This window comes from Lepidothrix coronata, unplaced genomic scaffold, assembly GCF_001604755.1.
Source record: "Lepidothrix coronata isolate B3197 unplaced genomic scaffold, Lepidothrix_coronata-1.0 Scaffold87, whole genome shotgun sequence".
Taxonomy (NCBI): domain Eukaryota; kingdom Metazoa; phylum Chordata; class Aves; order Passeriformes; family Pipridae; genus Lepidothrix; species Lepidothrix coronata.
In genome coordinates, this window is record NW_016690267.1 from 2896652 (window position 1) to 2968740 (window position 72089).

At 41.7% G+C, this 72089-nt stretch overlaps 1 long non-coding RNA gene across 2 annotated transcripts; it reads left to right on the top strand.

Moving 5' to 3' along the window:
• Window positions 1-19956: 19956 nt before the first annotated feature.
• Window positions 19957-33258, top strand: LOC108500284. Of its 2 annotated transcripts, none has more exons than XR_001875809.1 (5): window positions 19957-20026; window positions 21373-21557; window positions 25216-25350; window positions 25713-25792; window positions 33100-33258. It is a non-coding gene; the product is annotated as an uncharacterized LOC108500284 (long non-coding RNA). The 2 variants fall into 2 exon arrangements; XR_001875810.1 differs by having other exon boundaries at window positions 25216-25292.
• The last annotated feature ends 38831 nt before the right edge of the window (window positions 33259-72089 follow it).

The following is a 72089-nucleotide window of genomic DNA, read 5'->3' on the forward strand; positions in this document are numbered from 1 at the left end:
TGTGCACTTGAGGCCCCTTAATCAGCTAAATTTTGGGTTATTTCTTCAAGTAGGCATTTGGTGGGACTGATTCTTACATTATTAAATGTATTTCATGTGTAAAGAAATGTGTACGTCATTCTGCATTACCCTGAATTGCACAAATTAATTTTGTGCCTGAGAACAAGAATATTTGGTGTATAGATAAATGCTATCTCATTTCTAATTATGTATTTCTGAATATGGGCAATGCTGCATATCTGTGGAGGAGAGGTATTGTAATTCTACAAGCTTAGGTTTGGATGGATACAAGCATTTTATTTCTACAATATTCCTTTTTAAATAAATATATAGAGACAAGCCTGTGACATTACTAAGAAAAGAGACTGGTAGAGATTATGATTATCATAACTGCACTAGACTGGAATAATGGTGCTGAGTTAAAAGTTTCTGTGGGAAGATTTTTGCAAATTCCAGGGATTTTTTCAGATATCAAGAGGGAAATCAAAGATGTTTGTGGGTTTTCACTCCTTAAAGCCCCATCCTGAAATAAAATAGGTAGAAATGAAAGGAACGAAATAGGGGGGTAAGGAACTGATTGGAAACCCCAGGAACAAAATAAAGACAGGGAAGGAAAACTGACAAAACATTTTTAATTCTCCTAAAGTGAAAGAGTTATACTGGGGAAAAGAATGCCCATTTTAATACTGAAATTTTAAAAATCCTCTGAGCTTAATGCCCCAACCTACTCCTATAATTAACGGTACTCAATGGTAGCACTTATTAACCTCAGTAACATTTGGTTTAAAAAAATCTTTTGCAAAATTGCAGTCTGTATTTTATTGCTGTGCTTTGCTGGATGTCTGAGAGAGGTTATACAGCCACCCATAACCCACTCCATCCTCAAATCCAGGCATGCTTTACATTCAGAGCTTTGAAAACCAGCTAAATTTACACCCAGCTTGCTCTGGAAATAAATCTGCTCATTTAGATGAGGTCTCATTTGAAATGAGCTTAGCCCAATAATTAATCATTTCATTCTCTTTATATATTTGTGGGTATTTGAAAGAAGTTTGATTAGTTACCAGTGATTACACTTCCCAACACCCTGCAAAGGAAATAATAAAATAAAACCCGTCAGGCTTTTGGAAGAATGGCTGGGGCTGAATTTGGGCTGAATTTAATAGCGACTTACTAACCGGCAATTATTTGTCTGCCTTTAACAGGAACTCCATAATGAAAGAGGTTATCACCCAGGAGTTATACCCAGCTTGTTTTTCAGCCCTGCAAAGGGAAGATGCTGTGCTGTGAACAAAGCAGTGATGGCTCTTGGGTCCTCCCTGGGCACGAGGAGAGCAGTGGAGCTGTTTTGGATGGCACATGTACAGGTACCCACTGACCCACGGGACACATCCTCCTCTGCTCTGTCACTTGGGGGAGTTCAATGAAGGCAAGCAAACAGACAAGCCTCCATTTGCTGATCTGTTGTTTCTAAAGGCACTAAATTATTTTAAGGAGTCCTGAGATTCAGGTCTGAAGATAGTTGTTTAATGCAAGGGGTTTTTTTCTTGTGAGGAGCTGCAGAGGGTAGAAGATCGTGTTGGTCTGAGTAGATGTTACACCTCTAATGCTGCCCATTGTTTCTTATCTCTATTGTGGCCAAAATGAATGGATGTCAGAGTTCAACATACCCATGCTGTTTAACCTGGTGCTATTATCACAGTGACCTTAACCAGCTAGGCAGTTCACAGAGCAGGCACTAAACAGAGCATGAGATGAATTTAATGGATTACTAGGGAGTATGTTATTGCAAGGAGAAGCACCTGTGGAGCAACATATTTACCTCAGTTCCACTGAATGAGCATGTTGAAAGTGAATTGGCACAGCCTTCTGCTTTATGAAAGGAAGTATTTTGTCATTCTTCATGCTTTCATTAAGAGGATTTAAGGCAGAGGATGCTGAAATGGTTCTGTGTTGGCACCAAAAAAAATCACAGATTAATAGTGAAGCTTGAAAATAGTAAAGCATCTGATTTTTGCTTTTTCATCAACAAGCCTAATAAACCAGGATGAAACTATTAACATACAAATAGACAACATTCTGATTAAAACAGCAGCAGCCAGCCCAGCCTGAAAAAGACCTCTTCACACAGAAAGCAATTATGATGGCAAGTGTTGTCCAATTCACTTCCTTTTGCAACAAACCTAGAAAATCAAAATCATAATTTTGCAGAAAACACTGGTGTTATTTGAAGACAAAGATGCTATTGATTTTTATGATCGTTATTAGCATTTTAGAAGCCCCCAAATGTACTGCAAGGTTGTATTCCTTTGAATTTCTACTCTAGGCATATACTGTAAATAGGGAAAAGGAAGCCCTCAGGATAAAGTATTGTGGGAAACCTCTCCAGAGGAAGGGCAGACATTATCCTAGATTATACTGCTATAGTATACTTACCTTCCTTTCCTGCATCTCCCCTGAGTTGATCTATGGAAAGAATATACTTACTGACTAAACCATCGTTTAACAATCTACCTCCTGATGACGATAATCTAGTATAAAGAAGTTTCCTGATTTTAAAGTCAAGCCATGACAACTGATACCACTAAGCTGTTTCATCTTAGAAGTTTTGTTTTGTCATGAAACGAGTCACTGGCACAGGAGGGTTTTCCCTCATGACAAAGCAAACCTGGTTTCCTGTTTACATGGACTGAGCGTTCCACGCGCAAACCATCGCGGAAGCCTGTCCAGTTCTGCTCCTCTGAGCAGAGAGGCTTTTCAGTAATTCCAGTTTATGCAAGTGGAGTATAAATGGTACCAAGCCCTCCTTAATTTCCTCTTTCCCCCATTCAGAAGGGGTGTAAATACGTGCCGAAATCCCTCCTCGTTCAGCAAAGTGCAGAAGCTCCTCTGTAATTTAAAGCATGTGTTTGGGGTTGGTTCTTTACTGAGGTGAACACATGGGAATGTTGAGATTTTTTTTTATTTTCCATATCTTGAACCTCGATACACATTGCTCATTTTGGAGAAAGGAGTCAAGATGCACTTTTCCAGGTGGAGGTAGGAGTGGCCATGGAATTATCTGAAGGAATCCACTTCATTTCACCTAGGAGGCACAGTTCTCTTGGGTGATTTAAAAAGAAGTCTTAACTTCTTTTAGTAGCTCTGAAATTTTGATATTTTTTGGTATCTATCCTAATTTTGATATTGAGGCAAATATGCATTAAATGTGCCAGTGAGCTCATCATCCAGTTACCTTTTCTTTTCATTAGGTTTATTTTGAATATTCCTTTTAAGCAGGACATTAAACTGGTAGCTTCTCACTTGTTTGGGTGCTCCAAAACCTGATCATTATGTATTAGCGAAGAATTCAGGGTTGGAGCATGGTGGAAGATGATTTCTGCATCACACAGAGTTAAAAACCTAATTAGGCAGCTAAAGTAGCCTCCAAATATGCAGACGCTCTTTTGCGCTCCAAAATAGTTGCATCAGCTATCAATCAAGTGAATAAATGATGCAGACAGGCAACTGAGGGTTTTCATTTGTGAGTAATATTAATTGTGGGTGTAAAATGAAAGATATAATAAGTGATGAAGGTACCACTCAGTACTTGGATGAACATTTTCTAGAGTTAACTCTAAATGGGACAATTGTATAAGCCAATAAAATTTCAGCTCGGCAGTGACCATTGTATGCTCTTGAAAAACTGTATAGAAGTGCCCATTGATTACTGTTCTCCTTGATTTTGGTTTTCAAGCCCTGTATTCTGGCTTGCTGTTCATTAGTCTGGAGTAATTGGGCTGGGAGAACAGCATTCAGACCTCAGTTCAATATGCAAGGCAAATAAAATATGCAATTATCTGATACAGAGTCACAGAGTTGCATCAAATGGAAACAAATGGTGCCAAATCAAGACCACATGTTTTTAAGAGGATTATGAATTTAAGAGATATGCAGCTAAATGTCATCTATTTGCAAATAATTGAGGAATTTGGAAAAAAATCCTTTTGAAGATTTTAGCGAATATAATAATTGTAAAAACACTTGCCAGGATTTTTCTGAGGTCAGTGTCCAGAAGTCTGAAATTCAGACAGAAATTACTCTGTTCCTGATAATCCTTTCTGAATAGGACTCCTGATTGCCCTTCACTGGGGTCTGATCATTTCCCCTTGGAAGACTGGACATCTGAACCAATGATTTTAAGCAGAGTTTTCAGATGTTTAAGGTGTTTATAAATCCTATGAAAAATGGACCATTCTTTATTAAAATCTAAAAATCTCAGAGTTTCTTTCTGCTTGCTTTTTAAATATTTTTTTTTAATAGTGCATTTAGGCACTTCACACCCTCTGTTTGCAGTGCCTTGACAAAAGATCTTTATGTTTTCCCTGTTTAGATACTGAACAGAGCTCTTCACCTCATGTCTGTCACTGAGGTCTACATGTGGTTGCTAAGCCTCCACTATCACATGGAAGGGTGGAGACAGGGTAGCAGTTTTCTCTGGAAAAGAGACAGATGATCATGCCAAGTCGCAGAGAAGTATTGGCAATGACTTTTCTTGGGGCGAGATTGAGACACTCTTTGACAGGAGCCAACACCCATTTTGAGATGAAAAATGTTCATCCCACCATCTAGCTCTGCAGTCTCTTCCCCAGCAGACAGTTCTCTGGGAAAACACCCACTGCTGTGTCTGAGGCCAGTGGAGGTCCTGTGACTTGCTCTGCAGTTCCTCAGTTGGCAGTATCCAGCCTACCTGTGCTCATCCTCTCTTTTTATTGCCTTTTTGCCTGCATAAAATACTATGAACAGCCAACTGGCTACATTTAAACATAAGAATACTAGTGAAACAGGTTTCCCCTGCTTGCTGTCTTGCTTCTAGAGACTTTATGGTGGTATCTTGTCTCCTTTGCCTCAGAATCTGGTTGTCATTTTATATAGTCTGGCAGTTCAGGGTTTAGTGTCCCATCTACTGGCAGCAGGACTCTAACAGAGCTCACATCTCCTCAGATTTGTGTGGGAGGATTGACAGGGAGCCCACTGTCAGTATGTGCCCTGCTGGTTCAGGCAAAATGAACTCTGCTTACACAAACAATGTAATTTTGGCTAAATTCAGGCCCAAAGGAATCACTATCTAGTGTTTTCTCTCATATGTGTATTTTTAGACTATCTGTAGTTTGGATACTAGCTTGCATAAATTCTGTTCTCTGAATGATTTGAGTTTTGTTGCTGGGAGAGGGTCATGTAAACCTGTTAATTCAGTTAACTCTGAATTACATCTGAATTTACAGCATTTCAGACAGATCTGCTAGAGAGACCTGAAGCATATAGCCAGGGTGAGGCATATCCCAAATCATCTAAAATCTCATTGACAGATGCAAGCAAATAAATAGCCAATTTTAAAGCCTTTGTACAGAAGAGACTAAAGATCTTTATGACTAAAGTCATTAAAATACATTGTGAGAGTGCAAAAGGACGAGAAGGTACTTCAAAATAGACATTACAGGATTGCCAAAATTTTTTGGAAATTGAGGAGATAGCAGTATCTCCCATTTGAATAACCAAGCAGTAAACAAGTGCTGTGAGCTTTGGAAAACCTATGGAGCACAGGGATGGGATCAGAAGGCAGAGGTAAGGGAAGGACACTTTGTGGGCTTTATTGTGACCATGTCTCTGCATCCTATTTTCTACACTTTAGGAACACACCGTGTTGGTTTTCTGCAATAAGCAGGATATTGTTTAAATACTTTTCCAACAAAGTATTATCAAGGTTTTTTTGTTTTGTTTTGATTTTAATTGGGAGCAGCAGCAAAGTTCAGAGCAGCATATGAGGATGTTACAGTGACACAAAAGTACAAGATAAGGTGCTTCCTACCACAGGAAGGCTATTTTAACAGTTGGGTTTTACGATATTTACGAAGGAAGGAAAGTCAAAGGCAACAATATTTAATGTCGTCATTATTGTCCTGATTTTCAGAGAAACATAGTGGGATGAGGAGCTCAGTCCCTTCAGCTTTGCAGAAGACTACAACACAAAGTCAGGCAGCATCTGAAAGACAATGAACCTCAAAATCTAGGCTTTTCTAATTTTTATATAAGGAAACTATGTTTTGTTCAAATATATGGACTGCAGATAGAAAACAGAAAGGGAAGGTAAAATCACAGGCCTCACCAACTTCCCTCATTAATGGTTCTCAGCAGAACATGCTGAGCTTTGTGACTTTTTATTTATCATTAAAGCACAATTTTTGTTATTTGCTGAATGGTTAAAATTTCTTTTTCCTGATAATTTGGGGAAGTAGCTGTTTATCATATGAAATGATAAACAAAAGCAGTGAAAGTCTTTTCAAATGGGTTAGTTTGCAGCCCCATAGAGCTATGCTTCATGAGTTTATTTGCATCGTCAGGAGAATCTAAACTAATTTAATTCATGGTAGGGAGCACATGTTAATGACTTTGCTGGGTGGATAAAGGTATTGCACACCTCCCTTCTTACTCAGTGCTCCTGATCTCCAAGCAGGCCAATAGATCAAACCACATGCTATCTCATGGTAAGGACCCTCTGAAATTGAATTCATGATGGCCATATCATTCTCCTTAGATACTTTAATACATCACAAAAACTACTGGTATGTTTGCTGCCCTGTCAAAGTGTCCATAGATTGAATTAGGTTGGATGGATCCCTGAGGAATCTGATCTAGTGTGGGACATCCCTGCCCATGGCAGGGGGTCTGGAACTAGATGATCTTTAAGGTCCCTTCCAACCCAAACCATCCTATGATTCTGTGATCTGTGATTCTATGACAGCAGAACAAGGTGCTGCTGTCCAGTGGGTGAGGAAGGGAGGCAGCTCTGTTGTCAACTGAACAGCATTTCTGCTTTCCCAGCTTCCTCCCTCTCAGGCTTGTTCTGATTTCAACTCTCTGGCCTTCACAGGCTCAAAAAACTGTATAAAGGAAGCAAAAGAAAAGGTATTTCAAGGAATGAAATTAAGAATTGTAAAGATCTTTGAATAACTAGTGTTTTCAAACTGGGTTAAAGCAGACTTAGAGTAATCTGACATGATGTAATCCCAGTGAAGTTGCAGGAAAGCAGAAATTAAGTATTTATTTGGGGGTATTACGGTGTCTAGTATAAGATATTGTTAAGTACTGTCAGTAACTCATTATATATTTATTTAAAAAAATAAGAACTTGAAAGAAAAAAGAAATTTGAGATTAGAATGTGGTTGCTGTACATGCATTATACATGTTTCTCCTTCTGTTCCACTAATGGATCCTGACTGCCAGAACAGCGAAACGAACCATTGAAATTAGCGGAACTAAGACCCAGATCTATTAAAAATTTTCATTTGCCTCCAGTGTAGAATTTCAGACAGGTCCCTGATTTCTGTGAAGCATTTCCAAAGTATCTCAGCTCTGCTGTAAAATGAGTTTTCTGTCAAAGGGAACGAGCGTGGTGGTAGAATCCGTCGGATCTTCTGCTTCCTAATGGCCACGCTGCAGAGACAGGAAAAACAAAGGATGAAGCATCTCTAGTGGCACATCATTAATGCTGGTGGCATATCATTAATGGCAGTGGCAAGCTGAGGAAAGAGACATCAACAGCAGAAGAGGCTGAGATGAATGAAGCAGGAGTCATCAGCATGGGAATGCCACCTTAATTATACCATGTTCTGAAAAGAACTGAATCAAGGCAAATACGAAGCTGAAACTAAGAGGCACAAGCCACCCATTTAGTCCTCACTGCCTCATCTCATCAGGGGTATGTTACAAGTCACTGCTGGAAAATAGTGTCTCTTACCTTTCAGCCCTTGGTGATCTCCTGCTAGTGGAAGAGTTGCTAATCCCAAGATTTTCACGTTCCGAGCTAAAATCAGAGACGGAATATTATTGCAGTTGGAAACTTATTTATGGGTCATCCAACAGACAAAAGATACAATGGGATTTATGGGCTACAGTAGATACCCTCTTAAGGAGAAAAATATTTGTGAAAATATCATTAAAATATACTGTGGATGTGTCAACAATCCAGTCTTCAGTACAGAGCACTTATCAGGAAACCCTCTGGTATTAAGTTATGTTTCATTTCTAATGCTGCCCAAGTATGCCCTGTTTTTGCCAAAATAATGGAAGTCTGAGCCTTTGCTGGGAATTTCCATACTTATGTGGCTTTAAGTTATATCCTTCAATTTTATTTTTTTTTTGTCTGTTTTGGTAATGGGAAGTTTTAGTGCCTGGAAAATTTGAGACACTGAAAGAACCTAAAAAAATGTATATGCAGGAGAGGTTTTGGGTTTCTTGTGAATCCTGGTCAGACTCTGGAAAACAGAACCAAACCTCAGAACCAAAAATTCCTTCATGAGTTTTCAACATTTCTGCTAATGCCGAGTTCCAGGGTCTGGTTTACATTGGGAAACCTTGACTCCTGGCTCCAAAGGGTTCAATTAGTCAAAATGGTTGGCAGATGGAAAAAATCATTAAGTTCCATCCAGTGTTTTGAACAATAAAAATAGACTCAAAGCACAATGGCCTTACCTTGAACTTTGCAGGCCAGCGTCACTTTATGATAAAGAGGGAGTCAGCTCTCAGAAGCTGGATTATCTACCAGCACATGGACAGAGTATGAAGCTGGGCTGCAAGGGGGACAGGCACCAGAACCTTGCAGGCTGAGCACATGGTTATTAGTGTAATGATTTTTAGCCCAGATCCAAGATGCAAATTCTGGCAATGAGAAATAACCCCACATGGATATTATGAGATTACCAAAACCTCATGATAGTAGTAATAACAATAATCATCTGTTATTTGAAGAGACGCTGAAATTCATGGAAATTTTAAAATATTATTCTTAGAAATCTTTCTCCTGAATGCTTTGTCTTTCCTGAAAATGACAGAAAAGCAGATAGATAACACTTTTGTCAAACAAATTTTTTTTTCATTTTATGCTTAAATACAGACTTAGGTGCCCAACTTTAAGAAGTTGAGTTTGAAAATACAATTATGGACCAGAAACATAACCTGTTCCATAATTTGACATCAAAATTATTTTTACTTCAACTATCCCATAAGATAGGTGGAAGAAGGAATTATACCTGGCATTACACACCTGATCATTCTGAAAAAACGAATATATTCACCAAAAAGAAAAAGCAGCATGTAGGGTAAATTTTCAAATTGGGAAGTGTGGCTTACTACACAAATGATTTATTACAAAATAAGCTCTAGTGAAAATTTTATGTCCAAAGCAATGTTTTGGATAATAAATTATGTCTTACAAACAATAAAAAGTGGACAGATTCTCCACCACTGTCAATGACAGCACCTGGCAGTACAGGGCACATGGGCTTGGAGATTAATGTTTAAGTTTAGAATGAAATTCCCAACTGGTGAGAATTACTAGGACACAACAGAGGTTCTAGATTGTAATATTAATGAAGTTTCCCAGAAAGTGTGAGAGCTCCACATATCCACACTTGTACATACACTTTTACATCCGCTCTTGGCTGTCACTCGGTGCTGAATGCAACTGGGTACTTAACATCTAAAGAGATGGAGAAATTAATTGCACAGCTCTCCATGCAAGTCTGATCAAGCTTGGAAAGGTGAGGTAAGTCTGCTTCCTATTGCTCACGTCATTCCTTCTATTCCCTAAACCTCTACCAGGTACGATTACCATCTCTTCCCCTCTCCCATATCCCTTCTCCAAGGCTGCCCTGCCCCTCAGGGGCTGCGGCCCCCATTGCCACCCCACGGTTCTCAGTGGCAGCAGGGCTTTGCTGAGTGTTTGAGTGGCGTTGTGGATCCAGGATGAGGCCAGGAGTACATGGGGTGGCTCCTGACGTGATATCACAGAGTGTTTTGGCAGTGCTGGGGTGGTTGGACCACGTAACTGGTGCCACAATGCCAGCATTTTAAAGAAGTGATGTTCACGAGTTTGTGATTGCTCTGGTGGTTTGGGCTCCTCTGATCATGCAGCAGATGGCCCCCACCTTTATCTTCCTGGAGTGTCCTGTGTTTATTTGTGATGGTAGTCCAGAAAAACCACTGAATCTGTCCCAAATCATATGGTATTTGGAGGGATAAAGATGTTGAACTAAGCCTGGGAATCATTAGGTGGCTGCCTTGGAGCCAAGCTGTTTGGACAGGGCTCAGTTTCACAGCTGGCAGAAGAAGGAGAATCTTTTTCTCCTTCAACTGCTGAGACTGTCAGCAGCAAACTTGCAGAACCACCTCCCAGCTCTTGGGGGTTTGTGGGGTGGTGAAGTGGATGTCTTGTTTGGTGAACTCTAAAGACATCTTGCTGGTTTGTGTGTGTTAGGGGGTGTCTTTAAATTTGGAGCCTGTTCTCTATTGTTTTATGGTTTAGATCAGAGTATTGGATCTGGCTGACAGTCTCTTCCCTGGTATTTAAAGTAGGATGTGGCATGGGTGAAGGGTCTCAAGAGGCAGATTTTTTCCTTTGAATCATAAGTTCACTGTACCTGAACATCCAAGTGAACATTCAGAGCCCTGATTTCTTTAATCTCTCAAGGACCAAGGTTCCTGGGTCCAGCCTGTCCCAAAGCACATGCTTGTGACTTGACACAGCTGTCCTAGAGGACAGTAAAAATCAATGTATGCTGTTGTATTAAACCCAGGGAGGATTAGCAGAAGGGACGTGCTAATGAATTCCACGTGAATATGCTGCAGCAGACCAGTGTTAAAAAGCACAGAAATAATTTGGTAGAAAATCTGCCTGGTTTGCTTTCCAGCTCAGACTGATGGCCGAGCCTTCTGTTACTCAGAGCCAGGGCTATTTCCTGCAGTGCCGGTGGCATCACCAGGGTGGTGTGAGGTGTGGTACCCAGCCCAGCATGGGCAGAGCTGGTGCTGCACAGATCAGAGCAGGCAGCACATCTTGATGTCTGCAGCGACTCATGAGGTGAAGGCTTTGATGTAGGTCCAGGGCCTGGCCCTGTGATGCAAGTTGCACTGTGAAACCTGCTTTTCAGGGAGCACATCCGTAGCCATGGGATCTTCAGAAACGGAATCTTGTCCATCAGGAAGCCTGTAACAGTGATCAATCCTCAGGACTTCCTGAAGAGGAGTTCCTTGTCCTAGATTTGACACTTGTATCCTCCCCCTCCTGGGAAGCCCAGGCCTGTCTCATGCTCTTACATATGTAACCAGAGCAAAGGCTTTGGGTTTTGCTTCTGGCTCGAATGCTCTTCAGTTCCAGCATCAGTGCTACCATAGAAAATGCTAAACACCTTTCTGTGTGATGTTCTGTAATTCAGTTTAGTTGTAATACCCAAAAGCCTCTATGTTTTCACAAGCAGAGCAGCTATGCCAGCTGGTTAAGAGAAACCGGTATAATAATTTTTCTACTTTTTCACCCACTTTCCCTATACCTCACTACCCTCACTTTTACTTCTTTTCACTAGCCTGGCTCTAGCTCTTCTCTTTGGCAGCACTGCCAGTTTCTCTCCCGTGCCCACGTGCCTGTGCACACACACAGGCTCAGGCAGATGCTCATAACCTGACTTCACAATTCACCCCTCTCCCTTGTTAATTGTAAGAAAAAGAGAGAAGGAAGAATGAAAGTGTTACACAGGGGAATGAGGCAAAAATAGAAATCCAAGGATATGGTGGTTGCAAGGAATGCCCAGAAATTTCCTTCTGGAGTCTCTTTTAATCATCTCTCATACTTTGCTTCAATGCTTTTCTTTCAGCTGCTCAGGCCAGGTTGCTTGGTAGACTTTTGCTGCCAAATGCTATTATAACCAATCTGCTCTGATCTTTAGCCAAATCTTAGGAAAGAAGTGGGTGTGCTGAAGCTTTGGTGAGGGAACTCTTTACCATTGCTGGAGTGGCAAACATGACTGTGCAGATGAGAGCTGCTGGAGCAGGGCTGCAGTGCTACCAAGGTCTCTGGTTTCAGCTGCTGCCATGAAGGAAAGAGCAGCCCTGAATGTCTAGAATGTACAACTGTTTCAGCTACAACCACCCAGATATTAGCACAAAACACAGATAACATCAACAACATCCTTTAAGGTGCTGGGTACCTGAGACAGCCATCTGGGTTTTGCTGACGTGTCCCCGGGCTGTGCTGACTAAGGGCAGATCCCCAGCAGGAATAACTGAGGCTGCACTGAAACTCGTGCCCACGCTGTCCTGGAGAGGAATCATCAAGCAGGAGCAGAAAGGGCTCCTCTTGGACGGTCAAGGCTGCATCTCCCCTCTTCAGGGCTCAGGGTGGGCTTCACAGCTGTGCCTGGCCAGGTCTGGATAAGGGCAAATGAGTGGCTGGAGTGTGAGGAGAAACAGAGCTGGGAACACAGAGCCTTTATGAACTCATCCTCTATGGCATGTTAAAGAAGGGCTGAAACACCATACAGCATTTAAACATCCTAATTTCTGCAAGACCTGGCTCTATAGTAATTATTAAAAGGAACGTCTAAACAAAAGAACAAAAAAACCTCCAACGTGCTGTTCACAAATGCAACGAGCTTGTTGGTTCCCAGAGCTTACACTGACTCCATGCCGTACATCTGTAATAAAAGTGTCTCTATTTGCTTACCAGATGCACTGGAGTCATGTAGAGTTCAAATTTACCATACCCATCAAGATGCAAATCCCAAATTTCATTTAGCATTGTCCCGTTGGTAAGGACGTTACACGCGGGTCAGGATTCTATCTCCCCCCAAGCCCTTTAAATGTGTTTATTCATTTTGTTTATTTTCATTTCCCAGTTTCCACATGTCGCTCAGTCAGATTTTCTGTTAGCAAGACTGAGAGACGAATAACATATGTTACCCCACAACTGACCTTGAAGGGGAACTGAAGAAACCATCTTCCCTAGGGCTGAGATGCAATTCAGACATGAGCTTGCTCCATAGAGGTCTTTTCCTGAAAAGACACTGCCAACTGAGTCGTAAGCCCTGGAAACATTTCTGCCTGCATCGATAGCAAAGCGTGAAGTATGTACCAGGGGGATGTTGAGGATTTAGCCTTCTGTGCCATTCCTCCCTCGGCTCTCATAAGCAAAGCAAACAAATTCTTTGTGTCTTAGAAGAATCGGATAATTCAGCCAACTTGAGTCGTTTCCTTGCAGGCCTGGCTTTTCACCTGGGAGACTAGGTTTGCTGATCCTACCCAGGCTAAAATGACTGAAAATCAATGTGGTTTGACAGCTGTGGGAAAAAAAATAAATAAATGGATGTACAAACTGTTGAGCAACAAAGGCTCTTCAAGTGGATACAAAGTGAGGCACAGAAAGAAACTGTTGTCTATGATCTTTCTTACAGGCTCTTGATTCATGGAGGTCTGGCCAGTCCCAGCCCCTTCTGATGGGGTTGGTCTGACACTTCTACAGTGCTTTCCACTTCCTCACATGCTCTGCTCAGGAAGAAGACACAGGCAGGCCCTTCACCTCTCCCCTGTCCTTGGGTGGCTGAGCTGGGAATGTCAAACAGAGGGTGAGTATGTCTGTGTTGCCTTAGCCTGATGTTGCAGTCGGGTTTGGTGACACCCCACTGCTGAGCCTCCTTTGCCTTTGAAACAGCAAAACAGGGGAGTCCTCATCCATGGAGTCACCTCCTGAGGACATCCTGTGAGATGGTGACACTGTGAAATGAAGGTGGTGTGAGAGCCTGTGCAGAACTGGCGGTAACACCAAGGCTGCTCATTAGACCCACTCGAATTTCTCTCTTGGACAAGTGATCCAGAGCAAGGCCTGGGAAAGCAAATCTAGGTTTAGCTGGGTGTCAGTTAGCTTGTCACATGGCTCCCACAGGCCAGCTGGATGCTTAGAAATTGCTGAATTTGGAGCCCTCCATGCTGGAGGCTCCACCTCTACCTGTCACCCCCCATAGACATCAGGTTTCCTGGTTCTGCCACCCGGCATCAACCTCAGGAGCTCATATAATTTCCCCCCTTTTTTTTCCAGTATCACTTCTTTCCTTGGGGAACGTGATCACTCTGTTTCCTAGAGCAATTTGGAATTGAATTACATCTTTGAAGTGTTTGGACAATGTTCTCAGGCATATGGTGTGATTTTTGGGGCTGTCTTGTGCAGGGCCAGGAGTTGGACTTGATGATCCTTGTGGGTCCATTCCAACTCAGGATATTCTGAGATTCTGTGGTTTGCCCTGAGGGTCAGGCAGTGTGGGAAGGGGCAGTCTGTGTGAGCAGGGATCAGAGCCTTCCTTGTTAGCTTGTTGTCACCCTCCGATGCAATCCCAGATCAATGCTGAATTACAGCACAGAGGAGAGATAAACGTTACATTCAGCATGAATTGCCAGTTCTGACACACAGGAACACTAAACACGTACCTAGACAAAATCCTAAAGTCATGCCAATTGGAATCCAAAAACCTGCCACGCCAGTTATCACTTAGTAACAACTTCATATAATTTTCCCCAAGTAATTAAAATGTCTTTCCTGAGCCAAAAAATGAAATTTTCTTTACAACAGGCAATTCTTATGTAAAACTACTTTTCTCTTTAGTTTCTGTCAGTTTAATGTAAATTTTTAGCTGTATTTGGAGAAATCCATTTTGGGAGTTATGACATTTCTTATCTTAGTACTGTGGTTGGGGGGAAGGAGGGAAGTTAACCGTGTACTTAGATTTCAGTGGTATCAGCTGAAGTGCTAGATTCAGGAAATGTTTCCACAGGTTTATGGATACTGCCTATGGCTGACATGGGATACAGGCAAAGTGTCACTAGTGAAGCTTTCAGAAATGTTTGTTAATGCCCATGGCAGCCCAGCAATACCTTCTGTTCTGACATCTGTTTTAAGGAGAGGTGAACAGGGTCACGTACACATTTTCTTCGTATTTTCTTTCTGTGGGTGCTGATTTCGACTGCTTTTACTCTTTTCAGCTCACCCAGCAGTGGTCAGCAGCTCCTGGGAGATCTGGAGCTTTCGATGGCCATCACCTTCTCCCAGTTTGGTGTTTGTTTATCCTCCTCTTGTTCCTTTTCCCCTTCACCTTCTCCCCAAAAGCTGCATTTCAGTTCAGGAGCTACTTTTGGGAATGTGGGTTCCTGTGATCTCTCAGATGTGCCAATGGGCTCACTGGCATTACAGGTCAGGATTTCTGTCACCACCCTAAAAATGGCCTTACTGGCAAAGGAACAAAGCTCAGAAAATAACATTTTAAACCTGTCAAGTCTGATTTACAGAAAGCTTCTATGATCCAGAAAAGCAACAAGTAATGATTACGTTCTGCTACACCCTAATTTTAATTATAAAAAATGCTAGTATAGTTTTCCAGTTGCCATCCCTGTAAAGGAAATAAGTAGAGTTGGAGTAAATCTTCCAAATAAACATATTTCTCAGACATAAACATGATAAATCTTTTCTTTTGAGAAAGATATAAAGAATGGTTAACTTAAAATATGCATATAATAACATATTACCCACAGCTTCTCATGTTTAAAAAGATTCCATATGCTGGGAAAACCCATAAAATAAAACCCAAGAAATGCTGCATCCTCTTTGTATTAATTTGAAACAGTCACTTAATGGGAAAAAGGAAAAGAAAGAAAAAATAAAGAAAACTGGTGGAACAGAATTATTTTATTTTTTCTTAGAAAATCCCAAACAAATCAGTAACTCCAGCATTCCAATCTCTTCATCCTGTTTTTAGTGGTGTATTAATATGTAAACTCAATACTTCTGTTGAAAAACAGCTTTGGGTAAGGAAAAATGGTAGCAAATTCCAGGGTGGCCTTACTAGCATTTTTGATTGAAAAAACTTGGAAAAATGTTGTTGTTTTAGGATGATGAGAAGTACTGCCATCTCTTGTGGTTTACCCAGGATTGTCCCAAGTTTGACTGTTGTCTCTGGTTTGGTTTAAAACCTAAAAAGGGACCAGTGACCGTAGCTCCCTCTCTCCCACTAAATTCCCTATTCTTACCCCATTTTTAATAAGTAATTTGTTTTAAAATAGTCTCACTGAAGAAGCTTTCTGTTAAAGTACCATGGATAAAATAGTATGCTTTTCTTATTCTTTTTTTTTTTTTAAGAGGAATTTATCTCTCTAGAAAGGTTTGTTCCATATTACTGTGGGCTGCAGAGCTGGGGTAGTGAGAGCTCATGCATAGATTTGGAACCAGAGGACTTGGGCTCTGGGCTGATTTTTCCCTTAACTTGGTTTGTGACTTGGAGAAAATAATTTGTGTTTCACTTGATTTTGTTTGTGATTCCCCCTATTTCGTCAGATATTTTCACATGGAGAACACTTGGTATACAGATGCTGGTTGCTCCCTGGCAGGAGCTTCCAAAACTGTTCCTCTAAGGAACAGAGAAGAGTCCAAGACTTTCAAGACCTTTCCAGACATTAACATGGAGGTGATGACTGTCCTGTTTCATATCACAGCCCAATGGTCAGGGCCCTTCCTCACAGACCAGCTTTTCAACTGCCCGCCGTCAGATTGGGATTATTCCCAGTTCTCACACATCACTGTCCTGTGAACCTCTTGATCATGATCAGTTGTGGATACCCCATTCCTGGAAGTGTTTCAAGGCCAGATTGGATGGGGCCCTGAGCATGCTGGTCCAGTGGAAGGTGTCCCTGCCCATGGTGGGGAGATCAGAACTAGATGATCTTTAAGGTTCCTTCCAACCCAAACAATTCTGCAATTTTGTGCTATTTGAGCTTTTGGCTTTGCAAGGGGTTGAGGCTCCCACCCAGCTGCAAATTCAGAACTCCTCATGCCCCAGAGAGGCCACGAGCATGAGCAAAGCTGGGGACACGCCAGGCAGGGAAGCTGGAGCTCTGCCCTAGGAGAAGCAGCAGCACGCACACCCCGTGCTCAGCACCTGCAATTAAATGAGGGGGGGTGTTGAACCAGTCCCATGGCAGCCTGACAGGCGCTTTCCCAACCTGGGCACCCCAATTCCCTCTCTGTGCCCCCTGATGGGGGTCACCTCTGGCCACGGTGTAGGGGGTTAAAGAGGGCTGAGCCAGGGCTCCAGCTGCGTGCACCGGCTGTGTGGGGAGCTGGGCTGGGCCAGCTGTGAGTTCAGCTCTTCCCCCCGGTCAGCTAGAAAAGGGTTGTGTCTCCTGCACTGGGATTAGTGCTGGGGGGAGGTGGGTTTTTATGGTAGGAAAGGAGGTGGAAAAAAATTGCATTTGACTGATTCCTCGCTTGTGCAGTGTCTGGGGAGGGTCTGGGCTGTGCAAAAGCTGTCCTGAGACGGGCTCTCTTGGCAGCAGGGTTAAGAGAAGCCTGACCCACTGACTTCTTCACTTAACTTCTAGGCTGGAGAGATGCTTGCTTAGCCCAAAAGCTTGGGTGAGGCAGTCAGCTGGAGTTCAAGATCCAGGGACTTAATGTCCCATGACTGAATGTAGCTTGTTTGACCTGTAGTGCAGATCTTGAGAGTAGGGAGCAGAAGTATTTTTATGGTATGTGCTGAGCCTGCTCTCCCTGACTCAAACACCTCCTGGAAAATGAATAATTGAACATACATGTGACTATGTATAGCCCCTTCTTCAAACAGAACCTGAAAAGGGGGAAGAATATCTTCCAACTTCATAGGCTAACTGCACAGGACTGGCCATAAAATCTATAGGGACACAGCTCTGTAGCAGGGAGCAGGCTTTTCAGCCTACATATCTGAGCAGTGGCCTTCAACTCTGAATTCTTTAAGCTAAGCAGTGAGGTGGATTTCTGCCTTCAAACTGAGCTGGAGTAGAAGGAAAAAACAAATTAATTCTGATTTTTTTAATTTTTTTTTTAAATTTTATTTGCCAAGCCACACTGCTCCCCGCTAAAATCAAGAGATGTTACTGTTGGCACAGCGGGTTTAAACTCACTACTGGGTTCTGCATGTTTTAGTAAAGGAAGAACTGATTGAATGAGATTGTCTATTAGTTGCATTAGATCAGCAGTTTCTTCTTTGTAGTGATGCAACAGATTGTTTGCCGAATAATACAGTAAGAATAGACTCAGCATGCAAACCCTGTAAACTGTCTGAAGAAAAAGCTGTGTCCTTTTTTTCCCAATTGTTTCCAAGCCAGTAGCTGCTTCTAATATCCCTGTATCCAGTGCAAGCCCAGTGCTGTCTATAACACACATCTACTATTTTTCAAGAGCTGTAATTTTTAGGAGAGAGGGATGTTGAGGAAAGCAGAGTGGGCACAACGTAGGAGGGCTGGTCATGTGAGGAACTCCCTGGGCTGCATTTTGGGGCAACTTGGCTCTGCTACATCCTTCTCCTGTGGCCTTGGGAAAGTCTCTTAATGTGCTGTCTCAGTTCCATACAGGTGTAATAAGAGGCACCATTTTGTCTCTTCTATGCAATATGTACTGGGTTAATGCCTACACTGTGTATTAAATACATGCATGTAGTAGGTACTAAGGTGGTAAACAAGAATCAATTCTGTAAAGACTTGTGTGATGCCCAGGACACTGGCAAAGCAAAACCCAGATTAATTCTGTCTTTCTAGTTCTTGACAATTTTTGTTGAATGCTGAATTTAAGTAGATGCTTATTTTTAGCCTGTACATTAGTGGGCAAGGGAATGAAAGGGGAGGATCTCCCACACCAAGCATTTTGTTTTCAATATAAATACATGTCGCATAATATTATGGACAAATAAGGGGTTCTTACCACTCATAAGGTGTTATGGTAATCCTTCATGGAGTCCTTTTAATGAATAAACCAGGGATGCTTCATAAGTCGTTTATTAAGGGTTAATGATGTATCTTCTCTCTTTGGCATCATTCCCAGCCTAAATCAAGCCTGCTTCATCTCATATGGATATGAAAGACAAACTGTACAGATTGAAAACATCTGTATACTGAGTGAATGAACCACATGGCAGCAGTGTCATGCAGAGATTTACTTAAAACTGTCCCCTTTTGTTTGACTTTAGAGGAACAGCACAAATAAATACAGTAGGTTCTGTTTAAACAAAGAGGACTCTGATCAATAGAGGTTTGTATAGCTTACGACCTTCAACTATAAACAAAAAATTGGGGTAAACCCCACATGTCTCAGGTCAATTGCCATCTTATTTACTTTATTACGCCACTAATGTTCTAATCTGTCTTGCATATAAAATGCTTTTTACAAGCCATCTTGCTCTGCTTCTCCATTTTCACCAGAGATAAAAGGGAAGGTTGTGTTTGATTCAGATCAACCTGTGAGTGTGGGTATGAGTGTGCTGTGAATTCAGAGTATCGGCGTAAGCAGAGAGCGCAGGCAAACCAGTTCAGGCAAATTTCAAATTCCAGCAAATTTTGGTTGAGGTCTGCAACAGCTTTTGGTGCTTTCTGAGGGGGTTCAGCCATCCACAAAAAAAAAGCAAAATGGTTTGTGGCTCACCATAGCCAGACCTGGGCACAGAAACAGGACAGAGGCAGTGCTGTATAGAAAGTGGTTGCTCTGTTCTGGCTGCAAGCAGAGGTTATCCCTTGAAAACACTTGTGAATTTCTGCTGGGGACTGACCCTGGCTGTGAGTCTTTATTATTATTATTTTTGTTACTCTCTCTCAGCAAGATTAAGTAATTCCAAATACTGAGGGGATGACACTCCTGCATGTGTTCTGCCCTCGTATCTCCAAATAGCTAACTTGAATTGTAATTACTTTCTTTTCTGGCACATTTTCTCATTTTCTAGAGGGGAGAGAATATTATCTTAATCTTTTTCTGTCCATTTTTTTATCTTCCCTGGCTAACTTTTAATCCTTTTGGTCAATTTTAACATAAGACAAAAAAGAGGAAAATGTGCCTATACTGGTTTATGAAAATAAGACAGAGAGGTAGAAGGGAAATACCCCAATCAAACCTTCCTCGATGAATGAATCTACAGCAGGAGCCTCCGTGAGACAGCAGAGGAGCCAGTGAAGACACAAAAAACCAGGAGAACCCAGATTTATTAGCCTTGCTGCTCAGTTATTCAGATGTTTTTCTTTACTGAGAACATTCCTGTTCCCATTGACTCCAACATTTTCAACTTCGGTGTTATCTGCCCTAATCTAGGAAATACTTCACTGCTGCTTCAACTGCTTTTTCTTGTGGAATTCGAATACTTCGGGGGGCAATGAAGGGGTAAGTCCCACTGGGCGTGTGCCTTTCCTCAGAGCTTCAAGAGATCTGGAGAGATATTTCTGGATGTTGTTTGGTTTTGAATTTATGTAATTTTTTTTTATTTTTTTTTTTTTTTTTTTTTGTTAAAATGAAAAGAGCAGCCAGACTGCTTGCCTATCTACATTCTCATTCCACTAGCCAGGTGACTGTTGATCCACGAAGCAGCGTCTCAGCCGCCTACCTCACTGGAAGAAAATCTTCCAGGCGTTTAGGTTTTGCAACTGAACAGTTGTGTGTGCTTGTCTTGCTTCCAGCATTTCCTCACAGTCCCCACTTAGGCCCAGAAACTAGAGCTGCAAGTTCTAGTCTCAGCAGTAACGTCTCCCCCATCATTAAATAATTGAGTTAGTCCTGCAATCTCGAGCCCAGCAGCCTGTGAGACACTACCTCATAGCTGGTGGGTCGCTGGCAGCAGGGTTGACAAAACCCTTCAGGGATGGCTAGTGGAGGCTCTTTCCTGGCAGGTCCCAGCTTGGTTTGTTAGGTCAGTGGGGAGACAGCCGGGGCTCACCACGCCACGCCCGCGCCAAGCCACACCGGCCAAGATTGGTTATGTTTTGGCTGTACCTTCCAGCACGGGGTTAGAAATACTGAAGAGGAGGCTGTGGTCCTTCGTTGAATAAGGGAAGGAAATTTAGGTATTGGAGTCCTCGGGAGATGCTGTTTTGCTGCCCTCTAGGCAAAGATTAAAGCTTAAAATGTGGAAACGACAGAAAATGCTGTCCTGAGCACACTGAAGCAAAGTAAAGGGGTTGGGAAGGTTGAAAGGCTTTTCATGGGACTTCATTAAGGTGTGAGTATAAAATCTGTAAAAAGATCTCTGTGCTCAGATTAGGAAGATCCAGTGGTGTACAACAAAGAATAATCAGTAAAGGCATCATAATTACAAAGTTCTTTTATATTAAAATGATGTCATGTAATAGGTTGAAGAGCAAGAAATAAATAAGCTGTGCAGATCTCCTTTATCTAAATAATTGTTTTCTTATGCGTTAGGCTGAAAACTTCTCATATAATTTCTGTCCTTTAATGGTAAAAATATATTCAATTAAGACTATGAAACTATTTTAACATTTCAGTAGTAGCTTCAACAGGAGGATCCCAGAGTGCATCAGTGAAATGCAAATTTGAGGGAACCATGGAAAAAGAGACCAGGACACAGAACAAGGACTTAATAGGGAATGTGTCACCACAGGGCTCTGTGGCGAATATATAACCTCGTTTTTGTAAGAACTATTGTATGGAGATTCAGATTTTTTAAACTAAAATATATAATTGTATGACTTCAAGTGTTGAGTATTCTCTTACAGAACTGTTCCTTGAGGATAAATCTTCATTTCTCTCATGTGAAGAACTATGCCGAGATCTGCCCGTGGAAAATTACATCCTAGGAGCAAGAATCACAAAGGACCTTTGCTTTCAGACTTTTCTTTAAGAGGTCCACAGCATAATGAGCAAACTGGAATGAAGTGTATTAACCTTTGAAAGATGAAAGGTAATCAGGACTGAACCAATGCTCCCCGTGGTTAGACCACAAGCTCTTATGAAAGCTTTATGATCAGTCTGCGTGTGTATCTCAACAGTTCCTAGGGAAACATTTCCATAGGTCATATGTTATTGGATAAAAAAAAAAAAATAGTTGATCCTGAAGTGTTAATGTCTCATCTCCTAAACCAAAACAGATACAGTGACCTTAGGAACAATTGGCTCTTGACTGCTACCCACACAATGCAGAAAATGTTAAGGAGGTGGAAAATGAGCTCAAGTTTCTAGTTTCCATTATTTGTGAATCAACACATTATTGTATTGTGAATGTTTGCTTCTCTTCTGTCTTTGTAAGCAAAAGATCAAATTATTTTCTTAGTTTATCAGGATGGAAGGAATGTTTTGGAGGTAATTTGGAGAATACCACAAGGAAATAGTCTTTTCAACAGGACTTCAGTGGTTTCTGTGCCAGACTAGGGCACTGAGGCAGCTTTCCTGCGAGCTGCAGGAGAGCTGTGAGCTGTGTGACCTTCCTCTGTTTGCTCGGGGTCAGGGCACATCTCCATGCTGCTGTTGGACCTTTTTATCTGCTTATGCCATTGGTGACCATGACCCCCTTCTTTCTCATGTGGGCTTGAGACTGATCTGCTTGAACTACTGAGCTGCATTAGATCTCGTTTGACTCACTGTATTTCCTTGGCTGCCAGGACTGGGAATCCCCTTTTCAGCAGTGCTTACCTTGGGCGACAGCCGGTGAGCAGCTGTCCTTTCTCTCCTGGTGTTATCTACACAAGAGCCATCTACGTCATTTTTAGTGTTTGTAAGCTTTTCAGAGCTTTCAGTTTGTGCACAGTCTTGGAATGTACTTCTCATTCCCTGCATTTTTCTGAAAACAGGATGTTGAAATATGCTCTTTGTAGCTGAATTCGTACATACTTATATTTAATTTCTCCTGTGGCTTAGGCAGTTTGTTTCAGGGGGCAGTATGGATGTATGACTGTGGTCTGGTGAACCAGAAGTGCACTTCAAGAGCAGGAACAAGTTAGGAATTATGACTGTTCTTCACTGAAGAGAAGATGGATGTTTAATGAATGCACATTTGTAAAAAGATTTGTATAGCAAGAATGACATTAAACCACACTTTTGGAGTGTCTGGGAGGATGTAGGTGCCTCCTGGGGAAAGGATACATGATACACCTCTGAGATGCTGGAATGTAATAATATTTCTCCAGAGGGTCCTCTCAACATATATTTTTCCTAGGCACTGGGGTTTGAAATTAATTCCCAGCAGAAGTGTGGAAATAAGCAAAGAAAGAAAAGCATTCAGGGAGAGCTGCTGGAAATGCAGAAGAGTAAATAGTCACTCAGTCTTCTCACAACTCCATAGTCTCCAGTCAAAAAATGTCTCCTCAAGCAACAAAGTCTGTATTTTAATAGATATGTTACCAGCAAGTGAGCAGTCCTTATGAGCCCAAACTCTGCCACAGCCACAGTTTTTAATCAGGAGAGTCTCTGTGGAGATACATGGAGAACAGAAGAGGCTTCTTTGGGGCACAAGCATTGGGATTGTACCCTCAGAGGCTGAATTCTCTCCACCTGCAGAGGTGACAGTCCCCAAACACACAGGAGCAACTCTTTGGCTTCTTGAGATACCTTTAGACTTTCCCTCAAGCCCTTGCTGTGCTGGGGTCTGCATCAGCATTTGGGGTATTTCCAGATTTAAGGTGTGCAAGAACTTTCTCCCTTATCCTTTCCCCAGACCCTTGTGGGCTGATTTCATTGCTAATGATCTCATAGTGACTAGACTTTAAATGCTGGGAAGGATAAGTTTAAGTAAAGGAAAAAGAAAAAACCAACAGAAAATTCAGTATCTCTCAGGAATGATGGAGGCCTTGCTGCTGGCAGGTAAAGGCAATGGCACACATTGCTCGGTTTTTTGGCTCCTCTAGTTGGTTTAAAATTTCAGCAAGGGGTTATTGCAATGATGAGACAGTTCAGTCCAAATTGCTTTTACTCTGAGAAAGAGCTGTTTATCTGTTTGGAAGAGGAGGACTCATCAGTGCTGGAAAGATTTCATATACCTGGATCTCAGGATCTCGTTCCCCTCAGCTGCTGGAACATGAAACCTTCCAGCTGCCTCTCACCACACTTTACTCAGAGAAGAGAAAATATTACGAATGAATGTTTCTAAATCCCTCATTCAGTGTACTGAGGGCCAGAGCCTGAAGTAAGACTCCTGGTAAATATGGGGATCCAAATCTGGCCCTCTGAGAGCTATCATCTATTACACTCGAGCAAAGAGCGGCCTGATGTTAAGATCTGACTGCTCATTGCAAAGCTTATTTTGTTACATCAGCAGGCCACAAGGTTCAATAAACTATGTGGCCTTTATCCATTCCATATGTACTGGCTGCCTCCTGTAGTTTCTATGTATTTACCCTGTATATGAGCTTTAAGGGAATCTGATGCCTTTAGACAGTAGAAATGCAGATAATTCTCCAGTTTGTAAAACCCCATTTAAATTTGATTCTGCATCAAAAGATAATGCCAGTAATTGCAATTTTTGTTTTCGAGATACAGGCTTCCAGAGGGGCCTGTGACTCAGAGGATTTTATAGGCATTGAAATTTGATGGATTAATTGTTAATAAAAGTTAGATTGGGTAAGTGAATACAAACATCATACTGAGTTTAGTATTTACATTGGCTCTGAAACCTTTTTAAAGGGCAGTTTTGGACTGAGATGCCTCAGAGAATTTTTGAGTTTTCCTCCTAGAAAGTTATTTAACTGGAAAACAATTCCCACTGACAACACCAGAGTTTTCATTTTTTTGGGGGTGGGGGGTTTATTTTGTTGTGGTTTTTTGCATCATATTATCACTATCTCCTATCAGGATCTCATTGTACAATAGTGACCTCTGATGTAAAGGAATCAGGAGTGCCACTTTCAAGCCCTATCACAGAGCCTTACTGAGCAATTGTGAGCCTATTCAGCAACAGCCAAACAGCTTAGAAGGGAATGGACATGTGTGCATGTGTGCACACCCACACGTACACACACAGACAGCTGAAAAGCTGGTGATAAAATAAAATTGAAGACCACAACACTGAAGGATCTGGAGCTGTTAATTTTTATAGCCAATACAGATACTAATATTTTATGAGGTTTGGAACTATCAGTGTAAAAAAAGTAATATCTAGCCTTACCCTTTTTGTTTTAATACAAAGATAAAACTATCAGTGGAATAGAGCAGCATTATGGTTAATAGACCTCCTCTTTATGGACAGACCTATCTTCCTGTTTCCTTTTGTCAATATTTATAAAAGCAGAAGGACATTTGTGCCTGATCCTATCCAAAATCCATGTGTTGGTTTCTTTAAAGGAGCATCTCTTCTGCTCACTTATATCTCGTTTCAGTTAAATAGCAGAGTTGGACTGTTTGTCAGTTTTATTTTTGTAAATCCTTGCCAGTTTTATGTGTTGTAGTTGGTGAAATGACTCCCTTTGCATCAATGCAAACTTTGGAGTGATGCCGGGAAATTGGTTAAGAGACTTTTGCCTGCAGAATTTACATGACAGTGAACATCTGGACTCTCCAAAAATGCTGTCTCCTTGCTCTAGGAACACACAAGAGTTGTCTCATTTGAGTGTTCTCCATCATTATTTCAGAGGGTTACAGCTACCCCAGAGGGATCACTGTTGGGCCAGCTGGGCATCTTTGCAAAGGGCACAAGACAGTCCTTGAGGTCAGTGGAATGAGTTGCAACAGGATGGAAGAGAAACTGGGGAGAACCCTGGTCCCAGGTGATGTGAGATATGTATGTCTATGACTCTTTAGAATAAATAATAAATTTTGTATCTTATGCGTAATAACAGAAACATTTATTTCTGTATCTTACTCAATACATGATGCCAAAGACATAATACTTTGTAGAAGTGTGATATTGTCTTCCTGATTCTCTCAGTAAGATGAGGTTTTATTTTATGTGTAGAACAACCTATTTATTTATGTGTAGAGCGATCTCAGAGGCAGGATGCTGAACTGGTGCTTGAGTGGTCCACCTTCTGCTATCATAAAACGTCAGACTTCCTCTGTGACTTTATTTACCCCTTATGACTGTTTGACAGCCTTTATAAATATGAAAAACTTTTTTTTTGTTCCACAGGAAAGTTATATGTCAAGACACAACAATTTACGAAGTTTTCAAGTATTCAAGTGACGAAGGTCATGCAAACGGTCCTATGGGTAAGTTCAGAGTCCTGGAAAATGCTGCTAATTCTGAGTTGGTTGCAATACACTAAAACTTGCCACGATCACGAGGACACAACACAATCTAAGCTCTGATCTGTCCTTGTATGAGCTTGCCCTTTATGTTTTCTTACAGGATTTCATCAAAACTGCTAAAAACCTAAGAAAAAAAAAATATTTTGAAACAATTAATAACTATTAAAACTTTCAATAGAATAATCCCTGTTTTCCAGCTTCTGGAAAAGGAAAGTCAGAGTTTTCCAGAGTCTTTGCAATCCCAGTGCAAACACTTTGGGAAAACACATATGTTTAGGAAGTACTTTGATGACATGTAAGGTTGAGTGACTTCTTCAATATATTGAAAGAAAGATGTGTATGCTTTGTAATCTGAGTCCTGGCCAGGCATCAAGCTTCCCATAAGGCATTCTGTCCTAGCAGCAGCCAAGAGACCTGATACTAATAATGCTCCAAGAATTCAAGGTGTTCGTTAATATTCAGCTATAATGAATGCAGCATGTGTTTTTGAATAAACTACATGCTTGAATGAGGACCTCTCATTCAAGAAGGTGAGGTGCATAGTAGAGTGATTAGACTTGGCAAAAAGCAGTTGTTTTGTTGGAATGACACCGGCCGGATAATTGTCAATGCTCACGGCACCGCTTCTCCAGCGTCACTCGCGGGAGGAAGAAGCTGAGCTGCTTGGATGTCCCCAGCCACGCTACACTGGTAAATCCCAAGGGAGTTCCGTGACTGGGAAGTCCCTGCAGGTTGGCACAAATCTGTTTTTTGTTACAGCATGGTTGTTTCAGGCTTGGTGCGTGTTCAGCTGAACGCTGAGCCTTTTTTCACTCCGTTTGATTCGTTAAAATTTTACTCACTTCCAGTAAGCTGAAAGTGCCTCGGCCTTTTAGAGACCTTTTTTTTGAGCTTCAGAGGAGAATGAGCTTCAGTAGCACCAGGTCAGCCCAGTAACCCACACAAACAATGCAAAACTTTGAATTTATCATGGAAGAACGGGGGGACAGGAATAGAACCTAAGCATTTGTTCTTGTGAGACCTAAAATTCCACCAACCTCAAACCTTCAGTCTTCAAAGCAAGCATGATCTGTTCCCCAGTAACCATTTAGATCCAGCTGCATATTTCCAATGGTGAACACACAAGGGAGGTGCTTCCATCCTGATATCTGCAGGTTTTGGGCCAAAATGTCTTCAGCTGCTTAATGGGATATTTGGGTGGAGGCCCTCATTTCCATACTGAAGAGAAGAGATGATCTTCATACAAGGAAGTGAGATGTTCTAATACTCTTATCTTGCTTTGCATAACTCCAGATGTTAATCATCAAAAAAAAAAGATCCAGCCCTTTTTAATATTGGGAAATTAAATGATAAGACTTGACTTAATTTTTCAGTTTTCACTTGATAAACCTTAACTTTGAGATGCTGCAGGAGGTGGATTCACTGGACTTCTCTGTAACCTTCAAATGTAATTGCATCAGCCTAAGTGTATGTATTCATCTTCTCTCTTTATAAAGTATCTTTGCATTAAATTTAGAGTAGAAGTGCTTAAAGAATTAATTGGGAGAAGGTATTTGGTGCTCTTGTTAGGAGGAAGAAGGTAATGTTTTTAAGAAACAGTAATCTGGAAGAATAATCAAAACATATTCATAGCATTTAGCAGTAGTTTAATGAGTTTTCAGCTTTTCCATTTTCAGTCAACTAACTTCATCAAAACTCCTAAAAAGTGATTTGAAGTGATTATTTGTTTCTGAAATTAGTGTGGAGGGAATTTTCAAAGTGAAATAATTTTTTTTAAAGTATGACTGCATATAAAGTTGCTTATGGTTCTGCTTTCCACACCCTATAAATAATAGTAATAATAATTGAAAATAACAAAATCTTCCCACTCAGACCAATTTACTGCAATTTTCTTTTCACTGTACTATTCAGTTTGTTTAATCTTTGCGCTATCTCTGAATTGCCACTGGATTTCAGACACATGTGTGCAGATAATTAGCACGGATGCAGATATTACACAAGAGGGTCAGGGTTATCAGATACAGGCATGTCTAATCCGTCGGTGATTTACAGTTTCTTTTTAAATTTCCACTTTCTAAAAACAGTAGGAATTTTTCAGAGGACATACTCCTGATCTCCCATCTCCAACTGGAGCAAAAAGATCTCACGAGGTGGGAGCTAAATGCAGAACGAGCACTTGAGGGAAGGCTCCGATCTGCGTGCCACACCTCTGCCCTCTCTTGTATACAACGAAAAACCCGTCAGTGTTATTGTAAATCACGATGTCCCAGCCCAGAAAAAAACATATTTTGCACCTCATCTGGTCTAAATATTGAGTTTACGAGTGAATGTTGCTTTGCATTATGTGTTATAGATGCTTTATGTTTATTTAAGAACTCAGTTTGCAGGAATGTTTTCCAGACGTGCGGTTTACCGCAATAGACAGTTGTTGATATTCTGATCCCAAGAGCATTAGAATATGTTTAGAAATTGCGACACTTTTAAAACCAGATGTTCTACATAAGCTACACAAAAAATGGGGGTGGGGGAACAAATAGAACTGTCATTTGGCATGAAAACAGCCTGTGTTAAAGCAAAGGCAAACACATACCAAGTGAAATAAACGTGGTGAACTGCCCTCAACCCTTTCCTCCTTTTGTAAGTAACTATTTTAACAAAAGATGGAAAATCCCATCTCCCAGATGGTGTGGGAAGGGAGAAGGGAGGCTTTCAGGTTCAGGTTTGCATCTGAAGGAAGCTGCTGGATCTTGTTCCTGGGATGGATCAAACCAGAATGACAGAACTAGGCAACTTCAAGCAAGAAAAGAATGTAAATCTGGATTCAAAGCCCAGCCCAGAAATTAATTTTCTATGTGTTTCTAAAGGTAAATGATCCTCACTTAGGAAACAAAGTTATGCCCTGAGTGGTGAATGGCCACAGAAAGGTTCTTACCAACAGCCAGAGACTGGTGGCACATCCTGCCCTGTCCTCCAGGATGATTTGGTGGAGACTTTTCTGTAAACAGGTGGGGGATCATCCTGCACCAGGCACTGTCTCAGGGACTGAAGTGTCTCAAAATAGCCCTGCTCTGGGTCTCTGGTGGGAAAGCATGGTTGGGCAGCAGAACAATCTGGACTCACAGCTGTCATCAGCTGATGATAAACTGTCTCTTTCCATTCAATCTGTTGCTGATTTTTTCTTCTGACTTTGAATTCTTTCCCTTGTTTATTATAAAGCAGAAGGCAAAAGAGTTTCACGTACATCAACTTTAAAGAAGTCGACTTGAGTCATATTACTCTGAATTATTTTTCCCCTCCCATCAAAAGTTAACGTGCATTAGGGTAATCAGTGATAACACTACAGGTTGGGACCCATAATAAAAGTAAGGCCAACTGGCAGCCAAAAGAAAAGATAACCAAGGCACCTCTCCTTTTCTTTACAACAGCATCCCACAGTGATGGAAACATGTTACCAGCAAGTCTGGAGGAATTTACTCAAAATATGTTATTTTAAGTAACTAAAGCAGTGCATGTGTTTGCCCAAAAGTTGAAAATGTTGTATTTGTACTATAAAAGTAATGTGATGTCTGACAAACAACCTTGTCCAAAAGCAGTTAAAGGAATGCTGTGAGGAAAAGTGCTGGGCAAACATGGATTTGCCAGCAGCTTTCCTCAGCATTGAGAATCAGAGCTGCTTGGACCCTGCTGTATCTCTTCCAAGCTGTAGCAAAGCTACTCTGCACATGGATGCTGCATTTCAGCACTTTGCTCAGGCGCATAGGAATAAGCTCATTTATGAATCTGTGGTTCATGGGAAGGAAATTTACTTACATTAGTAAAAGGACTGAAGTGCCCTACCAGCTCAGCCACCCTGCCTTCATGGAACAGGAGGCTCCTACTGCCTTCAGTGGATATTGGACCAGTTTGTTAGTCCAGCTTCAAAGAATTAATGCAGTAGTAGGATCTGCCCACTGACTCATTCTGCTCCTCATGAGTACCTGAAAAGCCAGCTCTGAAACTCTTACTAGCTCTGCCTCACCAAAGACAATTTATGGCGGAAGTTCATGTACATATTTATTTTGTTGCTAAAGAGTTTGCTGGCATACTTCAAAGTGTGGGCTATTACCTGTTCAGGTTTATTGCCTGCTCGAGTGAATTATTGCCTACCTGAACAGGCCTGCTGAGCAATAGTTCAAATTAAAACGTGTCATTTATCATGTTCACACCAATCCAAAATGACCGCAAAACCCAAGGTGTAATTATTGCCAGGCTGTGACTGCAGAGCTATCGTACCAGGCTCTCAACTAGTGGGAAATACTGGTTCCCCTCTTTGAAGGAAATCTACTTCCTTCTTCATAATGAACAAATATGACCCTACCATTAACATAATATTGTTTCAAATGCTGATATGCACCACGGAAACCAACTTACAAATATGGGGGAAGAATGTGACATGGATTCCACCCAAGATTAGTTTTTCTGCAAACTGCAATTTTAGACCCAAGGTTTTTCACTAAAATTTATTCTAAACAGGTCTCGTTCTTCTCAACAATATCCAGAAAAGAGGTTGTCACACAGGCTGGAATGATGGTGCTATTTTTATTTTTGCTGTTATTATTTTTGCTACTACTATTGTTGTTTACACCAATTCAGAAAAATAAACAACAGCAGGGTCTCAGTACCAGCGTGGGCTGTGAATGCTTCAATGTGCCTACAGCTGTAGTAAACCAAGCCTGTACATCCATGTTCTGCTCCATCCTCTTCTGTCCCTGTTGCCTGCTGTGTCATCTTTTCATTTTCTTTGATATATCTCAGGGTTTGTGTTCCATTTTAACCTAAAACTTGTAGAGCTGCAGCTGCCTATGGTATGTATATGACAGCAGTGAAGAGCAGCAGTATATATAGTGTGCTGTTCTCTCACATCCCTCCTCAACCCTTCCTGGCTCATCTAGGGCTTTTGAGCTTTTTCTGGATAATGTAAAGCTCCTGAAGTAAAAGCAAAATAAACCTTTTTGTCTATGTCTGTACTGAAGCACTGCAAATGTATATTGTAAAGCTTTCTCTTTTTTTACCTCTTTTATTGTTGTAGGACATGAAAGGTCAGAGAATAATCAGGCAAGAACAAAATACAAAGCAAACATCAGAAGTATTTGCTTTAATGAAAACATGTTGTGATAGGGTATTTTTGTTTGTGCAAGCTTGTAGGTGTAAGTACAGGGAAAAGAGGGGGAATAAACCCCAAAATGTGGCTTTAGGCTGATCAGAAAACTCCTCTGGGATGCAATTACATGTACCCTGGGATCGAAGATGGACCAGCACTGCAACATGTAGTCAGGCTGGCCATAATTCGTATGCAGACCTGGTTCTGAGCATCCTGATTCCTACCTCACTTCTCTGTGAACCATTCCAGGTCCCTGCAACTAAACACTTCCCAAATTATGGAGTTTGCATTCTGATCTGAATTTTGCAACTCAAGCCTACCTGTGGTTATACAGTCAGACAGAAAAGCCAACAAGCCAAGAGCAACGCCTAGTCACTGACTTTGATCTAGAAATAGTTATTATCCAGCTATCTCCATTACAAAACATCCACTTTGCTAAACCTGGGTTATCTTCTGATTTGGCTTCATTTGATAGGCAAGAGCAGGTCTAGCATGGGAGAGCTTCACATCCCGAAACGATGCATCTTTCAGAAAACTGATAAGTGATAAACCTTGCAAAACCCGTGAGTAGGAAATGACGTTTCTGTCCACCTCCCAGCTCTGTCTCTGCACCACTGTCAGCCTTTGCAGATGAGATGGAAAAGTGAGTGAATTAATGCTTTGCCCTACAAAGCTGACACTCATCAGTGGGCAATAAGAGGAAACGCACTACTAGTGACAACTGCACCAGTGAGGTTTTACAGAGGAGTTCAGTTCTCAAGCTGTAAGCTTATGCAGATTTTTCATGAGGGTAAATGACTGATTTTCAAACTATTTCTTTGAATTTCTGTTTCTTGGAAGCATGGTAGGAAGTTACTTAGAAAGGAAGTCACTCTGAATTCTCTTCTTTTTGCTCCAGATTAGAAGAAGCTCTGCTTTCTCTGAAGAGTGAATTTGGGTCACAATGTAGTAGCATTCAGTCCTCACATGCTGAATTACTTGCTGAACATGTGGTAGTATTTTGCGACATGGTCTGTGGACTGGGAAGTAGGCTGAGCTCACCCAACCCATTTCATTTATGGCTTTACACAAGTAAATAAGTATGTTTTCAGCCACTCAACACAAGAATGGCTTGCAAATTGCAACCGCCATTGCCTGGCAGGTCAAAGGTTAAGCTTTTCAACAGGTCAGACTACAGTGCTAATTCACCTCAGTAGTGAGTCCCAGGCAGCCTGTAATGCATATTTGTGGTGGTTGTGTTTGTATAGCATGCACATAAAATGAAAACCGTATGACAGAGGTTAGTCCTCTTAAATGGTTGTCACATTGGCTTGGGTTACTTTCGTACAGTTATCCATATGCTAGCCAAGATTCTGGTGGTATTTTCGTATAAATTTTATTGACGTGGTGAACTAAATTGGGTAATTTCATAGCTATTATAATCAGCCACTGGCCCAAGAAATGCACTGCTTTGTTTGTCGTGAAAATGCTGCTAACTGGTCTGGCCAGGTTCAGCTTCTAGTGGCAGCCCTCTTCCAAATGTGGAAAACCCCTTTTTCTGACACAGAGGGTTCAGACAATCCTTGTGTGCTTGGTCCACGCTGAGTGCCACTGCTGTGGGCTGAGGGCTCAGCCCCTGTCTCCAGATGTATTTCCTGAATGTTACACAAACAAGGAGCCTTGTGAGAGCTTCTTGAGTTCAGTTCACAGCTGCCAAAGCTTGGACTAAGGCCTGGATTAAATGAAATGTCTAAATTAGGAGCCTAAATTAGGCATATAAACTCCCTTATATATTCATCTGGGAGAGATAGGCACTCCCAGGGATACCCTGGGGAAATGCAATCGTCCTCTCTGGGTTTCTGTCCAGCTCTACAAGGAGCACAAGGTAACAAATATCCTAATGCAGGCATCTTAGTTGGGCACATGTAGTGCTGTGGATCTGCACCTGGATAGCTGCACAGCATGGTAAAAAGTCACCTCAAATTACTTCTTCAAAGGGATTATATTCTTATATGACCTCGTGTACTACGTGGTGGACATTACATGCAGACATAATCCCATGGATAGTGTTGCCAATGTCAGGTCAGCGAGCCAAAGGTCTGTGTGTCTGAATGACAAAAAGAAATCATTTACTGTCTTTTGTTGGCAGAGAAGTATTAAAATTTCCTCCTACACAAAGCAGGAAGAGCGGACACAGCCCTGGACTTCCTCTCCCAGATCCTTCCTGACCAAGATGCCCTGCTCCAAGGGAGGAGCCGTGACCTTCAAAGGCCGTGTCTTGGCATGTCAGGACACACTCATGTGCACAGCACACGTTCGTTGTTCTGCTGCAAAACAGGTAAATTAAAAAACTTACCATAATAGGCCAATTTTAGATGATTTCTACTGAAAGGTGAAGTAGCAAATAGAAAAGAAATTTGTGAGTGCACATAGAGGAGACAACCGAGGTGTTTTGGGAAGCTCCCAATTCCATCTCCCAGAGTTCCTCTACATCCCTGAGAAAATAAAATGAGTGCTCCCCATCTTTGGTGAAATGGTTGATGGAGCTGGCAATAGCACTCCAGTTTAACACTGACTATAAATGATGCTTACATTTCAACAGCATTTTTTAATAATATTTTTCATAAGTATAAGCTAAAGGAGTTACTTTCCACCAGGGTCATGGAGAGTTCACTAAATGCTGATAGACTGTATTCTGTATTAATGGTGCTAAGCTAACTGCCTCACAGAACTACCAAAGCCCTTTATTTAAAGAAATAGCACTGTATTTCATAAGAAAATATTTTTAAAGCTTTCCCTACTGATATTTTTTCTAAAGAGAGGGAGGTCTAACTATTTATACTGAATCTGAAAGGCCCAGCATTGGATGTGTTCAGTAAGATACACCTTTATTTGAATATACATTTAGAGCAGCGTGCAACACAGATGATTAAAATATTTTGTTTTCTTTTTATTTAACAAAATATCAGGCATTAGCTTCTGCAGCTAATTATTGAATTTCATAACTGACTCTTCAGAAACAGCTACAAGGATTCGGTTGAGCCTTTATACTGAGCTCTGGGTAAGGGTTTCCATGCAGCAAGAGGAGAATCACTGTATGGGTCACAGTTTCTTCTCTTCAGAAAAGCAAAGAATCCTCAGCTCATCTATGTCAGTTCACCTATAGCAGCAAGTCAGGTGACAGAGCTGGGACTTATCCCTTGACATGGGACGTGTGTTTATCAGGCCAGGAGCTGGGAAATCATGTCTGGCTGTACATAAGATTTGTAGTCCCTTGCATGGGTAAAGCAAATCAAAAACCATCCTGGCTGGTACTTGTGGAAATTCCATAGTGGTGGTGGCTTGAAAAGTGGGGTACTAGTTAGAAACCAATTCTTGTTACAGTCACAAATATGAAGAGACCTTAAAGCAAAATTACTGGGAAAGTGGTGTAGGTTAGACAATGAAATAATCACTAGGAATAGCTTCTCCCTATCAAGGCAGTGCAATCCACTGAAAACCAAATTTACACTGATAATTAATTCCTTGACTACTATAGCAGAGTGAATCTATAAAAAAAAAAATCTGCTCACACTTTTTTTTCCCCACCACACTCCCCTACCACATCACATTTCAAATCTATAGAGTTGTAGCAGAGCTGTTTCGAAGCAGAAACCCAAAGACAATGCCAAAGAGCTGCTGCTTCCTACAAGTCTTCTGCCTACTCACGATGGACCAATTTATGAAGCTGACAAAACTCACCATTAAAACGTGAAGACCATGAAAGTGTAATGTGTAATACCCAGCTAAACAAAATGACTCTTTTATCTCTGACTATTTGGTTTAACAACTGTAGCAAGGCTGTACACAAATTTTCAGAAATACACTTACTGCTTATGCCTCTCCACTAAGGGCTGGTACTGTGGCCATACCCTGGCAGAACTGAGGTGGCATCCAGAACCCCTGTAGTATCTTGAGAGCTGAGTGTTCAGCTTCTCAGGTGATAAACTGTCCATTAATGTAGTGATAGAAATGGAGTGTCATATTTAATGAGAAAACAATTCCTAGGACACTTACCTGTTACCTTTCCAGTGTGCGAAAACTGGTTCCTTTGTATTGTTTTATTGTCTGTGCTCTTGCCAAGTGTGTAAGATGGCACCAAGTGACCCCAAACAAACTTGAACTGAAGTACACAGGGAGAGGATTAATCAGTCAGGCACTTAAGCATAAGCTTCATGTTAAGCATGCAACATAATGTTGTTAAAGTGAACTTAGTGGTATTATTTGTATGTTTAAAGTTAACCACTGAACTTATCTGTTGTGCTACATCAGTGCCTAATAGCTTGTGCACTTACTTGCAAATTTAAGATACTTAATGTGTTTATTCTGGACTCTTCCTGTTGTTGTGCATCTGAAATTGTTGCCCTCAACCAAGCAGGGTAGCACTGTACAGCAGCAGTGCAGGCCTGCTCTTCCTCAGCCAGGGATGTGGACAGGGAATGCACAAAGCAGCTCTCCAGCAGCTCTCCAGCAGCAGATCAGGTTCTCCAGTGCCCTCAAGCAAAAGTACCTAGTTCTGGCTCACCCTTAGCCTCAAGGGCAGCAGGGTTAGGCCACTCCTGAAGGCTTTTGGAAGTTTTGCTCATCGGGTTGGGAATAGTGAGAGGAACACTGTGGTTTCCCTGCTGCTGTCGGAGACAGAAGAGCTGAGCTCTGGTCTTTCTTCACTCATGGATGTTCTCCATTTGTGCAAGTCCTCTCACCTCATCCCTAGTTTGGGGAGGACATATTTTGCTGTCACAGCTCCTCTCCTCTGTGCATGCAAAGGTGATGGACCCCAAGACCTAGAAACATGAAACCTCCATGTAAGAGTGGCATGTGAGCTGGACCACCCCACCTGGCTCCTTCCATACTTCATTTGTATGGAAGGATGGTCTGGGGAGATTTAGGCAATAAACCAATATTCCCACCCACTAATAACCAAAAAGTAAATGTTCCTGAATGATGTACTCAGCACCTTCTATTCTCACTGAAGTAAATAGTTCCTTTGGGACTACTTTCATGTGTCTTTAGGGAATGTAACCAAATTATACCACATGAGAGCTGGTAATTTTAATGTTATGCTGTAAGGGGAAAACTATAAACATAACAGGAAAGACTGGATGTTTTCCATTCATAATTTTAGAAAGGTTTCTTCTCATCTGTACATATTAGCTTTTCAACATCTCTGGCAAGATTTAAATGAATTATTTAACTGGAATTGAAAAGCAGGTCTTACTTTTAAATTAACGTGATAAAAGCTATTGTATTTCTTTAATTTTTAAAATATTACTATAGAAGATAAAGATCAAAACCAGACCCAAGAGGCGATAAGGCCAAGGAAATACCCAGCCTCTAACCTCCTGGCAGGAGCTGGAATAATTTGGAGAAATGACTGGCTATGATCCGAAGCATGGTCAGTAGAGTTTGGAGAACCCAGAAGTTTTAATCAGAAGCATTTCCATGTTGTGTCAGTCTTTTGTGACTGGGAGTACAGGGTGTGTGGAGCTGGGAGTGGTGCAAGGCCGTGTCAAGGAGCTTCTGCTGCAAGAACTGTGCCAAGTTTTGTGCAAAACATGGAGAAAAGTTGAGAATAGGCCTTGTGTGGAAAGATTAGCTTGAAATTTTTCAGTTTCTTCTCCTCTGTCAGTGGGGAATGTGTGAGATAGGGTGAGCCAGAACCCAGCAGGAGATTTCTGGTTCAGAAACCAAAACTGGCCTGGGAGAAGTACTCGGGCAGTCAGGTGAGCTCCGCTCATAGGATTGAGATTTGGGTTTGAAACCAGGGATGTTTTTACAAGCTAATGACCCCCTTGAGGACAGCAAACATGGTCTGTGTCATATGAGAGGTGGTAGCACCCACTCCCTGCTCCACACAGAGGAAAACTCCTGTTTCCTTGGATGAGGGATCTACTTGCTGAAAAAGTCAATCGTCTGAATTATAGAGCAGGAGAGTTTCTATCCTCACATCCACCCCCCCAAAAAACCTCTCCCCAGTATTTCCATGCTTCCCCTTTTGCCATTAAGATGAGATTTTCTCCTGCAACTGAACAGTAAGTGCTTCATAAACAGTTCCTCCGTCTGCAAGTGGACCTTGAAAATTGATTATTTTTTGTTTGTTTCTTTTAGTCTCCAAATGTTTCTGCCATTATAAGGCAGGCAGTTATTTTGCTAGGAAGGAATGTGAAGAATTAGAAAAGTTGAAAGCGATTAGGACTCTGTCTTTTAAGACAGAGCCTTTCACAAAGCCTGGCATTCAGCCCGCTCAGAGTGAGCATCATAAGACACCCTGAAGCCTTGAAATCCCTCAGTTTTAAACCCCATGGGGTGGCTTTTGCATTATCAGGGAAGAGATGATATTGCAGAGAGTATTTTCTTCATATTTTAAAGGCCTCTGAGTTAATATTTATTCTAAGTAGATGTTTATTTTTGGATACTTTTATTGTTTATAGGAAGGCCACAAAGAGTTCAATGTTATGGAGAAATGGTTACTTTGTATTTATGGTTGAAGAAAAATAAGAAGAAAAAAAAGAAGGTTCCAAACAATCCTGCCCCAGTTCTTTATTTCAGGAGACAATGTACTTTCCACCCATGCACAGGCAGTGCTTTACAGGCTGTATAATAAAACGCTGTTCCAGATATTGTCTAAATAGAAACAGATTTAACCCTGCTGTTGTGACTTGCATTGCTGGGTAATGAAAGTTTTCAATCTGGTTTTACTTTGTTTTATGCTCGCTGGAGAACTGCACATCCAAAAAATCCTGCCTTCTGCACAGAGACCTGTTGTTCCAATGCCATCTGTTTGTGTATAAAAGGTGAACATCCCCAGAAAGAGACAAACAAAAAAGCCTAGGATTTCACCTTTTCTGGTGGGCAATGAATTGCAATTCAGCCCTCAAAGTGACATTTCCTGCAAAGACTGCAGGTTATGGAACAGAACCCAGTGGTTTCAAATGAGACTTGAAGGTGCTTATGGCAAGGAGGTGGTGGTGTCTATCACTTCCTGACAAGAGGTCAGAAACCCAAAAATTTCTAACCCTAAAATGCTTTGATAAAGAGTCAAATCATTCGCCTATGCAGTCATTCACTAATGGCATACTCAAAACTGCTGAAAAGACTCTTTAATTTAAGTTGGCTTTGAAAATTACCCATTGCTGTGTTACCTAAAGCAACCTCCAAGTGTTTCTCCATAGGGGAAAAGCCCTGTGATAAGAGATAGTCCCTGAAGATCTGAGAACAAAAGATGGGCTGCAGCATCTGCATATCAGGAAACGGTCCATTACTCATTAATTGCTCCATTTCCGTGCACCAACGGGGGTCACCCTGTCACTGAGGACCAGAAAGATTATAACAATAATATAAATACTGCTTTATTTACCATTTTACAAGAAAACAACTTTCCATGTTTGTTATTATATAGAGACTGTGTTTTTTTTCAAGTTTCCACAAATAAAACACTCTCAGAGGACAGTAGGAAGTTTGTAATTTGAAGCATTTTGCTGTGGGACTAAAGGCATATTTTCATATGTCACAGAGCCCTGTCCAGCTGTTGGGACATGAACTAAGGACTAGGAGGAACCACATTCTCCTCTTTGCTCTCCTACAGATTTCCTGTGTGACCTTGAACAAGTTACTGAGTTTCACTGCCTGTGTGTACAGGCAGTACCCTGTTATGCTTCCTTTTATAATCTGTGATACTCCCTTTTATACCCTTAGGTATTTTATATCCAGAAATGTGACCCTAGTTCAGGTTCCCTTAGCTCTTGTGTCAGACTGTGGTCTATAAAATTCCCTGCTCCAAAGCAGTCTGGACCCCAAACTGGTGGTGGGGGAGGATGGAGAGAGGGTAGCAGTGCTCAGCTGCTCCAGCATGTGCCTTACCTGGCAGGGAGTGCCTGGGGCTTGCTGGTCCTGGGGTCACTGTGGTTTTCCCATCTGCAGATCAGAGGTAACAGGATTCACCTACTGCATGAGAAGCTGTGTGGGGCTACACACAAGTGACACTAAGGGCAGGCATTATTATCATAATGTGTGTCTTACAAGTGCTTGAGGTAGGCACTGTGACAACTTCCCCTAGAATTTGTGTCCACTTGAACTGCTCTGTCTCTGTAATCACAGAGCAAGAATGGGCAGGTATGACTCTGATTCTTATCGTGGAGGATTTAAACACAGCAATCACCCCAGCCCACCTCTTAGTATTCATCTTACTTATTAAAGCTTCCCAACAAGTCTCTGCAGTGATGTTATCTGCTAAATTGTGTGAGGTTTCTGATCATTAAGTGGATTGGTCTTCAAAGAGCTAAATGAAAATGAGCAATAAATATCAGAGTTACTTAGGTCATATGGTACAAAATGACAAGGAGACCGAAAGACCTTCTGGCAACTGTAGAACAAACAAGTATGCAATAGATTCACTAAAGCTTTTTGTGGGTTTTTATAAAGTTTCTCATTCTTTTAATTAATTTTTTTTAAAGCATGTTAAAACGGAGAAGCAGGCATGGTCTTAAGCAGGAGCTCCTGAATCCCTCGGGCTGTTTTGTTCCATTGCTGTGACCTGAAGTGATGTACTTTTACTCCTGCACTAACTTTCCTCTTTGCAGAAGGGACATTGTAATATTTATGTATGCTCTGGGGAAGGTATCATTATTATGGCAATTTCTCCAGTGCTTTGCACATAGACAGATGTATTTAAGAAGGTGAGCCTCCCGCTGGTGGGTGTAAACAGGAGCCTGAAGTTCTGCACCTGCAATTGTGTTTCCTGTATAAAACTGAGCACTTGTACCAGTAGCAACCCGACTGCAGAGATAAATGAGGCAGCAGCGGTTGCAGTGACTCCTGCTTGTATCTGTGTTTTCATTCATTTGGAAAAATAACCAGCCCCCACTGTTGCCAGGGCAGATTGTATCCTCAACCAAATACTGTGAAAATCTTCCACTGCAAGTAATATTAAACGATTGCGTGATTTCTTAGATAGCATTTTAAGGACTTGTTTTTATTCAGTGAAAAAGTAATGAAAAAAAATCAAAATGCTGCAACTTCTTACGTCTTGATTACTCTTTTTAGTCCCTTCCCTTTGTATAAAATTATGACAGTGGCCTCTGTGAATGGTGGCTTTCTCCTTGCATAAGCAGCCTAACCCTGTGAATATTGCTCTGGTGAAGCCATGTGCTCCTCCTTTATAACGTGGCAAGGGAGCAGCTCTTGCTTTTGCAGCAAGAGCTCTGAGAGCCTTGATTGTCCTTTGATTGTCCATGTATACTCCAGCAAACCATGGACAGACTCCTCATCCCACTACAAACCCACTGACCCAGTTCTCAAAGGTTTTGCTCTAGCCAGGTGAAAGATTTTCCCTGTCCCTTCACCAGGTTTTCTCCTTCTCAAGAAGCAATAGTTGAGAGGGAGAATCTGTCTTTTAATAAAAATAAAAAAACTTGACTGCACTCATTTCTTTGTCTCTTTTGATGTCTTAGCTGTTGGCATCTCTTCTGTGGTGACTGAAGCACTCTTGAATTAGAAGTGGGACCAAAAAGAAAGAGGAGATTCAATTCAAATAGGGTTGGAAGACTGAGGCAGAGAGAAATGGAAGAAAGTCAGTTTTTTAAACAGAGCAGAAAGAAGGCTACAGCCTAAAATCCCACAGCCTGAAGGTAACAGTCATTTCCTTTTTCTGTGAAGACTGTTGGGGTTTCTTTAAAGGAAGTGGGGGGTGGAGAGAGGACAGTTCCTGGTATTTTCCTCAGCTTAGAAAGCAGACAAAAGTCATCAGGCTTCCTACGTGACTGAAAAGGAGTGTTACACAAAGTGTGAACTCTACTGTATGGCATTGTGTGCCACAGGGTCAGGAACCACGATGGTGGCTGTCAAGCAGACAAGAAATCTTTACTCATATTACACCCCACAGTGCTGTTCCCTGTGTATAAGGAAAATACTTGGATTATAAAATGATTCAGGGAAGGGTTGGAAGTGCCTTGACTGCATTCCTCCTTTCCACCTGGGAGCGTGCAGTCCTCTGCAGCAGGAGACCTTCCTAAAACATCTGGGCAATGGGCCACATCTGCTGTGTGGTGACATGGACTAAATAAATCCAAAACCTTTCTCCACCTTGGTAAAATCCTAATTCACAAAAAGGTTCCAGCAACAAAAGAGTCAATATGAGATTGGTGGAGAACAGCCATTAATTGGTTTCAGAAGATCTTCAAACAGGGCTCAGAAACAAATCAAAGCAGTGCAAGGTAACTGTAAAATTTATTGTTCAAAATTAAATTGTGGGATACTTGTTAAACATAATATTTTAAGCTTCCGTGGAAGCATCATAAGGCTTCTAAATTATTACTGTGATCAAACATGATATAAAATACTCTGTCTTCCATTCTGCAGAGAGGAAAATCAGGCACAATGCAGAGGGATGAAGGCTTGAATCTGTTTCCTAGGTACAGAAGTAAGGACATACATCACCTGGACTCTCATGTGATTGATGTCTGTCTCTTGCCTCCCTTTTCCTGGTGAACATAGACAATATCCATCTGCACAGAGAGAGGGGGGCCAACTACAGAAGTTTTGGTGGCTCTTATGGGATCAGATCTCTAGTAACTTGGACAAGGACACAGAACCGAGTGGCAGCATTAGTATGAATGCCAATGGGTTCTGCTCCCATCTTTCAGTTAATAGGTATTCAGCTGAGGAGGCCAGTTCTGTACAGGGAAAAATTCATTATATAAATATGTACTGAGGTGAAGCAAGCCAGAATGAAGATTAGAGGGAAGAAAATTCTGGTCTTGGGTCTCAGCTCCTAAAATATGAAATTCTAAAGCTGAAATGGTTTGACTTGTGCTGGAGGCTGATGTGCAGGGCCCGTGTTTCTAATGATGTCATTTTGCATTTGTTGCATCAGTTAGGATTTACATAGCCTTCGATGAAATCTGGGCCATAAATGTTGATTTGAAACAAAGACATTTCCATAGGATCTTTATTGTCTGTGTAGTGGTAAAGTGCTATGAATAATTTTCCCCAGGTGCTTAAACAGGTGGTGTCTTCAAGGGAAGCAGGGCTTCTTTCATGTTCCCTATAATTTGTGCTGTCTTAAGCCTTCATTGTCAATGTCTTGGGTGAACATTTATGTTCCTTCCCCACAAAGATGCTGGATACCCAGCTCCACGATTGGAATATAAGTGTTACAGTTATTTATTTACAGGGAAGGAAATAACACAGTGGCTCTATTTGCTACTCCTAAATTTATTTTCTCTTCTTTTGTGCAGTGTAAAAATGTTAGTCATCTCCAATGGCCCTTGGAAATAAGCTTTCCAAATATATTCTCATACTCTATATAGATGCACTGATGACACTCCAGCAGTTCAGCAAGAGGAAATCTGAAATAGTGGCACTAAATGACAAGGAAAAAAAAATCACTAGGGAGAAAACTCTCCATAAAAGTCTGAGGATGATTATGGAGCATTGGGAAATGTTACCAGTGCTGGACTACATACTCATTGAGCCTTCATTTCTCAGACATCATCGATTAAAGGTGGATGGAAAAGTGCCATTCAAAAGAGCAGACCCACGAGCTTCAGCTTCTGTTTCCATCTGCTTTTGGGCTGTAAGTGCAAACCCATGTAACAAAATTGGGATTTTTAATCTTGTATTTAGGTCTCAAGCAAAAAGTGGCTGGACTGAGGAGGGGCTGTGTCGTCAGCATTAGCACATGATGCTCATGAAGCTGTGCCACCTTCATTAGGAACTTCATTCAGAAGCGGGAAGCAAACCATGGCAGCCAGGTTTGAAAATGGGGATTGATATGATTGCAGGTTTCCATTTCCTCATTCAGTTTTTTACAAAGCCATAATACTTGCTTTCCTAAGAAATGTGTGTCATGGACTTGGATTTATCAGCATTTTTGAAAGCAATGGATGTATATGCTTGCTGAGATCCATCAATTATGAGGGCGTATATAAGCTGTTTAAACATTTCCATGTGGTTTTGGGGTCTCCCTCAGTGATGTTCCGTATCCATTATGTCCATGCTCATTTATTCTGACACACAGAGAATCCTCCATGACTGATGACTCTGCAAAAGTGAGTGATTGACCTTTCCCTGGTGTATGTGCAGAGGTTATCCATCTGCATAGAAGGAGAGGGGAACTGCACATAGGTTTTGTGGGGAGAGGTACCTGAAAGAGTTTGTACTGGGATGATTCAAACACTGGTTGTTCAACCAAAGAGCTCAAAGAAATAAGAGGCAGAAATAAGGTAGTATATGAAAATATCATAAAATAAACAGAATCACACAGAATCACAGAATATGCTGAGTTGGAAGGGACCCACAAGGATCACTGAGTCCAACTCCTGACCATGCACAAGACCATCACCTCTCCTTCTCCAGCCACATGTAGATCATCCCTAGGATAATACTACATATATATATTTATTTATACATACATATATTTATGTGTGTGCATATGTGAATATAAACTTTTTTCCATTAAAGAAAAAGCTGTGATTAGGGCATGCAAGCTGAAGCAAACTACTGACTATCTATTTTGTTCAGAAACTACGAAATAATTTTTTTCTTCTTCCTCCCTGTCATTTTTCCAGCCATATGGATTTGCCAGTTCACTGCATCATTGCATGTTTATAACACAGCGTTTCTTCAGCAGCTGTCAGTGTCTCATAATGCCACAGTACATCTTGTATACTGAGTTGCAGGCCACAATACGGTAGAAAAGAGCTTACACTTAAAGAAAAAAAAACCCTCTCTCGACATCCATTTGGATGCTGGTTGTGGATGTAGAAAAGGCATGGAGAGTGCTACAAACTCTCTCAAATATGTCCACTGTTCCAGCTGTGTGTCAGGCTGCTAATTCCCTACCAGGACTTGACATTTAGCATGATATAGTTTGGGGTACGTTTACCAGAGCCATGGTCCTTTTTCTCCTTGGCTGTCATGTGTGTCACATGAGTTCATTACCGAGATGCAACCTGGGAGCTGGACTTGTTAATGGGTGTTTTCAGACTTGGAAAAAGATGGCTGAAAATAGAATAGATCCATGCCCACACAAAAACTGTGTGCAAATTTTGGAGACTTCAATCAACAGGATAAGAGCTGCCCTTGGTCTGGCCACAGCGGTATATTCAGGTAACAGCTGACATACCAAAATATTAATTTATGTGTGATTTTCTTCCCTGTCCAAAAGATAAAGGATCTGTTAGAACTGACTTAAAATGATGTTGCCTGGAAGGGGTGGGGAAATATTGAGCCTGTCTTCTGTCATTGCTGTTGTCTTCCTTCCCCAGCAGCCCTCAGATGTGGTCAAGGGCTGGGGCAGTTGCTGCCTGGACTCTCCCGTCCATCACTCCAAGTGCCCACTCTGGGCCAAAACACAGGATCTGCTGAGCACGTGGCATCTGTTCATTTGGTTGTGTGAGAGCATGTGTGGGTTTTGGGTCACAGGGAAAGGTATCTCCTGCCCTGTTTTTCTCATGTCATCACAGAGAGCTTGAGTTTAGTTGTGTTAGGGCTACCCCAGCTGAAAATTTGCCCACACAGGCTGCGTGTGATGCGGATGTTCAGAAGTTTGGCTGCTCTGACTTTCAGCTCAGGCTTATCATTTGACCATCACCAGAACAGGAAGAAAGGTTTGGCTTTTGTTGTTGTTGTTGTTGTTGTTGTTTTTCTTTTCCTTTCTAGTGAATATTATGACATGATAGCTTGAATTATTGGAGTGTCATATACCATGATGCAGCTAGTGGTCTAATGATGTAACATCCCTTCGCAGAAAGTAAAACAAATACCTGGTAGTTAGACTGAATGGGATCAGGTAGCACTAGATCACAAATTGGCATTTCTGGTTCACCTCACGTGAGCCCGTGCGATGAGATTTTCAAAAACCAAACTCAACAGGGAAATATTTCTTCCTGTAGTCAGCCATTAGCAGAGAAAGAGCAATTGTACAGTACTAAGATTATCCAGCAGTAGAAAGAACATCCTAATCCCAGACATGAGAGACAGGATGTCCATTAGGAATGGTAGCCACTGATCAATAGTCTAATTTAGCATAGAGAGGTTTTATTGCTTTGGGAGCTGGAAGGAGAAGAGGGAGGTATTGCAGTGTCTTCAGTTCCAGTCCTGCCTCTGCCGCTGATGTGCCCTAAAGAAACACTGGCTGACTCCACTGCTTTTCCACAGCCGTAGGATCAAGCAATAATTTTAAACTAGCAGACCATTATGTATTTTGAATGTGCATTTGATTATGTATGGGGAAGCACAAAGCAAGAAAATCCATTTCTGACAATGTCAGGAGTAAGCTGACATTTGCCTGCAGTTTATTTCGGATCAAATCCAGCAAATTTCTAGGCCATCAGCAAAGAAAATAACTATGAAAGTATTTTTTTTTTTTTTTCCAACACTTCATGCCTTTTTCTTCTTCTTCTTCTTCTTCTTCTTCTTTTTTTTTTAAATAAAAAATATAGGGATAAAATTCCAAAGGAGAATTTAAAAAATGTATTTTCTACAAATATGCAAATATTTTCCACTGGGTATTTTTAATGTCTTCAGAACAGCTCTGTCCCCCATTGCCCTCCCATGCCTCTCAGAAATGAGATTTCAGATTGTGAGCTGGTGAAGCACATCCCCTTCAATGGTGAATTCGGCTGCCAAAGGTTTTTCTAACCAGATGAAGGGGTAAAAGTTGCTATTATTACATGAACTAGCTAATTAGGAGTAAGCATTACCAGTAAACCTTTATGTGCTGGAATTTCTATAGGAGTCAGGTAATCACATGAGTCAGAGGTAGCAGGCAGGGTGCTGGCACACCAAGGCTCTTGCTCCTGTTCTGCCTCATCCCAGGGGTTGCTCCCAGTCTAAAGCTGGAGGAGGGCATGTCTAACTTAAGGCAGGAAAAGTGATAAAATGGTAGCAAAACCTAATAGATTTTCAAGGAGATTGAGCAGGAGCCACGGAAGGTAGCAGTGAGGCATAGAAAGCAAAAGTACGCCAGGCCTCGTTTAATTATCTTTTTCACACTGCATTAATCATCACAAAAACGGGATTATGCCTATTTTTACATCAGTGTTGGAGGGTAATACAACTGTCATTTTGTGCACTGTCTGTCATTAGCAACTGTTAAATTAAAGGTTTGAAAAGTAAAATAATGAAGGCAGGCTGCTCCCTTGACCTATTTTTCACCAAGAACTTTTCCCCCTTTGACCTCTAAATCTGAATTTCCTTTATCAAGTCATCTTGCTTTCCCCAGCCCCAACAGCCACCCTGGTGTTTTTTGTTCCCATGACCTCTCTCTTCAGCTGTCTGGTTTTATGTGCTGGTTTGACAGTAATTTTTTTTTCTTCCTACAGCATCCCTAATTCCTTGCACCGCAGTAATCTTCCTCCTTCTCCAGTTGCTCTTCCAGCAGCTCTGCTGGTGCCTCCTGTGACCACAGGCTCCTTGACTGTCTGCTCTGGGGATCTGCTCAGACCCTCTCACACCAGCTCAGTGACCAATGCCCAAGCCTCCATCCCTCCCTCATGCCTTGTCCCTGTTAAGGTCTCTACACCTTGTAGGTGTAAAAGGTACCTTACATGCACATTCCCACTTGTCTCTCTGATTCTGTTCACTTCTCCATTCCTATTTTTCTCTTGAACTTCCTCACTCTCCTGCTCTGTCCCTGTTTCCTCCTTTTTGCCTCCACCCTCGAAATAATTTAAATAACTCAAATTTTTGCTATGGTCTCCATCCAGATGTGGTGCTTCTAAAAGAGGCACACAGATTTGGCTAGCTCTATGTCTAGAGTATGGTTTAATGATGTGGGATGTCTTCTCACCCCCACAAGGGCAATAAATGAGTTATGAAGTTAAATATACCTGTTACTACACTTGCATAATTATTCTTCCTACACTCAGAGAGGTAGAGGTTTTGAATTAAATTTAACCGTAGCAATTGCCTCAATGATGGCTCAGGCTGAGCATGTTGGAGCAAAACATGCAGTTTTTGGTGTTCTTAAAAAGACTGACCTTGCACTTCACCAGGAATTCCCTTAGTCTGAATTTATGGGACAGGGCTAAAAAAAAAATAAGCGCATGGTGTCCTCTTGGGTGAAATTTATCCTAAGCTTTTCAACTCCTTATACTCATGTATCAGTATAAACCCTGGCATATAGCTCACCTGCACACACCTGTGCTTGCTCTGTGTTTTTGCTGGCTCGGAGGTACAGGGGTGTGAGAATTGCGAAGTTAGGCAAAATTCCAGGCTGATGTGTAAGATGCTGCGTTTTTTATGGGGGTGAAATAGTAGGACGTGAGTCTGAAATCCAGACTATGACAATTTCCAGTGATTTAAGGGGACGAGATGAACCAGATCAGTCACAGCTCCGATTTCGGAGGAATGCGCAGGAGTAAATCTTCTCACATTAACATCCCCTGACTGTGATCAGTCTTTATCACCCATACCTCGGCCTGAACAATGGACAATCGACTGCAGCTGTTTCTACTTTACTAATTTGATCTACCTAAGGAAACCACTCTTGCAGGAACTCTAAAGATGAAAAATGGCACCAATTATATTCTCTAATACAATTGATTTCTTAGTACCCGTGTGTACGGTTCTGATTCTGTACAATTCTACTGCCAGCTCTGTAAGAAGGGATTTTATGATGGTCTGAAAACTTTCTTTCCTAAGACTGTGTAAGCACACACAGCAAAGCCATACATATAGGCAGATACTTCAGAACTGAATTAATAAGATTAACTATATTCAGATCCAAAATTTTACCCATTTTTACAACAGTGGATCAAGTAAATGTAGCAAAATAATTATTTTGGTTCTTGGTTTTTTTCCATTTTTGTGTGCTGCCACGTGCAACCTTCATTGCAGTTGACACTGAAGGCAACTCTGCTCTTTTTCTGCTGCACCCACAACAAAGACATTGGGAGACAGCTGAGATGTCTCACAGTACCAAAAAAAAAAAAATCTGTGTTCACAAAGTGTCTAATAGAACAGTGTAAAAACCAGCACATTTTAAAATTTACCAAAGCAGATCCCTTTTCATGCCACTGAAAAGTCACCTCTGGAACTCACTGACACATTAGCAGAGCCCCCGTTGGACAGAGTTACACAGGTTTGCATTAAAATATTACAGTTTATAATTCAGGATTTTATAAAAGACTTAAACCTTGCTGGTTTATTCAGGAAACCGGTATCTGGTCAGGCTCTGAAGAAATGCCTGTACAAGTAGGTTACTCGTTGGAGCAGCAGGTATTTTTCACCTTGCTCCAGAGAAGGGTGGGAGGATCTAGTAACTGATGAAGACAGGATACCAGACAAGATGGAGTGTTGGCTTGATTCCATATGATAATTTCAGTGTAATTGTTTTGCCTTTAGGCTGCTGTATCTGATTAGACCAGTCTCTAGCTGATCCAAGGTTAGGGGAATGCAAAACCACTGTAGTGTTGTGCTAAACAATGCAGCCAGACCAAATAATTTGGGCCAGTTATCCTTGCAGATCTGCAGATACAGGCATACTTGCAGTTTTACTTGGGGAACATGGCATACAGCAGCTCCAGATTTGGGAGGACAAATAATAATTTGCTTAGTTAAAAGTTGTGGTCTCTACATTAAGTTGGGTAATCATATAAATAAATGTAGAAGTCCATTTTAGAGCAGCCTGCTTTTAATACTAATTGGATGCAAAAATCTTATCACATTACTAACCTTCATACCTTTATAATAAGTCTTTTATTGTATTAGCCAGCTTGGTTTTCACTAATATGATACGAAAGACTTGCTAATATATTAGGAAAGTCACTAACACTATTAATTTACTAGATAAATTACTTCTCTATCTTGGAACTTTAAATGAAATGGAATTCACTAATCCTAATTGGTTTGCCTTCTACCAGAATTATTTCCCATTAGTTCAGCATGTTTTCTTTTTTCATACTTGAACAGAAGAGATTTCTTAAACTCAAAGCCTTGGGGTACAGTATATGGGTTTATTAATTATCAGGTATTCATTCAAGGGGGTTAATTAAGCAATAACTTTCCATTGACTGGAATATACAAAGGAATAAAAGGCTTGACTTGTCCTGCTGATTAAAGCACTGAGGCCGTTGTGTCATCATTTTGCTCCATTTGGTTGTGGGGGAATAAAGATTTTTCCACTATTTAACATAATTGGCCGAGAGCTCCAAGACCCCATTCCTTATGTATAGAAACTTTGTTGGTTTGTTGATTTTTGTCCTTTTCTCCCCTCCCCATCTCTGCCTGGCAGCGAGTTCTGTGACCTTTCCTTGTCACTGTGGACCTTGGTACTGTTATCCATGTTTTTGTCACATGAAGATTTGAGAACTGCAATGCAGTAAAGGGAGATAAATCCCCTGGGAAACGTGGAGCCAGTGCTGAAGGCAGCATCCTGCTGAGTAAGTTGGGTATCTTGCTGTAAGCACATGACACTGATGCTGAGGAGTTGCTACTTGGCTCTGCATTGGCTTCCAGGCGGAGTTTATGGTGTTGGCTTTGACGTTTGGGCCTAATTCAAACCTTTTTGGAATCGGTGGAAGGACTCGCCATGTACTTCAATTGATTTTGGATCAGTCCCAGCAGTCTTGGAATAGCTTGTCTATGCAAGAGACACCCTCTCTTCTCAGGGGACATTGCCTCATTGTTTGAGAAGAGCAGCAAGTCAGCTAGAACAACTCCTTTTGGGAAGGGGAACGAGCTGCTCTCAAACAAGGACTTGAGACTCTTGCAAGGATTACTTTGGTCTAGGGCTCACCCTGCAGGAACTAGAATCTGTTGCCTTTTGGGACATACCTTTGTGGAGCGGATCCTTTGAGGGCGTATATTGATATATTAGAATAGGTGAAGAGAAAGGGGTTTTTCCTACAGCTTCCCTAGGTCCCACTGAACTCCATTCCATGTAACAGCCTCCCTGGGGCTGTGACAATCCATTTTAATTAGAGCCATCTCTGAGCATCTCTCGATTATGCTGAGGAATGGGGCTTCTCTGAGAATTCAGCTGACCCAAGCTGTGGGAGCGCAAAGGCCATCGTTGCGCAGGCCTCCCACGTACCCTCATTTGCACTGTGTGAGGCTTCAGCCCAAGCCAGCTCGCTGCTGGCCGGGCTCTGGAATCCATTTATAAAAGAAGCTTGTGGTTGTGCCTGTGTGTTGGTAAATGCATATTATACACTAGCTGGAGCTGGCTGAAACTGCCGCTCGCAATCAGCCATGCATCACTGAGTCAGCGCATCCCGAAGCCTGAGCACATCTCTGCCCAGGGGAAGCAGGGCTGGTCCCCACCACGCCTGGGAAGGTGGGGCCTCCAGGTACCAGCCAGGAGCCCACTCGTCCCAGGCAGAAAAGAAGATGGAGGTGGAGCTGCAGGCTGGAAAAATGTGTGATATTAGAGTGACTGCTGAGTTTATTCCCCAACAAGCGTTAGCATGCTTTTCTTCTTGATTGTTTTGGTGATTGTGGTAAAGTGCAGATGTTATGCAATGGTAGGACTGGTAACACTGGCCACTGCCAACTACAGTGCCAGGAATCATTTATAAGCTTCCCAGCAACGAGCTCTGTCAGCACATGCTTCACCTCCTTGTTACCATTGCAGGCACCACCACTGAGCCAAACTCTGTCGTGACTGAGACACCCCTTCCATCAGTGAGGACTGTACCAGTCTTCTGGGAGAGGAGCTTCTTGCCCTCATGAAACCACTGTGCTGTGCCCTCACCATCCTCTGTTAAATCTTGCAAGTGAGCTCTGCAGCTCAGCCAGGCAAGCCAAAATTACAGCATCACCTTACCAAGAGGGACGTTTTGGTAAAATGAAAAGATTTCGAAATCCCAACAAGAAAGGCTGTAAGATTGCCTTGAGTGTTTGAAGTAACGTATGTATGCATATATCTAGGTATACCTGTATAACTGCATGAGCCAAATGACTTGCTTTGGCTTGCTTATCATTCTAAGACATAAAACAGGTAATCTAGCTTTATTTGACACCTACGATAATCATCCAAGAAAATGAGAGGCTCTGTAATGGAGGTCTATAAACAGGTCTTGCAGGTCATTCACACTGGCTGGCTCTGCACACCAGGGCTCTATGGAAACGTGACTATAAACACTGTCTTGGATCAAGAGCTTCCCTACTGACAGAAGAGGCGAACACTAAAGCTGTACTGAACTGAGTAAGTCTCAGAAAATGATTCACTCTCTTAATTAATTTTCCATTTTGGTTGATGGAATGCCCTTAGGTGGCTGCAGTGGGCTCGAGTTTCTTCTTTATGGGCAGAGTTCACCTTTGCACAAGGACTGGGAAACTCTCCTCTCCCACCCTCCACACACTGAAGAGCCCAGGCAGGATCCTTTAAGGGAATATTTTCCTCTACCCAAATCATTCTGAATCACACTAATTTCTTAAGGCACAATCACATGTGGCTCAGAGGCTTATTTAATTGCCAGTGCACTGGTATGCTGGGAAGTCTGTAGCCTTGCTTTGTTAAGCAATGCCCCATTCCCATCTTGTAGAAAATATCCCCAAGTGCATCACTGCAGTTTCCTGTCATGACAGCCCCCAGTAAAAGCAACTGTGTGTATGAGCAGCCCTTCTTGAAAGGATGCAGCATTCCCAGTTGTCCTACTGCTGGGATTCTTCAATCCCTGGGTGAATCAAGCACTCAAAATAAGGCAGAGACAGCGAGCAGTCAGACTTCGCATTCCCTGACTGTGCAGGATTCAAATGCTCAAGGACTGCCATCTTGTACCAGTACAGCTGGAGCAAATTCCTGCTGCAATTCCAGCATTTGCAAACTGCCTTTGTGTCAGGTTTGTGTGGTCATTGAAGTTCAGTAGAAACAGTTTGCTTGCTTTCTTTTGAGTAATAACAAATCGAAGGCTCTGCTCCAGCCGTTTCTTCCCTGATTTACAACTGCATCCTTAGGCACAGTTTTCTCACTGAAATCCTTTGCTCTGATCAGGAGACAGGACGAAAGGAGTGGAAAGAGCCCCCATGTCATGCCCCAGGCCATCCTAGGGAGGGGATAGGCAATCCTGAGCCTTATCTCTCCCAGCTCTCCCCCTACGATATGCTTGGAGAAGTGACTAAGCTGGGGAGAGGAGCTGGAGCAACATGAGGTAGTTGTGTAGGAGGTTGCCAGTGGGGTTGTTCCAGCTTATGCTGGGAGTCACCTTGACCCAGAGCTACAAAGGAAATGTAAAACTGAATTTCTTTCCATTTCTGCCCCACAAACTGCACAGCATAAAATGTATCACTTTCTTATTTTCAAATAGCATTTCTATATGCATTATTAATGTAACTAAAACCCAAACCTTCAATTTATCACTCCCTGGATACTCACACTTAGAAATGTGTGTTATATCATTGTCTGTTTAGAGATGGTGTTAAGTTCTAGCTTGAAAAGGAAGGTGTGGTGTTGGCAACTGTATCTTTCCTGAGAGGACACCAAAGTTGGGTTTGTTTTTTTCAGGACAGCCATGTGTAAGAGTCTCCCCTGACATCAGGGGACATCAGGGGAATGAGAGGACATGGTTCATTTTACTCTATACCACCAGGCAGGAGCTACTATTTGGCTACTTCTGCCACTGAGCCTGCATTGATCAGTGGTTTGACTTTTCCCCCTTCCAGTATTTTCCCAATAAACAGCAGTTTAAAACCCGAAATGTAGCTTGCTAATAAATCGTGGATATTTTGTCCTATTAAGCCTTCGTCTGGTTAAGCCTTAAATTTCTACTGCCCTGAGGAAGACTTAGATTAGGGTGCTCCATATGGTGCCAGAGATGGAAGGTTTATGTAGCTGAGGGTTTTTAGCAAACCATTAGAAGATGTAAAGTTCCACTTTCCTTCAGAGAAAAGCTGCTGGCAGAAAAATAGGTTCTCAGATCCAGACTGGCAGAAAAAACACTGGGACCCCTAGGAAGACAGGTAGGGACTGCAGGTTTTGCCCAGTGATAATTTTGAAGTCAGGATTCTTATGAAAGCCCTGCAAAGTCAATGGTGATATTTCCATTGATTTATAAAGGCTCTGAGGTCTATACCCCACAGGGCAACGATCTCACAGATCCTTCAAACTCTGTGTTAGATGGATTTGAGCAGCACATCTCTGCTAGAGGAGAAGGGGGCATCACTCTCTTTCGCCGTGAGGAGCAGAGAAGATGCAGAGTGTGTAATTATTGGCTTATCTACAGAGTGATGTGGCCACAGAGCAGGGACTGTGCATTGCAGGGAGCTACGAGGAATGTGCCACCCATCCAGCCGTTTGTCCCCACAAGGTCTCACCAGTGTGTTCGCTGGGCAAGGTGTGCTGTGGTGGAGTGATCCACTTTGGATCCCGTCCCAGTGCTTTGGAGACCATCATGATCCATGCAATTCAGGGGTGGAGGCCCCAGCTCCTTGTGCCCCAGTCTTGCTTCCGTCAGAAGGGAAAGCATCTCTTTTGTGGCAGGCTGAAGGGTGGGAGCAGCCCAGCGTTCACATGCACAGCTCGTGGAGGCCTGTGCCTTCAGGCAGCAATCAGACAGGATAGTTGAGTTGAAACTGGAAGAAATTGCTCCTGTAGCACTCTGTGGTGGGGTGTAAGGTTTCATTTCTAATGTCTAGAACCTGCATTCGACTGCACTTGGGAGAAGCTGTTCCACTCTGGGTACTGCCAGCGGGGCCAGGATTCGCCTCCCGTAATTAGCAGCTAACGCCAGGACTTCGGTGTGCCAGGCAGCAAAGGGGTCCCTTCTCCAAACATCTGCCCCCAGCACCCCACTAGAGGAGAAAAATATGAGCACAGGGAATTAAAGTGACAGCCCCTGTGATCTGGCATATGTCACTGCCTCCGAGGCTGATTCAACTGGGCAGCAGGTAGAAAAGACAAATATTCACCAGAGAAACTGGAGAAAATGGAGGCAAGGAAGAATGAGATAAAAACCTATTAGAGAGAGTGTTTTACAGTGTGGTTCCTTGGGGGGCTGGGAAGAAAGGAGAAAGTTCACCATAAATGGAAAAAGGCTTGAACTGTAATTAATTTACCTTGTCTGAGCTTTTTACCATATTTCCAATGCATTTCTGTGCATGAGAAAAGAACACACCAAAACTCACATGTTCTGTACTTTTTAGGTACACAACAGATAACTGTCTCACAACAGATTAACTTGGTCGTATATTTGCTTAGAGCATGGAAGGGCTTGTGATGGTCTAGGACTTCAGCTTCAGATGAAATAATCAACCGAGACTGGAAGGGCATTTATTGGAAAGGTAATATGAGAAAAGATGCTGGTGCTGTCTGAACTGCCTGACTGCTGCAAATTAACAACTTAAAGGAAAGGTTTTCTTGGAAATCTGTAGGCAAGAGGCTAAGCTCCACTGCTTGCACTCAGCCAAATGGGTATCAGGAGCAGTGAAGGCAGCTCCCCTCTCAAAGCTGCTGGTCACTCAAAGTCAATCTGGGATGTGACAATCAATCCAGGTTCTCCCTGGCTCATACTTTGCCACAAAAAGGTTGGGAAATCAGCCTATATTTAGTTTCAAGCTCCAGCTGTAGTGGATTCCAGCTCAGTTACCTGTGTGGGTTCTGCAGGTAAATGTATGCCTGTACCAAATGTGATTTGTGCCTCTCACAACAGTGTCAGCAGCAGAAGAGACACTGAAAGATTTGATCAGCCTGAAGCCAGAACTCACATAATCATTTTTGCTATGTAGAAACTAGAGTGGATAAAAATGACAGGATTCCAGTGGAGATCTGAACTGTTCCCAGGTTCAAGGATTTTCGGATTAGGGGCTGGAGTCTGCTAGGAAATCGAGGATAAATTTTGCTCTCTCCCCTTTGTAGTGTTGACTGTACAAAAAACCAGGAGTATATGGAAGGAAGCGAAGGAGATATATATATATATATATACTTCTGCAGCCTAAGAGCTGGTTTCAGTACTGCATACTTTTATGTGGAACTCAATAAAATGCATTTGCAAATATAATTACAGATGCAGCAATGTTCCCTAATAATGGATTATATAAAGCATGTTATGAAATGCATTCATATCAACTTCTTGGCGAATTATACTGCCTACTATAACCAGGTGTTATAAAAACAATTATGGGTCTGTAGGAATTACCGACACAATGCATGTACCCTTTAAATAAAATACAATTTCAGGTAGCTGTAAAACATGCTGTAGAGGGTGGTGGAGTTATTTTGAACTTGCTGGAGCCAGCAGCACAGGAGGGGAAGCCATTCTTGGGGAAAGCATGGTGATAAATGGTGCTTCAGCGTGTATCAGCTGACTCTTGGCTCAAGGCCTACAGATTGTTCCAGCTGTCCTTATGTGCCACAATATTTTGCCCTGGTTTGTAGTCCTGTAAATTCCCATCAAAATATGTAGCACTTTGCTCGCCTAAGTAATGAATGAAAAATAATTAAGACCCTGGTCCTGAATTAATATCAAGCATTTATGACATTGCTTCAGTTTTGTGGATTCCCTCATGAAGGCTTTATCCGAGGCCTTTTCAGTCGAATGGAAATTTATGGTTGAATTGGGCAATCTCTGGATAAAGTCTTGGTTTAATTTTGTGAGATTATTTCTTTAGGGCAGAAGGGATGTTATTCTGAGTTATTAGGTTGTATATTTTGCTGTGTCATGAGGAAAACAAATGGATTTCTTCTACTTCCTCATCACTAAAAACAGCTTCTAATAAAAGATAAGCAGAACCAGTACAGATAAAAAGGAAGCCTCTTCCCTTTTCTCCCTGCACTGAACCTTTACCCAAACTCCCTTTTTTTTTGTGGTTCCTGTTGTTGTTCATATATTTCCTAGTTCTGCCCAGGACAAGGAGCAAAGTCACAACCACACAAGTTCCCATCAATGTGTTTTTTTGCTATTCAGAAAAAAATCTTCTCCAGTCCTTTTTTTTTGCAACAATGAATGTTTGGGTAGTTTGAGAAAGCAAACAGTGCATGGACCATGGCTGCTGCATGAGTGAACTGCAGTTCAGTTTAAGCATCCAGCTGCAGAAACACATCCCTCAATATCTCAGATGGCAGTTTTTGAGAATGAAGTGCACCATATAACATGCCCAGCTCTCTCAACCAAGGACCTGCATGCAAATGAGCGAGAGGACCCTTTCAAGCTGTTTTCCTGCATATTTTTCCTATGAATTCCAAGTAGATTATGGTGTATAACCACTCTTATGCAGGCATGAGTTTGGGATGCAGCTGGGACATATGCTTAGACACAGAAATTGAGATTTATTTCCATGTAAGCAGCTACCCTGTTAATTTGCAAGTACATCTTTCCTCCAAGGACCTCAAAGCACTTCACAAATATTGTTGGAGGCTCAGAATGTTCTTGCACTTGAGTAAACTTGCTCTTAGAGAGGTTAAGTGATTTATTTGAGGTTTCCCAGTAAATCAGAGGTAGAGGTAGGAAGTGAAACCAGATCATGACTGCAAATGACATCCTTTAACCTTTGGAGGTGCTACTGTGTGCAAAGGCCTGACCCCACCAGCCTCACTCATATGAGCAGCGTCTCTGAAGTTAATGGAATGACTGGCGTGAGAAAAGGGCTGCAATATTTGTCTCTTTAGGCCTTTCTCTGTGAATTGTTTAATATTTCCCAAGAGGTTTGTTTGGCTTCACCTCCTGCAGAGCGTCTTATAGCAACAACAACAACAACAGCAACAGAAACATCAATTTCATTTTCCTCCTTTAGCGCACAAAAGTCAAAATCTAAGGCGAGCGCTCTCACTGGGTAGGGGCTAAGCCACAGGGACCTGGACACTTGGTACTTCTTGGAAATGGGCTCTGGCTTCTCTGCTTTTCTCCTTCACAGGGAAAGAAGAGATTTTGGGTCACAGTATGGACCTGCACATTTCTCAGCTGGTAAAAGCCATAGTCCGCATTTCTTCTTAGCAAAGGTTTGGCACTACCCCAACTTCAGCAATCACAAAGACTAATATGTAAGAAAGAACTGCATTAAAAATATAATGTAAAAATATATCTTTAATAAAAGGAAACCAGAATTCCAAAATTCTTTTTTTCTTTCTCTGCAGAAAAAAAAGTTTGTGGCTACAAGCCACTTTTTGCCTATTTAAGTCTCTGTGCTTCTTATTCCACTTCTTTGGCAGGCTTGAAATGAATGAAGAGGTAGCAGATGAGAGAGTGACATAGGTAGTAAATTATGTAAGTTCTGTAAATGCAGGGCAATGGCAGGTTTCAATGCTAATGCAGCCGGCAGAGATTTCTGCCATTAAGGAAGAAAAGAGGGAACCTGCAGCATCTGAAGAGAAATGGGCTCACTGACTCCAGTGCCTGCTCCAGCCTGCAGAGAGGGGAGCCTGCCACATACAGGAAAGGGGAAAAGACTCCTGAAACCTGCAGAAGGGACAATTCCCTGCAGCTTGAACTTCAGTGACAAAGGGAAAGGGATCGTTAACTGTGAGCGAGGAGAGTTTGTGGAGGAGAGAAGAGAAAAGGGAAAAGAAAAAAAAAAAACCCTCTTTAACTCTGGAGTTTTTAAAAGTGCCCTTGTTTGTTTTCTTGGCAGAGGAGCAGAGCGTTTGGCACCCATCCTTGGAAGGTGGCCCAGCTGTACAAACGCTGGGGTTGGCCCTTTCCATGCTGTTGCTAAGCTGATGGCCCAATAGCCGGCGGGGCCCTCCACACCCCACCCGCGCTCCGGCCGCATCCAGGCTCCAGCCCGCCTGTGTTAAAAGCTTCTTTTCTCCCACTTGCTAATAATAATAATAATTTAAGGGGAAAAAAAAAAAAAAGCCAAAGAAGTGCCGAGTTTATGCAAGCAAACCCGCCCCAGCCCATGCCAGGAGCTGAGCAGAGGGGAGCTGGGGAGCACCAGCCCGTGCCCAGCTCCCGCTGGGATGGATGGGGCTCAGCGCTGGGCTCCGGTTGGACTCGTTCTGCACTCCCTCCCTCTGCTCCCACAGCCTCAAGGTATAGGGCAGAAACAAAGGGATTTTTCTCTCCCCCTCCTCCTTTTTTCTTTTTTAATAACTTTATCAACTCCGAACCCCAGGATGATTTGTGTGTTTCATACTCTCTCTGTGCTTTTACTCTCGGTTAGAACTTGGATCCTTTCCATTTCTCAGCTAAAAACTCCTTTTTTTCTTATTCTTTTTTCTCTCTCTCTCTCTCTCTCTTTTTCCCCCCCAGTTGTTTGTGGTTTTGCATGAAAGGGCATTGTTAACTCTTTCACCACCCAGTTGGAAAGGGCTCTCTTGGCTCAGCTGGAAGAACAGAATAAAGTGCTGGGTTTCTAAAACACAGGCTGAAAAAAAGGAGAGTAGTGATGGAAAAGATTTACATTGAAACTGCTATGGTAGGATAACCCCAGCTAGAAAAGCAGAGTGCCTGTCATGTATTTACAAGAGCCCTCTCCACTTCTGCAGGGCAGGCACTGGATGAGGCCATTCCAAGCTGTTTCTCAAAGAGCATCAGTATACGGGGAAGAAGGCGAGAGGTTTGGAAAAAGAAGGGGAGAAGGCAGCTGTCCTGCATGGACAGAGGAGCCAGGCCACTATGTGCTGCTGCTGGACAGAGCTGACACCCCTCCCTGGTTCAGTGTGTGCACAAAGCCTTGCTTTGGGGGGCAAAACTGGGAAATCTGAGCTTTTTTTGCTACCAAATTACAAAACAGGCAAAAGGTTCACCTTTGCACTGAGGCTGTGTTGAGGGCAGCATCACACTTGTCTGTGGCTGAACAGGAGGTCCTTGACACACCAAGGATACAAATAAAGCGTGGGAAGAGCTGGGGAAATTTTCACTGGAAGTTGCAAAATGTAGGGGATTCGTTTTCCCTGTTGTCCATAGAGATGAGAGGCTGGGAAGTTGGCATCTGTCATTTAAACTTTTTGTTCGTCTTCTTCAACGGTTGTAGCTCTGGACAGTGGGTATCATCTCTCTCCCCTGGGGAGGCTGCCCCAGGTGCACATGTCCGTGCCTGCACTGCTCCAAGAGTTTTCCCAGATGAAGTCCTGGAGCTTTGAGTGAATGCTAGAAACAGAGATCACTTAAATATTTGGCAGCAGCTAGGATAAGTTATCTTTTTCTTTTAAAATATAGCATGTTGTGCAAGCAGGTTTTATTATAATTATGGGTATTTATTATCTCTGTAGATCATGAAATAACCTTGTTGCAACCAATAGGAATGTAAATTTAATATCTCATTCTCTATGTGAACTAAATAACACAACATTTCTTTTATATGTTCTAAAAGCACAAGAAAAATTCCTTCCTACTTTTGCACACCCTGTCGTAATTAGCTCATAGTATTTTTCATTTTTAGACTTTGAAAAAAGGCCTTTTTTGTTGGTTAAAACAAGTGCATATTTTTTCCAGCTTCCTCCCCAGTATGATTGCTGTTCTTAAATATTACTATGCATGTAAGTATGTATGTTTGTTTTGCCTGTTAGTTCAGTTTTGTAGAACAAATGGAGAAAATGAAAATATAGATTTTTAACCGCAACAAGATTCCCTGTAGACAGGATTTTTTTTGCACAGCTATAGAAATGCAGCAGCTTGGAGGAAGAGCACAGCATGTAATTCTACATACATCACAGCCCTTTTTTATTACTCTTACCACAGCAGCTGAATGGGGAATTACAGAAACTATGTCCCTGATTCTGTAAAGATTTTAAAAAGAGGCTTAACTTTGGGCATACAGGTAACTTCAAAGGGAATTACGTGAAAATAGACGTGAGTATTTCATGACAGATGAATGCATTAGAGAAAATGATCTGTACAAAACTTCATGCAGAAGTTCTGGAATTACGTTAATTGACCCCGGTGAGCTAAACAAAAGCTCAGTCAAAATTATTCTCAGAATTTAAACCCAACACTTTTGCAAAATAAAACCCAGTGTAATAGATATTCCTATTATTGCACATCCGCTGACTTTTCTGTAGGCAAAGGGTGAGATCCCAGCACTGTGGAAGGGAGTGGGAGTATTGCCATTGATTTTACTGATGCCAGAATTTTGCCCAAAACACTTAATCTTCCTCTGGCTCCAAGGTTTTTGTTTGTTTTTTTTTTTATCAACTCTGACATCGTTTTCTGCATCTATGCTGTCACATTGCACGGGGTGGAAGAGCACTTGAAAATAAACGGGAGGCTTGAGCTGCAGAGCACAGCTCATCGATCAAACCTCTGAATCCATCTGACAAAGTTTGATCAGATGTTTGATTCAAGCCTTCCACATAAACACATCTCTCCCTGCGCTCACAGCGTTCTTGGCACACCTGTTGTGGCCTGGGTGGGAAATTCTGCGCATCCAGCAAATCCTGGCCTAGTGGGGCAAACTAAGCATCAATTTTGTTTCACCACGTAGAGGCAAGCTATGTCAAGTGCTGCACATCACTTTATGATCATGCTAAAGCCACTCCGACAACAAGCCACCTCAGCAAGCTGTCATTTTAATGTTTTATCCATTTTCTTTTTGTGTGCGCTCGCTCCACATCTCAGTGAAGCCTCATCTCCCCTGCCCACCGCCATAGGCTACGAGTCTGCAGCAAAACTCCATCTCAGACTTGTCACATATAATGAAACAGGAACATTCCACACGAAACATTCTGATCGCTGGCTTTCCCAGAGAAATTCCCTCCTGGCCAGAAAGCGAAGAGGACAAGCGAGACGGTGGTGGGTGACACCTGCAATACTCGACCTCCTGCAGCCAGGAACATTATCCTGGTGGTTTGCTGCAGGACATGGACACCATCCCTGTGCAGTGGCTGCAGTGGGAACCCCTCTGTGCCTCACTGCCACAGCCACATGTGGGATGCCCATGTCCATTTATCACTTCAAACTAAGCTGAACAGTTAAACCGTAATAGTGGAAATTACAGGCCTTCTAGATCATAATTTTAAAGCACTTAAGCTTGTGTTATCTTTTAGGTTTTTATTCATCTAACTAGTTAAGATTTTGAAGACCTAATGTAGCTTCCATTAAGACAAAGAGGAGCATTCCTTTCTCTGTGAAGTGTTATATCCCAGGAAGCCAAAACCTTTGGTGTCTGCCTTAGACATGTATATCTTACAGGCATTAACAGCTCAACCTATAGCTTTTTCTTCATCAGTGGAGAAGTTTTATTCTTATCCCCGTTTTACAGGATGAAATCTCTTATTCAGTAAAGTATGTGAGCATGTGCCAGTTTCAACAGAGCTGGTGGAATCTTTCCAGGATAGACTGAGTTTGCCAAAACTGCAATTTGAAGTGGAAAACTATTCACAAATTCAGGTTGAATGTAATGCAGAGTTTTGTCAGAGAAAATGAGGGGAAATACTTTTCTCAGGGAAGTTGAAATGTTTAATTTCAGTATTTTCAAAGTAAACTATAAAATTTTTACCTTTCTTGTACCACTTACTTTTACAAGTTGTCCATTATTCATCATTATTTTGAAAGCAATATGGTAAATAGAAAATTAGACTTCTTAGTAAGAGGATGAATTGTCACTGGTTGAAGTTCCATTTTTGATGTTTTGAAATGGAAGGTTTTCTCAGCTGGAACATTTGTTGCTTGAACTTTGGGTTAAAAAACAATACGAAAACTTCCATTCTAAATCAAGCAACTCATTCTGAGCTGGCCCAAAACAAAATTTTGGGGGGGGCTTTTGTGTCTCTTCCACCAACACACTATGTGTTTCGGGTTCAGCCTCACCTGGATCATTTTTTCAGTTCCCTGTTCAGCCACCAGACCGAAGGGAACACGTTTGTACAGCTCTGACTCCAGCAGCTGAACAGCCCTATTGTTTTATGTTGACTCCTGTGAAACTACCTGTGCTGGGAGTCAACCACGTGGTTTTGAGTCTCCCTGAACCAATGCCTAAGAAAACTCTGGGAAGTCAAACAAGGTGATGGGCAGAGCCTGGTGCAGAGCCTCAGCATCCTGGCTGGTCCTTTGGTGCTCTAAGTTGAAGACCCTTTTTCTCCTCCAGGTTTGCCCAGCTCTCTGCAACACATCAGGCTTAAGAAGGAAAAATGGGGGGGCTGAAAGGGGAATTATTTCCTTTTTGCAGCTTTTGCAAAAAAAAAGCTTTTGCAGCTTTTTGCAGTGCTTATGACCCAAACTGGGGAAATGTGTAAGCTGAAAGAAATACCTGGGTGAATTTGAAAATGAGACCAGGGCTAAATTTTTCAGTGTTTTCTATATTAGTCTAAAATGTTCTTCTTCCTCCTTTCAGCATAACTGCCTTTAAATAAATACACAGATAACTTCTCCTGGTTGCCAAGAGCTTTCCCATCCTCTTGTAATAGCTCCTCATAATAATGCAAAATAAGTGATAAAATAAAAATGAGTTGAAATAATTTTGCAACGACTAGTTTAACAATTAGTCTGTTCAGGGAACAGTGGGAACAACAAAGACATAAATTTAAACATATACCTCTAAAGAGCTTAATTACCTTTCAGGTTTCTAACTGTACCCATGAAAAAAAAAATTCCAACCAGCCAAGAGAGAGGGAAACATGATCCAAAGGATGCTTACTACACACCAAAATATTTTCCACCAAACTAAGTTCTATTAACTTCCCAATGCCACACGATATGTATCTGCAGCTCACTCATACTGCCTTAATTTGTTGCTCCGTGTGACAAGTTATTGTCTGATCTAGCCTGACATGCCATGGTATGCACAGTACACATATATCATGATAAGACAGTTGAAAACCAAAGACAAACAGCCCCAAAGAGAGAGTTAAACAGCATGATCCAGCAGTGGCCTGCATCCATCAGAGGGAGAGTATTTGAAATGGCACACCTTCCACTTGCAAGTAAATAAAAACCGACTGCATGCTCTAGCTGGGAGTGAACAAGATAACACAGTGTTCCCACGGATGACTCTGTTTCTTTTCCTCCCTTTGTAACAGTTACATTCTTTGTAATGACATCTTTTTTATCAATGGGTAATAAAAACAGGGTGTCTCGGACTCATAAACCCCAGTGAAATGAGAAGATGGAACCTCTTGCTGCCCACTGGAGAACGAGATGAACCCAGCTGCTGCTGCTGCTGCTGCTTTAACACAATGCTTCATCAGTGAAGGTCTTCTGTTCTTTATTACATTGGTAAAAGCACCAGTAGTTCAACCACATTCATTTCTGGCCAACTTCAGGTTCCTCTTCTAAGGACACAAAATATTTCGGGGGTATAACTAAAGTGGTTTCATTGTCCAGGATTCCTCTGTCAAAGGGGATCAGCTTTTCAACATTTCTGAGAGAAACTACTGTCCAGTTGAAGTAATATTAGTTGCATTCACATTACTAATAGTTTGGTAGGAAACAGGTGATTTTTTGTCATTTAGTGAATGGAGGTGTTGGTAATTATGACAATGAGCTCATGTGGAAGGGATGGTTATAAAACACCACAACAAAAACACATCCACTTCACTCCTCATGTCTCAGGTGTCACATTTGAGGTGTTTCTGGGGCCCTGGGATCCAGAGGTTTGGGGCATTACACAGATCTGATTTTCATGCCTAGAAAACTAACACACGCTAACACAATGCTTTTTATCACCTGTGTTTGGGCCACAAAAGAATATTAAAATCCAGGTAAACATGGCAGTAATTTGTAATGCATTCTTTGGTGTTTTGTTTTTTTTAAGCACTGGTGTTATGGTCAAGTGAAAACATTGTTAAGGTCTAGCTGAGAAAGTGAGAATTTCAATGGTTACCAAACTTTGTCTTAAAGTGTTCTTAAAGCTGTGTCTGTGGTGTTGTACTGCCTTGCTCTGAGGAACTGGGATGAAGAACAGGGCATGTGCTGTGTCTGCTTAGTGTTTCTACAGACTGTGCAGGATGATCACTCATCCAGAAAGAAACACTTTCCACTCTACATGGGCATCAGTGGAAATGCTGGTAGTTTCAGTGCTGTTCTCTCTTTATCATAGAAAAGTGACCATCTCTGTAGACCTGCTTGAAAGCCTGATCGTGTCAATGAAAGGACTCCCATTGGCTTCAGTGTGACTTGGAGTGGTTCCTAAAAGTGGGAACAAAGCAGCAGACTTCATAAATCTTCTGATGTGGTCCTTAAAGTAAGAATTTAGACCCCATGGGGCAAAGGTTTGTGATTAGAAAGACTATTTGGCCTCTCTTTCTTCCTGAACTGAACCACTCGGGTCTCACTGAAGATTCATTCTTTTAGGAAAATCATATGCCAGTCAGCACAGAGCATAGTCAGTCTTAAATGCTACATTATGCCTTTTACTTTTCATTATGGTATCAGATTTGATTAAGGCAATCAATGACCCTGTGCTTAGGAGCAGAAGGAAAAAAAAAAGCAAAAAAAAAAAAAGCTAATGGAGCCACAGAACTCAAATATGTTGCTGAGAAGTGAAACAATTGAAGGTGTGGAGGAGAGAGGAATTACCACAGCGTTGTTGGCATTGAAGTGGTCTTGGGAAGCTTTTACCTGCCATAAAGCATATGCTGGCACTACTTCATCCCCCACCTTTGCCATAATGCAGACCCTGTTTGTGTAGGAGAGCTTCCCAGCATGAGAGCAGAGGTGCACATGATGCCCACACTCCAGAATTGCAGGAGTGCTCACCAGCAGCTGCTGCTGTCTGCAGTCCAGGGCCTGGTTACAGCTACGCTCCTACACCTTTCCCAGGGAGGTTTTTAAACTTGGTGCTTAACTCAGTGTTACCCTCGAGCGTGTTAGAGCCCATTGGGCAGGGAATGACTGCACAACTTTCTGTCACAACTCTCTCAGCATTTGTCTCAAGTGTAGTTTGGCTTTATCACTCCCTGAGCACACTGTGGGTGCCTGATTCCTGAGGCACGTTGACGTGCAGAGCCTCTTCTCCGCTCTGCTCTATATATGTCACTCAACCTTTTAATTTGATTAGGAGGTTAATTTGCGTGGTTCTGTTTGTATTCTTTTACTGGAATATATATCTACTATGAAATGTATGATGTAAGTTAATCCAAAGCTAAAGAGGCCAATAAAAGCCAGTTCCTTGAGGAGGAAGAAAAAAGAGCGGGGCTCAATGGAAGAAAAGTTTGGTCTCAGTCCAGAGTCCTGACTCATTGTTAGCCTCCAGAGCGTCCTGACTAGCATCAACGTGTTCTGGAAGCAATGTGATTTTCCTACCGTATTAACGAAAAAAAAAAATAAAATGTAATGCTAAAACAATAGGACATACCAGAAAAATTTCCACTGAGGGATGGGGCTCTGCAATAAGCTCGTGTCAGAATGATTTCCCTCCTGTTCACAAAATCTGAGCTTATGGCAGAGCGACACGACCTTGTGCCAACCGTGGAAAAGTGAGCAGTTCTTGTAGGTGTGTAGGCTGTTTCTTCTATACCAAGTGCTTCGGAAAGCTGGGAAACAGAATATGAAATATATTTCTATTAATGGGAGCCACCCAGTCAAGAGGGAGGACTAGGAATGTACTGTAGGGCTGCAGAGAACCATTAAGACCTCATGGAAATCTCAAAAATGCCTCAATGGCTCTCTATCCGTGGCTCTCCATAACTATAATCTCAAAAATACATATAATTTGGAAGTGACAGCGCCCTGGAAGCTTGACTAGTGTGAGCTCACAGTTATCTTTTGCTTGATCCTGTGAAATAAATTATAAGCAGCAAATCCCAACTGTAGATAAATTCTTCTCCATCTGTTTTCCTATAAGAGAATAAAAAAATGGAGAATTGCTTTCATACAACAATTGCACAAGCAAGTCATAAGCTTAGAGACGAAGGAGAAGAAAGCTAGAATGTTTTCTGGTTTAATGCCAAAGATTTTTGAGATAAAAATTCTCTGAAAGTAACTGCAATAAACCAATGACTGTTGAGCTTAAAAAAACCTCAAGTCAAGTTACATTCAATTTCACTTAAATATTTCTTAGGAGAAAAAGAAAACATAAATGCAAGAAAACGAAATCTTTATGTCCTAATCATCATCTTTTTCCCACAATGTCTCCTAAGCTGAAATGAGGTCATTTGGATTTTAGTAACCGGTCCAAGTACAGTGTAAAATATGTTTCAAGGTAGAACAAGAGTTCACATCTCAAAACCAAAGGAGTTAGCAAATATATAAAACTGCATAAGACTGAAAGCACTCAATGCCTAGGGAAGTATAGTTTTACCTATCAGAAACAAAAAAAGTTGGTCTTCATCCATTGCATAGACTTAAACTAATCTCAGCAAGAGCTTCATAACAGCTAAAGCCTGAGAAAATACAGGCTAAACTGAGCAGAAAAGTTCCTAAACCAGAGGAACTTTCTTTTTGAGGAAAATTTTGCTACATTTAAAAATAAAACAGGTACAATCTTGTGAATCAATCATATGTGTGGTAAAAGTGACAAAAGGTGTTTATACAGTTATAATTACAGCTTGCAGGTCACTTAAATACCTTCCAGGGACAGTCCGTAAAGAGAATATGACCAGGCTCTATGAATAAGAGGCTGAATAAATAGGAAAGATGTAGAAGTAAAGGTTAATGAAAAATAAACATTCTTGTTAGGAAATGAGAGTGACAGTAAGAATTAGAGTGATACAGCATTTTAGGTATAAAGTGAGTGAGCATGTACTGCAGACTTTGCATATGAATATCTGGAAGAGGCCTAAAACCCCAAAAATAATTAAGTGTTTGATAGTTACATCTGTCCCTCTTTAATCACAGCATGCTTGTTTAGGACTTTGTAGGCGGCGAAGATTTTTTCCACTTTCATATTTGTTGCGTTTTTCAGTCTCTGTTAAATGTCTGTCAGAAGTGCTTCAACCCCACTCAAAATCCTAACTCCTAAAAACACATAAAAGAAAATAATCTGAAGGTCCAACATAACCATGAGCAGTTAGTCAATCCATCTGAACAAAAGCAATCAAGCCACATCCTTCTCTTACTTCTCCAGAGACTCACATACATCTAATAATAACCCACCACAGGCACTTTAAGGAAAGGGAAGTGAGGAGGAGCTGTGAGTTTTGACCCCATTCTAGGAAAAAATCATCTCCAGGCATTTTGGTAAAAGTGCATCGCTAGTGACACCCCAATGTAAAAGTTTATGTGAATAATCTGAATTACACCCAGAGGTCAGGTGGAGCATAGAGAGACACCTGCAACGTGTATGAGCAACCAGGGAGGCTCCAGCAATCCCAGTCTGCAGCCTCTGGAGTGTTCCTGCTGTCCTGCAAGTGTATCTCCTGATTATTTCACATCAAGTCAGTATTGGAAAAGCCATGAAAAAACTGGATGAGTTTTACTTCTGATGGGACAGGCTGTTTATGACTCGTGGGTCATTATGGCACTGGGTCTCCACTGCCCTTGCCCACGTCCTCCCCAGCAGCAAGGGGTGGTAACAGCACCCATTTGGTTCACCTGCAGCCCCAGTTTAAGTGTGAAATCATAAATGTGTTTTGGCAGGAAGTGTTTAGGTGACAGTTGTTGGGAAAACACTCAATTTTCTGTTGACAATCTTGCACCAAAGACACTGACAAAAATTTCCCAGAGTTAATTGGTGGCCACAGAGCGAGGAGCCATGCACTGTCTGGGGACTTCATCTGCCAAACACTTTGTGGAGGTGATTAATCCCAATGAGCTGACCAGGGCTGCTCTTATGTGTGAAGTTAAATATATGCCTGCTTGCAGGATGAGGGGCTTTATGTATTTGTACCTTGTGTCCTTGAAAATCTAACTTTCATGTGGAAGTACTTAGTTAATGCGGTTTATTTCTCTGTGTGCTCTCCTGAGTGTGAGTGCGTCATGAATCTACCTGAAATTGTCCTTTGCAAATGTGTTGGTTTCTGTCGGTAAGAAAGTTGTTCCTGTTTGTACTGCTGGGCACTTCTTTTGTTCATTTTCCTTTGTCAGAGGCTGACAGTACACTGGCTGCAGTTTTCATGTGATCATTCCTGAAATTGCTTCGTGCTTGGACAAATGTGTAGGTGTTCTGTGCAACTTCTTTAAATAGTAATTGAAAACAGTACTTCAAGGGTAGAGCAATACACCACAGGATTCTGCTCCTTTCTGCCATTTTCTTCTCTCATTCATCTAATGAGCTTATTTTTACTCCCTGTCTTTCATCCCCCACTCTGTATTAACAAGTTCTTCCTTGATTTCATTGATTCTCCTTGCCCACAGTGGCCTTTTTTAATAATTTATTCAATATGTTTATTCTTCTGAAAGTACAGGCTGCCAAGAGAGGTTGTGGAATAGTCATCACTGGCTCACCTAGACACCCATCTATTAGGGATTATTTAAGGATAATGAAATCAATCCTCCTGTGATTCAAGGGGAGGAGGGAATGGATTAAATGACCTGGTAGAACAGTCCCCTCTAATTCAAATTATTCTGGTTTGGGTTGTGGGTTTTTTTGTTCAGTTTTGGTTTTGTTTCATTTGTTTGTTTTCCCCCTAAATTCTTTTTGATCTCAATCTCCTAATTTTTAGATAATGTTCTCTTGTGTTCATGTTCTTTGAAAGTATGGAGAATTTGCATGAACCAATTTTTATTAGTTCCCTTGAGAATGTTAAAAACTTCAATTAGGTCACAGTGAAGTCTCTTTTCCAGAGTGAAATTCCTTAATCTTCCTTAATAACTTAAATCTTTGAGAAGTGATGTTGTTCTGCAATGCATTTTCCTCAAAAGTAATTATATACCAGCTAAGTTGCTACATAATAGTCAGTGCTGTGTTGTGCTCTAAGTATAATCAGTCCTTGGGTTTTGTAGAGCCTATTAACCCTGATGGGCTGGAAACACATGACTGTCAGGATGGAGTTGCAGGCTGGGAGATAGGAATTTCCAGTTTCCAAGAAGCTGGCATTTTCTATTTGCACAGGAACCTCTCACAGTGAAAGCTGATATTCTGGCTGTATTTCTTAGTAGATCTGCTCAATTGTAATTTTAGGATTATTTTAACAACAGCAGGCAAGGAAATCCATGAGGCAAATATGAGTTAACAGGCTAAGGAATGATGCAAGCTCTGCCTTTTGCTTCATGCATGTATTATCATCTTCGCCCAGTGTTTGCTATATTTTCCAGCAGAATGCATCAAGCTGTTTAATACTGTAAGTAATCAAAAAGCTGAAATCCCAGTATTGATCCCGGTGCAGTAGGAAGCCAGAATCTCTCAAGCCTGGAAGAGACTCCCCTTTGTGGCTGCCCTTCTGCTGTTTCTCCCTTCACTTATGTCAGCTTTGGGGTCATTGCATAACCACTCCAAAACACTTCTACTTTCTGGAATTAAGGGAAAAGAGCCATCCAAATCCTCTTAAGAAGCTTTGAAAGTACTGCTTGCTTTCCTGTGTGCAGCAGTGAGCACACTGTTAGTGCATCTCTGGGAGTGAGAGCAGCTCTGCTTGATGTCCTTTGCCTCTGTTTTCTGACAGTGAGCTCCATGTGCTCCTGTGTCAGACTCCAAAGGGGCAAAAAGAGACACACTGGCCTAAAACATAAAAATAAATTAATACCAAAATGGGTTGTTTCTTGAAGAACTTTGATGTTACATCAAGAACAGTTTTATCTCTGCTGAAACTACATGGTGGAAATTATGGCAGGCTCCGTGGTCCACATAGATTAAAAGTTCCCTACCAGCTCTATCATAACTATTAGGATAATCTGCTTGGCAATCCACAAATAAAAATGAGGATTGAAGATATATTGAAGGGATAAAGGGCGAGGTGCAGAGATCGGTACATGTTCAAGTTTTCCCTTGTTTGTCTTATGCACATTATATTCCTCTTTTTGGTCTACATGATCTTAAAAAGTATAGGATTGAGGCAAAATCTTATGGCCCAGACACTCTCCGACCTGAAAGACTGCCATTAAATAGCTTCTCTGTTTCCTAATCCTCCAGTTTTATGAGTTCATTTCTTCCCTGGGTGTCTTCGAAATGTTTGCTCATTTTATGGACAATGAGATGCAGATGTTTTGCAATTAATAGTGTAAACATTCTGGTTAAGCAATAGGAGTTTATAGTACCTCTTCCTCTCAGCTTCATTGACACTCTTCGTGGGCACAAGGCGGTTCATGCTGAAGCTGCCCAGTTTGTCAGCCTTGTCCTCATTCCACATACAGTAGAAAAGGGTGGGTTTGTTTGGAAATTCATGAGAAGTTTGGTTATTTTCCTTAACCACTTTCAGTTGAGGAGAAAATCAAGTGGGTTTTGTAAAGGAGCAAAATCTGCTTCCTGCACCCACCCTTTCATTGCTGCAGATTCTTCCCCTGCTCTGCATTCTCCTGATGCTTTTTACCACCTCTGGAGCATTGTCTCTGCTAATAAAGACACTTCTATAACCAGCAGTTGCCTGTCCAAGTGTGGCTATGGTCACCCTTCTATGAAACACACTATTGTCAAGGGTTGGGGATCAAATTCAGAGCTGATGCAAGGAATGGCTTCAGGACAGTCTTTAGACTTTGTTTTGTGTCATATCAGGCTTCAAGTATTATATAGTCTTGCCATGCCAGGATATTTTTAGTGTCCTAGAGACTGGAAAAAAAAAAATATTTTGTCTCTTGACTGGAGGATTTGTCCATATTTGTTCCAGTTTAATTTAACTCTGGTTGAATTCAGTGCATCCAGTTTCTAGGCTTAGCTTAACTTTGAATTCTGTTATAACTGTTTACTTCAAATATTGTGCTTTAGCAAAACAGCCACTGCTTGTAATAACTGAATAGCTGCTTTCTTACAACACCCACTGAAAAGCACTACAGGCAAAAGAGGTCAGATTCACAGGGAATTCTTTTCCTTTTCTTTCTTTTTAACCTGGCAAAAATGTGAGTTTTAAAAGTTTACATTACAATCTTTGTTAAAGTCAACAATAACAAAGTTTGAAGCAGGAATAGAAGTCCCATGGCACTCAAATTCATATAATAAGGAAACACAAACCACTTAAGAGGCCTGTTGTACAGCAATGTATTGAAGCCCTTAGCTGGAGTCTTAAGGGTCAAGCTTCTGGCACTGTTAGTCACGTTATTTATACATACATAGGCACAAATTTATATGTATACATTGTGTGTGTGCACACATGCATGCACCCCGGCCATTGCTCATCCCTAAAGCTGCACAGAGTCTGGCTGCAGAGAAAGTCCATGGAAATCATGCCTGGAAAGATCATAAGCTCTGTGTTTGCAGGCAAAGGGGAAGGAGCGTGCTGGGGAATGCAGTGTCACCGCTCATGAGGCTTGTGCTAGTTACAAGATGTTTCTGTTTCTGTCTTATTAGTGAGAGGGAAATAAAACAGGAGAAGGAAGAGGCAGAGTGTGAAGAAAGGCTCTTTCCCATGGATGTGTTGTCATTGCTGAGTTTTGAGTTTCAAGATTATGATCCTTGCATGGAGCTCTTTCATCTGAGAAGATAGAAACTCACAAAATTAACAGAATTTCCATACAATTAGGACAATCTTTCTTTGGCAGGAACAGATGTCCACTAGTGTAACAAATAAGGGATAAATGTGTTGGTGTATAAACCTGCTTTCTTCCAGATAGCCAAAATGCCATCCTTGGGGACTGCCTATCCTCTTACCTCTCCTGAGGTGAGACCACATCCATTCCAACTCACACAAACACAAAGAAGATTTCAAACATACCTAGTGATGAGCTACTAAGATACAGTGGGTACTTTAGTCTAAGAGAACCTGAATGCCACAGGTAATGTGGAAATAATGAAATTGTCTCAGGTGCAAATTTATCCCTATTTTTGGAGAGGTTGAAAATTACTTTCTTTCTTATTTCCCCTGCTATCTAGAAGGTGGCACAAAGAATAAAAGTGCTGAACTAGGACTCACAGGTTTCACAGGAAGTAGCTCTGGCTCACCAACGTCAATCCAAGCTTTGGTTTGGAGGAACAGGAGGTCTACAAATACCTGGGGTGTCAGCTGCCCCTAATGAAGACCTTTTGACTGAGGTCAGCTGTGGTTCTCCATGTGACTCCTGTGTGCCTGTACTCAGGAAGAACTGCTCCATAGTTATCCTTTATGCAAACCTTCTACCAACAGTTTTGATACCTTCTGATCTGATACTGAATGATGGTGCCTAAGCTGTGGAACAACGTGGTACAGCTTGTTTATTATAACATTTGGGGGAAAAAAAGAAAAGATGGTTCTTTATCACACCCCAGTGTCCCTGATTACGTGTTGCGAACTGGAATTATTTAATCAGACCATTAACGACCCTATAACGCTTTATAAAGCCA